Source organism: Myxocyprinus asiaticus, chromosome 2 (genome assembly GCF_019703515.2).
Source record: "Myxocyprinus asiaticus isolate MX2 ecotype Aquarium Trade chromosome 2, UBuf_Myxa_2, whole genome shotgun sequence".
Taxonomy (NCBI): Eukaryota; Metazoa; Chordata; class Actinopteri; order Cypriniformes; family Catostomidae; genus Myxocyprinus; species Myxocyprinus asiaticus.
The window spans coordinates 19,931,446-20,003,534 of NC_059345.1; the positions used below are offsets into that span (position 1 = coordinate 19,931,446).

General features: G+C 40.3%; 1 protein-coding gene across 1 annotated transcript; it reads right to left on the reverse strand.

Moving 5' to 3' along the window:
* Positions 1 to 11,071: 11,071 nt before the first annotated feature.
* On the reverse strand, positions 11,072 to 57,478 carry LOC127415617 (ubiquitin carboxyl-terminal hydrolase 36-like). The gene is made up of 18 exons (XM_051654378.1): positions 57,423 to 57,478; positions 57,272 to 57,340; positions 57,053 to 57,147; positions 56,727 to 56,834; positions 52,018 to 52,117; positions 51,759 to 51,889; positions 50,991 to 51,061; positions 24,615 to 24,734; positions 24,288 to 24,383; positions 24,050 to 24,178; positions 23,766 to 23,894; positions 23,653 to 23,675; positions 23,505 to 23,539; positions 21,243 to 21,334; positions 13,957 to 13,982; positions 12,450 to 13,842; positions 11,481 to 11,539; positions 11,072 to 11,406 (listed from the first exon to the last, which is right to left on the reverse strand). The coding sequence occupies exons 1-17, from the start codon at positions 57,476 to 57,478 to the stop codon at positions 11,534 to 11,536; spliced, it is 2,679 nt and encodes an 892-aa protein (XP_051510338.1). The 3' UTR covers positions 11,072 to 11,406; positions 11,481 to 11,533.
* Between the last annotated feature and the right edge of the window lie 14,611 nt (positions 57,479 to 72,089).

Below are 72,089 nucleotides of genomic sequence, written 5' to 3' on the forward strand. Positions count from 1 at the left end.
ATGGAAAGCACATTTAGAACTTGCTGTTAATGCATGTGCTGATACACAGAGACAAGATTTAGCTGCCATTTTGCCTACGAGATTGAGTGGAGATGCATTAGCATACTGACTCTCCCTGTCTCCTGAGACGCAGCAGGACTACGAACTGTGTGTTGCTGCTTTAAATGATGTTTTTGGATGGAAACAGTTTTTACTGCACTTTCAAACTTTTGTGAATGCCAGGCAGCGCATGACCAAAGAGCCGCTGGAGGTATTTGCTGCAGAGATTACAAGACTTGTTTTGGAGGCATTTCCAAATTATGGTGAGTCAGCCATTGCGATGGAAAGGTTCAGATGGTTCATAGCTGGCCTTGACCTTGTTCTTCAAGCAAAATGTCATGAACATGGCACTAAAAGCCTAGAGGCAGCATTAGCCATTGTGTGTAAATGGGAATGAGCACAGGAAGTTCTCAGGCTTGCTCCCCTTTCCCACTCTAATCAACACACTACTCAAATACTGCAATTATCTACAACTATAAACTAATCCAACATGGAGTCGCTTTCAGCGATGGTGTCCACAAAGGCTGTGTTGACCTCAGAGGACTCCTCTGAACTCATGTCAGTGGTTAAACAGCTAACTGCTGATGTTAAGACTCTCCAGATGGAGGTCAGTCAATTGAAGAGACAGCATGAGCATGCACCACATGGTTTTCAATGTGATTCCTCTAGACAGAGATGTTACCCACCTGAGCATGGTAGACATAAACACCACCATTCTCCACACTCATCCCCAAGGAGGTATGCACACTCGTCTACATCTCCTTAGCGTTGCTCCTCCTCCCGTGCTGCCTACTCTGCTGGCGGTCCTCCACCTGATTATACTAGACAACTACTCACCTTCACCTGCATCCTCTCCACATCGTAGAGACGACCACTATTCCTTCATCCATCGGGAAGCCGACAGATATCAGGGCTATGACCACCGTCACGTCAGCCCAGTTCCCCATCATCATGAACAACACATCAGCCCAGCTCTTCATCATCGACATCGTCAGATCAGCCCGACCTCCAATCAGCAAGATCATTGCTGCACTTCCAATCATTGGGATCGTCACAAGGCAGGCTGGCACTCCAACAGGTTCTCCAGAGAGACGCACAACCTACAGCTTTCCAGTAATCATCCACCGTCTCCCAGTGAACGTCAACACATCAGTTTTGTCGATGAGGACATCAATCTTCAGGGAAATGGCTGGTAGCAGGTACTACAGGCCAAGAGTCTGCTGAGCCTGAGAGTGGGCCCAAACAAACTGAACTAGTAATGTCTGACATCCCCACACCTTATGTTTTTGCTGTCATTGAGAACACTGCCATACAAGCTTTTGTAGACACAGGTTCAGAAATTTCATTGATTAGCGAATCACTGAGAATGTCCATTCCCTCTCTCGTGAAAAAGTCAATTCAAAAGTCCTTTCTCTTGGCAAAATCAGTGACTGGTGACTGTCTTGACACCCTTGGTATGCTGCCTATTACTATTAGGCTGGGTGAGGAAGTTTTCACTCATAACGTCCAAGTAGTCAGAAATGCTACACAGTCAGTTATCCTTGGTTGGGATTTTCTTCAAAAACATCATGCTGCAATTGATCTTAGAGAGAACCAGTTAAAACTGTGGAATTGGACTGTCCCTCTTTTATGTTCACAGCACATTGCCCCTCTTAAGTGTAATGCTGTGACATTAGCACCTGTACTTATCCCTGCCATGTCACAAATGAACATTCTGGCAAAAATTCAACCCCCTATGGGTAAGCCAGAACTCCCATGCAATTATACAGGTCTTTTGGACCCTGAAACTCATACAGTACCAGGTCTTTTCGTAGCACGCACCGTAACCCCTGTCAAAGCTGGTGTAACTTCTGTTCGAGTCATGAATCCAACAAGTGATGATTGTCATGTTTTCTGTGGCACTAGGCTAGGTGAGTTTCATTCCTTAGTCAGTCAGACAGGTGAAGAATATGCAGTGTTGGAACCTACTGTACAGACTGAAATTGAGCCCTGCCTGAAATCAAAGCTAGATTTCAGTCAGTCGGCAATGGACAGAGAGCAACAAAATCAGCTGGAGGCTCTGGTTTCAAAATATTCAGATGTCTTTAGCATGAATGACAATGATTATGGCCATATTGATTTGGTTAAGCATGCCATCCATACTGGGGATGTGCAGCCCATCAGGCAGAGAATGTCCCTCCAACATTTCAACAACTCATGGAGCTGGTGCTTGGTGGACTCCATTGGAAAGTTTGTCTTGTCTACCTTGATGATGTTCTTGTATTCAGTCAGACATTCAGTGAACATCTTAGCAGCCTGGAGGAAGTGTTCAGTCATTTCTGGTCTGCAGGTCTTAAGCTGAAGGTCAATAAATGTCATTTTGCTTGCAGTCAAGTGTCTTACTTGGGTCATGTTGTGTCCAGTCGGGGTCTCCTGCCAGATGAAAAGAACCTGTATAAAGTCTGGTCGTGGCCTACCAAAGTGAGAGCCTTTGTTGGTCTCTGCTCCTATTATAGAAGGTTTGTAAGAAATTTTGCCATCATTGCATTCCCCTGCATGCACTCACACAGAAAGGTGCTGTTTTCCAGTGGTCGAGTGGATGTGAGGATGCTTTCCAGTCGTTGAAGCACTCCCTCACTAGTCCTCCCATTGTGGCTCATCCTATATTTACACAGTCTTTTCTGTTGTACACAGATGCCTATCAGGACTGTATAGGTTCAGTGCTGGCACAGGTTCAGGACAAGAAGGAGCATGTAATTGCATACGCAAGTCACACTCTCACTCCTTCAGAAAGGAATTGGTCAACTTATGAATGTGAGCTTTGGGCTGTGGTATGGTCAGTCAGACATTTCAGACATTTCTTGTCAGGAGCTCCGTTCAAAGTTGTCACTGACCACAAACCCTTGTTGCATTTGAAGAAGGCCCCAGTTGATAATGATCCAACAGGTAGAAGAGCACGTTGGATACTTGAACTGGATGTTTACGACTTCACCATCCTTCACAGAGAAGAAAAGCATCATGGTAATGCTGATTCCATGTCCAGGCATCCTAGCTCGCCTGTGAAAAAACAAAAACAGTTCAGTGTGTAATTTCAAGCCCCAACATCGCTGAAGGAGTCCCCTCTTCTGACGAAATGCAGAACATTTGTGATGTTCTTCCTGAACCTGGTCTGACACTATCGGTTGACTTAAAAGATTTGCAAGCTCAGCAAAGGGCAGATTTTTGTCTGAGTACAGTCATGGACTGGAAAGAGAAAAGTAATCAAAGGCCACCACTTGGCAGACTTAAGCATTCCTCTTCCACTTTGAGAAAGCTTTGTCATGAATTTCCCAAAATGTCAGTCCAAGATGGAATTTTGTGCCGTAAAGTGAAACCCTCTCCTCATAGCCCACATGCTTACCAAGTAGTCTTACCTGCAGTACTCATTCCTACCGCTCTTAAGTGTTTCCATGGAGAGAAGTTTAGTGGACATTTAGGTGCCTAGCACACTTTACTGAGAGCCAGGAAAATCTGTTACTGGCCTTACATGTCTTGAAATATCCAGAAACACTGTGCTGAATGTTTATCCTGTCAGTCCTGTAGTGCTACCACTCCTCATGAAAGGGCCCCAATGCAGTCCATTCACGCAGAGAGACCATTCCAAAAGATTGCTGCCGATATCACAGAGTTGCCTGTTTCTTCACCAGGGAATAGGTATGTGTTGGTTGTGATGGACTATTTCACTTGCTTTGTCAACCTTTACCCTCTGAGAGACCAGCGAGCTACAACTGTTGCACAGTGCATTTTTGAGGATTACATTAAACAGCATGAGATCCCTGAGTCAATCCATACAGACCAAGGTAGACAGTTTGAGTCTGATTGGATTAAACATTTATGCAATCAACTTGGAATCAAGAAAACACGCACGTCTTCCTACCATGCATAATGTGATGGTATGGTCGAAAGACTAAATCGCACATTGAAAGATCAACTTTCTAAGTATAGCTATGAGAGTGGAGGTGAATGGGATAAATATCTGCCTCAAGTGGAGTTTGCTTATAACTCAAGTGTTCATTCAAGTACTGGGTTTTCTCCTTTATTTCTGGCACATGGAAGGGAACCGCATTTACCTGCTGACATCCTCTTGAACTGTAGTCCTGTGGTGACCTCCTGTACACCAGGCACACCAGCGGAATATGCCAGTGCTTTGACCACACGTTTGTCATTTGCCTTCAGAGATGCGGCTGCACAGTCCACAGCTGCTAAGCTGAATCAGAAACAACAGTATGACAAAAGGAAATTTTTCCACCCACATAAAGAAGGTGAACTTGTACTTTTGGATGTTCCAGCTCAGAAGCAGAATAAGCTGGCTCCAAAATGGAAAGGGCCATATATAGTTCTGAGACGAATGGATAAAGAAAACAGCCCAGGTGTAACTTATGAGATCACTGACCCAAAGAATCCACAGTCAAGGAACTGGGTGGTTCATCACAATCACTTGAAGCCTCATAAGGGTTCTTTGTTGAACATGCCTACCAGTTCCTCTCAAGTATCTGTGCCTTCTGATGTTTGCGGTACAAATGCTCCTCAGCATTCCTTTCCCCTCAATGCACTGTCAGGAGCTTTGCCTTTTCAACCTCCTACTCCACCTTATGTGCCCAAGCGGACTGTAAAGCACACAGGTTCTGCTGCAGGAACTGAATTTTCAGCTCAAACTGTTTCTCTGTCTCAGCCTGAGACTTTGCCAATGCCACGTATACATCCTAGCACCTTGCTGTCCCCTGGTATGGCCCCTTCCTCATCAGCAGGTTCGTCTCAGTTTACCTACAGTGGCCACACAGTGAGGAAACCTGAAAGGTTCAAAGACTTTGTATGTTAATGTCTACTGATTCTTCTGTGTACTTGCACACTGGAACAGTATATGCTCATAATGGGGTTTGTTATACAGTGTTGTGTTTAAAAGAATGTGATGCTTAAAATCTGCAATAATTGTTGTTCCAGATTATCTGACTCTGATAATTGTGTATTGCACACATATATATTCATGCTTACTGCACTCCATGTTCATTTTATGTTGTTCAAAGTTAATGTGGTGAAAGGTGTTAAGTATCATATCATGCCAGAAACGAGGACGTTTCGTTAGTAAGCTGGGGAAGACTGTAATCTAAAATTGGCTAATTCATTATAAATGTCATTTCTAAATTTAGTAATTAATTTGGTAATTTATAATTAATTTGTACTGTAGTGTTTTATTTCACACAGAGTAGTAGCAATACTTAAAACAGATAAAAATGTTTTACAATATGTTTTCCCTTATTTTATTTGCCTTACATGGAGTATTTGTTTATGAAAGTTATTTGTTCAGTGTCCCTTTAATTCGGGGTACATTTCTCCATGGGAAAAAAAGGTTGAGAGGGGGATGGCGCTTGCGTTGGAGTCTCTCTTTTCTTTTGAGTGTGCACCGAGTGCAAAGGTGCTGCTGTTACTGCTGTTTGGTCGGTATTCCTACTAAAGAAGATAAGTTGAATTACACCGTTATAACCTATGTTTATTTTACGTCATCCACGCCTACGGAGACTGGACTGTTCACCGATGCAGAGTCACAAAATAAGGGTTACATATTTATTGTAAAGTGTCAAAATTATTGCTATATGACAAAGTTAATAATGGCTTTTATTGACATGAAAATTTTGTTTATCTTCTAGGCTTTTTAATTATATCAGATATAGTTGTTAGAGGGGAATTTTAAGCTGTTATATGGTCTTATTACAATGTGCCCCTCACCTGTTACAACGTGCCCCGCCTATGGGGCACGCTGTAACATTTCACTTTCTTTTTTTCGAGGTAGATTGCGAAAAAAGTACATGCTGTATTCATTAAACAAGACCACATATGTGTAATAGACACGTGTGAAATTAATGTGAAGAAAGAAAAATACATCTAACCCCAAGTACATTTACACAAACTTAAGAAAACCAAAAAGTGTTAGTTTGTGCGGCATAAATTGTGCCCCGCTCTCCCCTATAGCAGCTTGTATTTTTTACGCTGCACTGTTGTTATGTACATTGTTTGTTTGTTGTTGCTTCTCACTTTGAAGAAAATGTTATATATACACCAATCAGCCACAACATTAAAACCACCTGCCTAATATTGTGTAGGTCCCCCTCATGCCGCCAAAACAGTGCCAACCCGTAATGATATACTTCTCATCACAGTTGTACAGAGTGGTTATCTGAGTAACTGTAGACTTTCTCAGTTCGAACCAGTCTGGCCATTTTCCATTGACCTCTCTCATCAACAAGGCATTTCCGTCCGCAGAACTGCCACTCACTGGATGTTTTTTGATTTTGTCACCATTCTGAGTAAATTCTAGAGACTGTTGTGCATGAAAATCCCAGGAGCTCAGCAGTTACAGAAATACTCAAACCAGTCCATATGGCACAATACTATTCTGAGATGCGGGTTGGCACCGTTTTGGTGGCACGAGGGGGACCTACACAATATTAGGCAGGTGGTTTTAATGATGTGGCTGATATACTGTACAAGTATATACAGTATAGCCTATATACTGAATGTAAAATATTCAAACACAAATACTGGACTGCTATCACTCAGCTTCGAAACGAACAGTTCATCTTATCTTCTAATAATTATATTAAAGGGAACTCGATTGATGAACCCTGAACTATTGTATTTTTTTTTGGTAGAAGATCCCCCATACCCCACTACTTTGGCAGTCTCTGCACCCCAATGTCCTCATCCTTGCCCAGTTATGAAGAGACTATTTTGACTGTTTAGGATTTTCTTCTTCTTCTTCTGTTACAAAGTACTATTGCTGCCAACTTGGAAATGTATTATAACTATTAAAAAAAATAAATAATAATAATAATAAAAAAAAAAACATGTGCTTTTCTTGTATAAAATCATAGCCGTATTGACTGCTGACACCGTGTAAGATATTATTGTCCAGACCTTTGCTGGAAAGGAAATGTCAAGACCGGATCTCTTGGAACTTTAATTAAATACCACTGATATAGCAGAAGCCCTGAACCGCAAGGTGAAAAAAAAAACAAACAAAAAAAAGTGTCTCAGTGTTTCCTGAGCCTAAGTCTTACATTTTTTTTTTTCTCTCTTCAAAAATTTTTTTTTTTCTCTCTTCAAAAAATACTTTTTTTTTCTCTCTTCAACAAATTGTTTTTTCTCTCTTGAAATTTTTGTTTTTTTTTTCTCTCTTCAAAATCGGGATTATAGATGTTTGGAGGGACTTGTTTCCATCTATAGCCGAGATTACACTTTTTATTCTTACCCACATACAGTATACTCTAGAATTTATTATTATTATTTTTTATTTTTGTAATTTTTATTTTATTTTATTTTTTTTTACTTTTATTAAAGATAGACATAGAATAAAGGATTGTGAAATAGGCACTATGGACATTTCAGATCACGTTCCTATATGGGTGCTTCTAAATCTAGGTGAACAACAACAACAACAAAACTCTTATTGGAAATTTAATTCTGGTATATTAAATAATCCCCAAATAAAATAAAAAATAAAATAAAAAAACAAAAACAAATGAGATCGAATTTAATCAGTATATCGAACAAAATGATAATGGAGAAGTATCTCCGTTATTATTATGGGATGCAGGTAAAGCAGTAATTCGAGGAAAGATTACTAGAATCACATCTTTCTTGAAAAAGAAAAGGCAGTCGCAATAACAGGAACTCCAGATCCATCTAAAACAGTTAGAAGAAGAACACAAATGTAACATAAGACAAGACACCTTTCAAAAATTAAAAACAATTAAAAATAAAATAGATAATCTACATCCACAAGAGATAGAATAAAAGCTTAAGTTAGCAAATTATAATTATTATAAGTGGGAAGTAAATATATGAAAGTTTTAGTGAGAATAAAAAAAATAAAAAAAAAGAGGCAGAGAGCACCATTTATAAAATATGAGATCCTAAAACTGTTCATTGTAAACATGATATTCAAAAAATATTTGAAGCCTATTATAGACAACTATATTCGAAACCACATGATCAAGAAGATGATTTAATAAGACTCCTTTCTGCATTCTTTACATATGCCGTCTGTTACCATAGATCAAAACAATATGCTTAAGTCTGAAATAAATATGAAGGAGCTACATGGCAAGCAATGACAGGCAGACGATGACGATGAAGTGTAGAACCCAAGTGCAGTTTATTCATTAACGTGAACGAGAACAAAACATAAACATGAACTAATGATGTTACACCAACATTCAACACATTCAATACCTGACCAGTATTGAATGTATTGAATGCTGGTGTAACGTCATTCCATGTCAAGTCATGTCAAGTCAAGCTAAGTCATGTCAAGTCAAGTCTAGTCTAGTTCATGTTTATGTTTTGTTCTCGTTCACGTTAATGAATAAACTGCACTTTATAAACACCAGTGCTGAAGAAGACATCCAAAGTATTTAGATTATGTTACTGACCTTGAGTAATCTAACGAAATACATTACAAATTACATTTTACAGCATGTATTCTGTAATCTGTAATGGAATACATTTCAACAAAAATGTTTGACCAATATTGGTCAAGATGGATTGAATATATTACTCTTATTGATATATCTTCTTTTTCTTTGTAAAATAAACAATATATTGTGAGATTCTTTTTATCTCCCTTTTTATTTATTTATTTAATTTTCTTTGGATTTTTGCTCGTATATTTTCTCATTTGCTATGTGGATATGGGTGTATGCTTTGTCCTTTTGGTTTATTGTTGTTGTTTTTTTTGTTTTGTTTTTTTATCCCCTTTTTCTCCCAGTTTGGAATGCCCAATTCCCACTACTTAGTAGGTCCTCGTGGTGGCGCGGTTACTCACCTCAATCTGGGTGGCGGAGGACAAGTCCGCTTGTCCGCAGTTGCCTCCGCTTCTGAGACCGTCAATCTGTGCATTTTATCACGTGGCTCGCTGTGCATGACACTGCGGAGACTGCGCATGTGGAGGCTCATGCTACTGTCCTCCACCCACGCACAACTTACCATGCGCCCCATTGAGAGCAAGAACCACTAATCGCGACCAGGAGGAGGTTACCCCATGTGACTCTACCCTCCCTAGCAACTGGGCCAATTTGGTTGCTTAGGAGACTTGGCTGGAGTCACACAGCACACCCTGGATTCGAACTCGCGACTCCAGGGGTGGTAGTGTTATTGTTTTTTGTTTTTGTAGAAAAAATGAATGGAAAAGCAATGATAAAATTTACAGTAAATAAAACTTATTTACTGTATGCTATATGTTGTTAATTGATTTGGCTTTTCCAAACAAATAATAAAAAAATATAAGTGGAAATAAAATAAAACAAAATATTACATTTGATTCTTTACTCTAGGCCAGGGGTTGGCAACCTATGGCAACGCGTGCCAGCATTGGCAGGCAGAGGGGTAATCACTGGCACGCCAGCAATGGCAAGAGAGGAGTAGACTATTTTATTTATATAAATTCCGCACCTGCATTCCAATCTATATCTTGATGTATTCCTCATGATCACGCAGCGTGTTTTCATGAGCTGAATAGGAGGCTAAACAAAAAGTAAATATGTGACGAGACTGCAGTAAACCCAACAGACTCGTGCAAACAATTTGCGCATCACGAGCCGGTAGCGCTTCACTTTCAGTTAATCGCGCGAGTAAACGCGCCCACTTTGCTTCAGTCAGGCTGCGTGGATCACAGCCTACATTACATTCCGTGTTTCATTTGTTTATTGCTTTCAGAACAACATGTGATGTAATAAAGATAACACCACTATTAATCCTTGAGATTTCCAACCCAGCATACAGGTACACCCTCCTTAAACCATGGTCACACTCAAAATTACATTAAACGATTAAAAGAGAAAACAGAAACCCACATTCGTGGAGTCTATTCAAAATATAAATTAAACCTGGAAATAAAATTTTTGGATCTTGCAGGTGCAATTCACCGAAAAGGGCTAAATAGTTGATCGGCTTGTGATGCGTGAATGGCTTGCTCACACAGTGCAAGACTTGTCACACTTTAATAGTGTTTAGCCTCCCGCTCAGCTAATGAAAACACGCTGCGTAATCATGAGGAAGGATTACATCAGGATGTAGACTAGAATGCAGGTCAGGTGTGAAAAACTTCTTATAAATAAAATAGCCTGCTCCTCTCTCGCTGTTGCTTGTGTGCTAGTAATTACCCCTCTGTGTGATTTTGAAAAATGTATGACATAATATAAGAAATATATAAGATTCCACACAATTTCGTGATCTGTAATCAAATAAGCAAATTTGTGACATTAACTGTCACTCATTTTGTACAAAAGGACAGGTTTTCTTTCATTAAAGCACTTTCACAAGATGCTCTGTGAAAATTCACATGCGGGATCATGATTATATCATAATCATCCAGTTTTGCTCAAATTTTTCACTCAAACTGTTATGCTAATAATATCATTTGTAATGGGGAAAAAAAAAATATTAAATGAGAAAAACGCAAAATCGAAACATTTTGATGGGGGAGTCGGCACAGCCATTGACCAGTAAAATAAAAAATGGCACTCCATGTCAAAAAGGTTGCTGACCCCTGCTCTAGGCCTTAAAAACAAGTAGGCTTATACAAACTATGCTCTACTGTATATAACAGGGTACTCAATAGGCAGACTCCAAAGACAACTCAATCCGGACGAGATCTAAGTCTTTGTGCTAGTTATCTGACACCTGGCTAAGTGATTACAGGGCCGTAGCGAATGGGGTGAAAGATGGTACTATTCTAGGGGCCCACAGGTCCAGGGGGGCCCACAACAAATTTTAAACTGTATGTTTTCATATGAAAGGGGCCCAGAGCAATATACAGTCAGGGGTCCCTGTGTTCTTTGTGATGGCCCTGAGTGATTGTGTAAGCATACGTGTTTAAAAGCTTGGTGTGAATGGCCCTTTAAACTTGTGTGTTAAATGTCTGCAACAAAATCATATGAACAAACAAAAAGATAGCTATCCGATCAGTGAAAACGCATGAAGTGGCCAAGTGTAAACAGGCCCTTACCTGACTCACATATCCTTACATAGACTCCCACAACGCCACTCAACCAGGCTGCAATGGGTGTAATTAGCTGTGCCATTATTTATACCATTTACTTGTACTTTTGATACTTAAGTACATGTAATATCCATCACTTTGATGCTTTTTATTAAGTATTTTTTCTCATGAGCTACTTAAAATTTTACTTGAGTCAATTTTTAATAAAGGTATCCTTACATTTACATAAGTGTGGCAATTGGGTTCTTTATACAACACTGCTCTGCATCATCCCCTACTTGGTCAACCATCACAAACTAATCAATGTTAAAGGCAAACAGTTCCTCAGATAATTTCTTCTCTTCTTCTTTTGCCTGGAAAGTACAAATGCTTATTTAGAAACACATATCTTCAGCTATTTGACAGAAACCAGAGAAAAGGTGCTTACCTTTTCCATTGTCCTCATTTTTTGAGTGATTTCTTGAGGGCTGTGAGCATTTGCTATGACTATGAAAATAGCAATTAATACAAATTAGGCCAAAACATTAAAATGTGAAATTTATTTAATCACCAGTTTAGAAAAACAAAAGACACATAAGAAACATCTCAAAACCATTACTGTATTTTCCGGAATACAATTCTTATTTACATAATTCATACGTAATTGATATTGGCTGGTCAAACACATGGCACACCAAAACATGTATGCTTGCACACAAACATATGAAAACATCAGTCATAGAGATGGTAGTAGCTTTTTAAAGTAGCCTATATAGAATATTTTGCCAAAGTTTACTTCATGCAACCAGTTTAAATATTCTGTCCCATCATAAAATTGTTTTAACAAACTCTAGACCGCTGTCAAAAGCAACTCCCACAAAATGAGGTTTTATCACACTCATAGTAAAAACATTCAGTCAGTGAACTGGATAATTAATGCATAGCAAAGAGGTTTGCATATATCCGAAGTATTTATAGATGGACAGTTGCTAACATTAATGAAGAATATGAAGGATTTTAAAGAAACAGAATATGAAAAACTGTTACACATGATTACAAGGCCAAATACTGTGTGATACGATGTGTAGATCCTGAAGTAATCGCTTCTATTGTACTTCTCATTTGTAAGTCACTTTGTAAGTCGCTTTGGATAAAAGCGTTTACTAAATTAATAAACGTAAATGTAATCTTCACAGAGCATGACGTGACATGCTGCTGAGCTAATTAAGGGCAGTCGGGTGGATGCTAACAGGTCCTAATGCATGCCAAATACAACTTCTGTCAGTGTGACTTACACAAAGATACGACTTATCTGTGTTTTTTGTCTCTCGACAATGCAATTTTGACCAGGTCGGTTTATTCTGGTGCAACTTTGTTTCCGGAAAACAGAGTAATTTATACATTTGGTCATTCTCACCCTGTGTTCATCATCATGCCCCCTCGATCTCTTTGATGGGGGACTAAATTCACATCTGCTTGTCTGGGAGGATGATCCTGAGGATGGGGTGGAATACCTGGTTGAAGGGAAATCTTCAGAATTCTTTATGCTCCTGTGCCGAGAAACTGCCTCCTTCTCTTGGGAGCTTCCAGTGCTGGAGTTCTGAGGCTTTTTCTCTTTCTCAAATGTCACACTTTTGCTCTCAGATTGGGTGGTTTTCTTGACCACTTCAGCAGATTTATTTGATTCATCTGATGAAGGTGGCTTCTTTGAGCTTGATGGAACCTGTTTAGTGGTTTTCTCTGCAGCACATCTCTCTACATTTCTCTTCAGCATTTTTTGATGAGCAGGTAATTCAAGGGCTGGAGGAAAGTCCAGAGTCTTGTCATCAAAGGGCTGAGACACTGTTTGGGGTCTGTTTGAGGCAGGTGTAACTTGGACAGCTGAATTACTGACAGTTTGATATGAAGAAGAGGGTAGGTCAGAGGCAGGATCTGAGGTAGGAATAGAGTCAGATGCAATGGTTGCAGGATCGTCCTTCTCAGCTGGATGGGTTTGATCACTAGATCGATGGTTAATATTGGTCTCAAAAGGTTCAGCTGGTTGAAAGTTAATCATTTGGTCCTCATTCTCAATCTTGATCTCCTGTGATGTACAACTGCCCTCTATGACAACAGTGCCCCTTGTAGGTACTTCTGACCTCTGAGTCTCCATTACCTCCATTGAGGTTTGTTCATTGCAAGCAGTTGAAACAACAACCTCCATTAATGGCTTGAACTCAACATCCCTTTTAGGAACAGAGGAAGCCATTTTAAGCTCTGCTTTCACTGATTCTACTGAAACAGCAGGATCTCTTGTGGGACATGAGGATGCAACTTCAAGCTCTGTTTTTACAGACATAGCCTCAGGAGTCACCATCACAGCTTCATTACTAGTTTGGGTAGCATTGTGGGTGTTCATTTCTGCTGGAGTAGTTGTTTCAGCATTAGCAGACATATCAACTGTGACATTATTGGGATCTGCTGTATTTCCAGCAATGTTATTAACAGTACCATTTGCAGCTGTGCCACTGTCAGTGTCTAACTTATCTTCACTATCACTTGTATTGCGGTAGTAGACAGTATCTCTCTCTCCTTCAGCTGTGTCAATATCAAAACCAGTAGATGCAGATTTGTTTGTTGTGACAGAGATTGGAACTGTTGTTGTGTTTTCCTGAGCATCAGCAGTGCCAAAATTGGGAGTTTTTTCTGAAGTAGCAGCACCATTAGTTGTAGATGCAGTAGTTGGTGCTGCTGTTGCAGCCACTGGCATTTTAGCTTTGATGGTATTAGGTTTCTCCTTTGTATCTGCTGACTTACCTGAAGGTTTAGGCCTAAACATGACAGAGAGAGCAAAACAGAAGATAAAAAAAAGGAATTTTTTCCCCCATTTCCAGAGCACTTTGTATAAAAAATACAACAACAGAGTAAAATAAATTTCCTCTTACCATTTTGCTTCTGGCCTTCCCCCCTCCTGTTAAACAAATAACAATGTGGTTAGTTTATTTTTAATAAATCACGTGCACTTCCAAGCATTTTGCACATGCATCAAGTTCTAGGAAGTGTAATCATACTTAAAATAATGATCATGCCTAGAGACTGCAATGGCTAGATGTACAGTGAAAAAGGAGTTACATTTTGGTCTGTTCTAACCCAAAACCAATCTGATCGCTTCAGTAGACATTCAGTTAAACCCCTGGAACCTTATAGGTCACCAAGTGACAAAAAGGTACCATATCAGCGCATAGAGCTTTGGTGTCAAGCACTGACTGAGACAACCAGAGGATTCCTCATCTCTGCCCGCATGTCGAGAGAGTGGTTACCTTCCAGTCTGCTATACGCTTGTTCTCTGCACCCACTATGCTTCAATGGAGTCGTCACGAATCTGCCCACTGCGCGGCCACAACGCGCATGCATCAACGAACAACTATCTCCTGAATACTGCAGCCAGTGCCAGTTTCTCACACACCAGCTCAGTTGAAGTTGAAATCCTTTGAACTTTGTCTCGCTCTCTGACAGAACAATCTAGCCAGTATGGACCCAGTGTAGGAATCTACTCTTCGCGCTGCCCTGTCTCAGCAGGGAGCTTTACTGGGATGTCAGCAGGATCAAATCTCCTCATCCAACTGGGTTCTGGAGATGATGGCGTCGCAGCTCGCTGAGCTCACCTCTGTCGTTCAACAACTCCGCCAACCACCTGATGCTGGTCTCACTCAGGAAGCGCCCTCACTGGCTCCCCACATTACTGGACGCTCAGAGGTTCATATCCATCCTCCAACCCCGTTCTCAGGTGAGGCAGGATCCTGCAGCACTTTCCTTTCCCAATGATCCTTGTTCTTCATGTTACAGCCCTCTGCTTTGCTGTTGGAGACTATGAAGGTGGCTTGCGTTATCACACTTCTCACCGGAAGGGCCAGTGAATGGGGGACCACCATGTGCTCAGCTCAATGTCGGGAGGCAGCGAGGGTCTTATCCGGACTGTCTCAGGGTGTTTGGCGAGTCGCAGATTATGCTATCGAGTTCCGCACCATGGCTGCTTCTTGTGAGTGGAACTATCACGCCATGTGGGATCGGTTTCTGCATGGGCTTTCCGACATACAGGACGAAATCTATCCATTGGATCTACCCCCATGTTTCAACGATTTGGTGGACCTGTGGATCAACACCCTTCGCCATTGCCTCCATCTCCGCCGCTCACCACCAACCCGGGTGGCTGGCCATCCTACCCAGTCCACAGCTTCGGCCAGGTCACCAGAATCACGGCCCGACACAGAGCCCATGCAGGTCGGGAGAACTCGGATCTCTCATATGGACAAACAGCGACACCTCGTTCAAGGATTATGCTTTCATTGTGCCCGGTCTGGTCATTTTTCTGCTTCCTGTGCAGTAAAAGACACCACTCATCAGTAGGCAGGGGGATATGGACATTGACTTGGCTTCCGAATGGTGGGTTCCTATGGTCCAGTTGGATGAACCTATCACCACCCACACCCTCAGTGGCACGCACTTTACCGTCATCACCCAGTCCACCAAGCCAGTCACCTTCATCTCTGGAAATCATATGGAGCAGTTGTCCTTTTACTTGATCCAATCTCCATCGTCAACGGTAGTGTTGGGGCATCCTTGGTTGGTAATGCGCTATCCACACATAGACTGGTCAACCAACACTGTTCTTGCTTGGAGACGCTCATTAGACAGCATTTCTGGTGGCCATCGCTAGCGCAGAACGTACGCCAGTTCGTAGCCGCTTGCCCCATTTGCATGACTAATAAGACCTCCTGTAACCCCCCGGCTGGGCTCCTCCAACCGCTTTCTGTCCCTTCTAGACCCTGATAGCCATGGATTTTGTAACTAGTCTCCCCCCCACCTATGGCAACACAGTCGTTTTTACTGTAGTGGACTGGTTCGTGAAGGCGGCTCATTTCATTCCCCTCCCCTCCCCAAATTACCCCTGGAAAGCCGCCAGAGAAGCCCTCATACGGACTGGTGCTCATGTTAATATGTCGGCGGACCGGCACCGGTCTAAGCCCCCAGCTTTCGTGTGTGGTCAGAAGGTTTGTTTGTCCTCTAAGGACAGTCTGCTCTGACTCCCCTCACGTAAGCTGGGTCCCAAGTTTATCGGGCGGTTTCCAGTCTCCAAGGTCATTAGTCCAATTGCGGTCTGTCTTAAGTTACCTCCTTACCTCAAATGCTTTCAACCTATTTTTCATGTCTCCAAAATTAAACCAGTTTTACGTTCCAATTGACATCCATCCCACCTCCTCCATGTCTAGTTGAAGGCTCTCTGGCGTATACGGTCAGGGGACTGATCGACATCAGGTGGAGGGGCAGAGGGTTTCAGTTCCTGGTTGACTAGGAGGATTATGGACCTGAGGAGAGATGTTGGGTCCCGGCTCGGGACATTCTGGACCGCGCCCTCATAGACCAGTTCCACCTCTGGCAAGGTAATTCTGCTGCGGATGCCAGGACAACAAATCCCCTTGCACACATACCAACTATTCCGATTGAGCTAGAATCCGCCAGAATCAGTCTTTGTCAAATAAGATTTTTATTGGATAAGCAGAATATCTGAATTTACAGCAACGCAATTACATTTTCAAAGACTCATTTTCCATGAACTCAAAGAGAATACAAAAACCCATTGAGAGCAATGTGGAAAAAAAAAACACCTTTTCACAAAACTGTTCCAACCCTTCACCAGTTCTTTAAAACAGAGCAGAAAGTATGATGAAATACAAATATACACCAATACAGTATGTGAAATAATAATAACAATAAATGGTGACCAAATCTTTTCAAATTGAATAGTCTTTCCCTTCAAACAATATCTAATTGGTTCAAGATGTAGGATAGATGTCGGTTCTTTAAGCCAAAAATTTACAGTAGGAACGTAATTTTTCTTCCAGAAACATATAGCAGTAATTTTTAGGCTGTAATTAAACCATAAGAAAAAAGCTGATATTGAGCTTTACTTAATATATGCATGGAATCCAATATTCCTAGAATAAGGAGCATGGGATATCGACTCTGCCTATTAATGAAGTGGGAAGAGATCTTCAAAACATTATATTGGTTTGCAGTTTATTCAGCAACGGGGTAAAATAAGCCTTTAGGAGGGATTAGTGGTAATGCTATTAGTGGTAATAACAATTCCAAGATAAATACATTCTTTGGAGAGACTACCGTATAAATCCTTTAACCCAATATATCCATAAGTTTGCTTTTGTTCCAACTGATTTTGAAACTAGAAAAAGTCCAGTATGATTAGATTTTGACCTTAAAACCTTGGGATAAAATATTGGAATCTGAATGAATAACATCTGTGATGGGTTCTATGGCGAGTGCAAATAAGAGAGGCAAGAAGGGACACCCCTGTCTAATGCCTTTAAACAGACTAAAATGGGAAGAGAGTGTTTTGTTGGTTAATACTTGAGCTGCAGGATTTTTATATAAAAGTGCTATCCAGTATATTTTGTTTACTGTATTAGACATGGTAAAACCTTGAATATTGGGATCTGAATGAATAATCTCTGTGATGGGATCTATGGCAAGTGCAAATAAGAGAGGGGACAGCCCTGTATAGTGCCTCTAAACAGACTAAAATGGGAAGAGAGTGTTTTGTTGGTTAATACTTGAGCAGTAGGATTTTTATATCTAAGTTTTATACAGTCTATGAATTTATCACCAATGTTACATTTTTTTAACACCGTGAATTGAGAGGTCCGCTCCACCTGATCAAATGCCTTATCGAAATCTTGAACGGTACATCTTGCGACGGTACATACAATTAAAAAGGTGCCTGATGTTGTTCAATGAATTCCTAACAGGAATAAATCCATTCTGGTCAAAATCAATCAGACCACCAATTAGCCTGCCGAGTATGTTCGCAAAGGTCTTTTCAATACTTTTTGATCCACATTAAGAAGTGATATGGGCTTGTACCTTTCAACTACTTCGGGGTCCTTGCCTTTTTTGGAACAACTGTTATAGTGGCTTCGTTAAATGATGGTAGCAGGAGTACAATCGCTAATGCAAGAGAAAACGTTTTAAGTAAGAATAGAGAATGTCAGCAAATATTTTATATAATACACAGAGCAACCTATTGTACTTCTAAGTCCATCCAGGGTTATATCTTCATTTAGGAAGGTGTGATCCTTTGAGGAAAGAGAGGAAAGATTACATTTACTTAAGAACTCATCCACAGCGTGTGTTATTACATGTCCTACAGGAGTATAGAGATGTGTAGCAGTCAAAGTACTCATTAATATCTTTACATGCAGTAGCATGGGATCCGTATTTGGTCTTGATTTTATGAATTGTTAGACCATTTTCTAACTTATTATAAAATGATCTAAATGATAGAGTAATTTATGTGGTTTATCCCCAAACTCAAAATATCTTTGTCTTTTGAACTAAATGACCTACAAATTTTAGCAGGTATGATTTTATTATATTCAAGCCTTAACTGTAGATTTTGTTTCTAATGAGGGAACTCATGCATTGTCCTTATCTAGTTGATTTTCATTTGTGTGCACATACAATCACAAAATGTAAGGTCATAAACAAGCTGAGGATCCATTCTCCACACCAGGTAGGAGTTAAGGTCACTTAAACTTAGGGTGACCAGATTTTTAAAATCTCAAACCGGTACACTTGGCATTATCATTTAAAGGAAATAAGTGGGATCATAAAAATTGCATATATTTTTATTTAGTACTGCCCTGAAGAAGCTATTTGACATAATATCACATATATTCCACAAGACAAAAAAGTAACTGAATTTACACAAATGATCCTGTACAAAAGTGTGGGCATTTCTAGCGCCAATTGCACAATGTAATTGCCATGGTAACCAGATACATTTCAGCTGATTTTCTGAAAGACTAGAATGAAAGTATTGTCAAATCAACATGCGACGCAACAAAATTGATTATTTTCTCTGCAAACGATACTGGAGACAATAGAAAGAAGGACAATGAGGATATTTAATTTAAGAAGAAAAAATCAGTGAGCCTACCAGCTGAAGCTGGGATATAATTAAATTTTTTAGAGAATTGTCGGGACACCGGGATACACCTCTTAAAACCTGAACTGTCCCGGGTAAACTGGGATGTCTAGTCTCCCTACTTAAACAGAGCTCAAACATAAGGGGAGGATGATCAGAAATGTGTACAGTATATCATAATACTTGGAATTTGAGACATTAGTTGTAAGATTTCTATCAATTAAAAAGTAATCAATACGTATGTAAGCGTTATGGACTCAAAAGAGTAATCTCTATCGGTAGGGTTGAAAAGTCTCCACATAACCACTAAATTAGTATTAATAAGTTATGCTTTTAAAAAATCTCTTGACTTACACAATGCAGATTTTTTTAGCAGATGATCTATCCAGATAAGGATCGAGCACATATTTGAAGTCCCCCCCCCCCCCAATAATTACATTGGTCTATGATATGTTTGGAATTAAGGAAGACACCTTCCTTAATGCTTCCCCTGGGAGATATTATCAGGAATCGTGGAATAAGTGTTCACTGATATGCCGACAATACCCAACATTATATTTCTTCTAAACACAGCTCACAATTCTCCAAATTAGCAGAGTGTATCAATGAAATCAAAGATTGGTTGGCCAGAAATTTCTTTCTCCTCAATTCCAACAAAACAGAGGTACTAATTATAGGACCAAAAACCTCTAAAGCCACTAAAATATAATTGGACTCTCGATGGATGTACTGTTACATTGTCTTCTACAGCGAAGAAATTAGGTGTTATATTTTAGACCAATCTGTCTTTTGAAAATCAAATTTCCAATGTTTGTAGAACAGCATTCTTCCATGTCAGAAATATTGCTAAGTTATGACACATGCTCTCTGTTGCTGATGCCGAAAAACTAATTCATGCGTTCATAACCTCAAGACAAGATTATTGTAATGCATTACTGGGAGGATGTCCTGCAAGTTCAATAAATAAAACTTAAATTGGTTCAAAATGCTGCGGCCAGAGTGCTGACTAGAACCAAGACATATTAGCCCCATTTTATCATCGTTACATTGGCTACCTGTTAAATTTCGTATTCATTTTTACATTTTAGATTTGTATGGTCTAGCTCAGCAGTACTTAAGTGACCTTCTACCATGCTATATTCCATCATGTTCATTACGATCACAAAATTCTGGCCTGTTAATAGTTCCTAGAATATCAAAATCCACAGGCTATCCATCTTATGAACAGCTAAAACTGCCCCACTGAGCAATAATTATGTGCAATACACAGCTTAGTCTATTTATATACACTACCGGCCAAAGTTTTGAAACACTTGACTGAAATGTTTCTCATGATCTTAAAAATCTTTTGATCTGAAGGCATATGCTTAAATGTTTGAAATTAGTTTTGTAGACAAAAATATAATTGTGCCACCATATTAATTTATTTCATTATAAAACTAAAATGTAATAAAAAATGTTTTGGTTTTTTAAATTGATGACTTGGACCAAATAATAAAGAAAAGCAGCCAATAAGTGCCCAACATAGATGGGAGCTCCTTCAATACTGTTTAGAAAGCATCCCAGGGTGATACCTCAAGAAGTAGGTTGAGAAAATGTCAAGAGTACATGTCTGCATATTCTAGGCAAAGGGTGAATACTTTGAAGATGCTAAAATATAACAGTTTTGATTTATTTTGGATTTTGTTTAGTCACAACATAATTCCCATAGTTCCATTTATGTTATTCCATAGTTTTGATGACTTTAGTATTATTCTAAAATGTGAAAAATTATAATAATGAATGAGTAAGTGTTTCAAAACTTTGACTGGTAGTGTATATCCAACATACCCTACCTCTTCTGCCATACATTTCCTTGCATCTGTATGTATGTGTGTGTGTGTGTGTGTGAATATATATATATTGGCAGGGGAACCTCTATATACCCAATTGTCATGGTGTGGTCCATCGATATGAAAGTGTCTGCATCAGGAACCTGGACTCTCGCTAAATAGGAAGAGCACAAGGTCTCAATGAGCTGTTTGCGCAGCTCTGGAAAGAAAGGAACTGGGCAGTGGGACTCAGTTTTGCATCGACATTGTAAAAAATGCTCGTCCAGCCGAGAAGGCTTTGGCACCTCAACTTAACCGGGCTAATCGAGCGCAAGCTTGACATTAATGACAAAAATGGCATTTTTGTGAATAAATAAATGCAAAAAAAATAAATAAAAAATATGCAGAATCCAATCACCTCCGAACAGCTTGCTTTCATAGTTTTTTCTGGTTCAACAGCTTTCATTATGTCCCCTTCTGTCTCGTCTTCCAACAGTGTATTTGACAAAGCTATAAAAAGAAGAAAATCAGACATGAATGTTATTCTGGGAAACCCTATCCTTTATTATCTTAGCTTCAGCAAACATGAAGTTTAGCAAGAATATGCCTTGACTTTCAAGCTGTTATTTTGGATTTAATAATAGAATGATCAGAACTGATGATGTTGCTACATTTCTCGTGTATTTTTATTTTTTCATCGTTCCATATTCAGAACATCACTGAAGTGTCTATTGCCCTTTCAAATTTCAACCAGAGATGACAAATAATATCATTTTAGTTTAACCCTAAAATGCATTTATTTTACATACTTCATTTGTAATATTTTGACATTACGCTCAAGATCCACCCACCGTGCTCACGTGGTGACAAGATCTATCCTTTGAGCTAAGTGCTTTTTATTGTTTGCTTGTTTTAAGTGGAGTGTGATGAGGCACTGCAAGTGAGAGTCGCAGCAATAATGGCATGTGCATTCCACAAGTGTTTGCTGTACTTCTGATGGCCACTAGCATTTTTTTGAGTGTTGAGTGTTTCACACGTCGAGGCAGCACTCATTAGATCAGATGGCCCTGATTTTCTTGTTCTTGTATGTGTGTGATGACTTGTGCCTCGAAGTCTCATTTGGCTGTGAGGAGGATTAGATGGATGCACTGTCTGTCAAGCCTCAGACAGAATTGGTCTTTCGAGGGCAGTGTGTGCCGGAATCTTGATCTCTCAATGTCTGTGGAGAGGCATTTGCTGTGGCTTAACTTGTCTGGCATTCACAACAAAGTCCTTCTTGTTGGATGCTTCTGTTTCCCAGAGTGGGCTTTTTAGTGACACCGTGAGTGACAGGCATCAATTTATACTCACAAACTATACTAACATTTAGTGTTCTGCAGACGGAGATGTTTAGGTTTTCACTCTAGAAAGTGCTTAAGCATTGAGGTTGTCCTTCCCACAAATGTGTTTAATCTCTAGATTACGCTTGCAAAATTAAAATTATGATGCTGATTAGCATTATAATTTAGAAATTAATTTTGAAAAAACAAGAATGGAGAATAAAACTTCACTAAGAAAAATCACTAAGAAATCAAGTTTACATTGTAAACTGACCTTTTTCTCTGACATCCTTTTACTCTGGTGAAAATGCATTGCTTGGCGCTCACTCTGGCAGTTTTATTTAGGGAGGGAGGGGGGATGTGAATATGGTGTTGGTCAGAAGGGGGCCTTCATCAAAAACTAAAGAACCATTGATGTATACGATTGGCTGATCTTGATCCACTCCGAGGAGTCGGCTGTGTACTTGCTGCTGTCGCATTTTGCGAAATTGGGCCTCAGGGCCAAGTAGTCCAAAAGCTCTCTGACTCCCAGTCAGGAGATCTCCTTCCTCTGAGTATAGCTCAATTGGCATATCATTGGGGCACGGCTCTCGAAAGCACAAGTTTAGAACATACGGCAGAGCTTCACACTCTTCAAACCCAGGCTGAATCTGTCACTTTGCATGTTTCAGCATGATCTGGGCCTGATGGCTGCTGCAGCCGCAGTCACATTCCTGGGGTATGGCCACGCTCTCACCTTGAAGAAAAACCTTGTTCTATGAGGAGGGGGTAGCACTGGGTCAGGCGTCCCAGCTGGGCCATGCTCACAAGCTGGGGAGCCTAAACTTCCTGTTTTTGACAGACTTTTTGGCCCTCAAGGCTTTCAGGTCAGACGAGCATGGGTTTTATGTTCTGATCAGGATGGACAACACCTCAATAGTCGCCTATTAGAATCGCCAAGGAGAAGTGTGCTCTCGCCTGATGCTAAATCTGGCGTGTTGCATCCTCCTTTGATCGCATCATCTCCTGCTCTCAGTCCGAGCATGCACGTGTCGGATCGCCTAAACTGTGAAGCCGACTTGCTCTCTCTTTAATTCATTATTTAAAAAGTAGAGTTACACTAACTTTTTTCTATTCTTTTAGTCTGTTAAATGACTAAATGTAAATGTATTCTTACAACAGCAAGGCTTGAGCCAGCAACATTCAGAAATGTCACTTTGCGGTAGTTTGTGCAATAGTTAGATATAGCTTTGTCAAGCCAAATTGAAGTTTTCTTTTTAACCTTGTTTCTTTTTTTTATTTGTTAATAATTTTCTTTCTAGACAGCCTAAGTAAAACACAAGAGAACAGATCACATTAAGAAGAATGGTAAAAGTTCTTACTTTGCTGGTACAAGAGCAAGTATGCGTCTCTAGACCTGCATTTTAAAGAAAAACTATTATTAATTTACAACTTTATTCTTCAATGTCTGTATTCTCAGTTGATGTGATTAAGAAATGAACAGAGTTATTTAAAATTAAGGCCACTTACCCTTTCATTTTGCTCTCATCTGTCTGAAGGAAGGTACAAAAACACGACTGATTTACATGTATCAACAGAAATACAGGTACTTTGAGTATTAAACAACCTAAAACAATTTTTACCTCTGTAACACAGCTGTCATTAAAACAGTACCACTTTTTATCTGTAAAAGATCTAATGACAGCATTGTAGTGTCCACCACCAGACCCACCCATGTGGTTGATCACAGCGTAGAGGGTATAATCACATTCCTGAGAAAACACAGGATTTTGTTTTTGGTCTGATTGATTTAGTCTTTTAAATGTTGGTCCAGTTTGATGTAGTTGTTGGATTTATTGTTTGCAAGATATTCTTAAATGAAATTCTTAAATGTGATGTCTAAATCAATTCACATTCAATTACATACCTGAACACGTAAATTAAGCGGCACATCCATAGGGCAATCATTTTTCAGAAATGCTCCATATCTATAGTTAAATGTGAACCTTTTGAGGTGCAGAGACAGTATTGGTGGATACTCCTGTATTTTACAACTCTGCATAAAAAGCAATACATTTAATTACCAGAGTAACTGTGATTCCCCTAAAATATTTTAATAACATAGCTTGGGAGTATTTATTAGACACTATATAGAAAAAAATTACCCAATATGTATCACTTTTCTTGTCACAACTGTCACAGTACATCTGGTCATCTTTGACTAGTGCTGTAGGCTTAAAATATAATTCAAGTCCATCTTCCTGAAATCAGAAATATATTTACAAGTATGTACATATACACACACACACACACACACACACACACACATATATATATATATATATATATATATATATATATATATATATATATATATATATATATATATATATATATATATATATATATATATATATATATATATATATATATATGCAATTCTGTTTTAACATAGTAACCAATAATAAAGAAGGTCAATTAAGTTGCCTCACGAGTATGAACATTCCATCGCTGTTGAGGACAGGAATCTGCAGTGACTTGAATGGGCTCTCATCATGGGACTCATGATTTTCTGAACATTTTGTACTGTTTCTCATAGTGCCTCTAAAAACCTAATTCAGAAATATAACACATACTGTGAGTTATTACCATGAAATGTTTCACAATAAAACACAATAAAAAAACATTTTGAATAATATTTTTGCAATGTAATTAAAACTTACATCATGGATGTGGATAAGAAACCATTTTAGCAAAAAACAATAGCAGAGCTGATGAGATGCTGTGTCAGTAGGTAGGGTTGGGGAGTAACTGAATACATGTAATTGGATTGCGTATTTAAAATACAAAATATAAGTATCTATATTCCACTACAGTTACAGTTTAAATCATTGGTAATTAGAATACAACTACATTCAAAATGTATTTTGATTACTGAAGAGATTACTTTGCATTTTATTGTCATTTGTTTCATTACGTCATTTACGTTCATGGACGTCTGGCGAACTGAATCGCGTAGCTGAGTCGGGCCGTCCAGACCAGCCATCGCGACGGATTGGAAAGCGCAAGCCATGCATCCAAGCTCTGTGTGAGGGGAACCAATGGGACAGTCTCGTCGGACGTACCGGCGGGTAGGGCCTTGCGGCAGGGCAGAGCTCGAGGTGCCACACCATGTCGTGGCCGTGCTGAGTTCAGGGACATTGAAGTACTTACCTGTCTCCTTGTGACCACCCCCGGAACAGCCTGGGATGGGGGAGGAAGAGGCCTGTTCTCGTGAACTTGTAGACTGTCACATTGGGGGCGGATTTGTGCCACAGCTGGGCGCTCAGGGGTGGAAGACCGCCGCTGGAGCACCAAACCTGCCAAATAGAGTGGTGGCCGGTGGTTGTGATGATGGATACACACCGGATACATGACCAAGGGAACAAGGAAACAGCTTTTTCTGAACTCTTGGGTACTGCAGCCACTTGGGCATGCAGTGCAATTAAATGCAAAGGTAACAAAAAGATTCTCCTCCCGGCCCCCGACCGGGGGATGGAATGGTCCGCTTACCAGCTCCAGAGCAGCGGGTTTCATCGTCCCTGGGTTGCCCATCTCAGGGGCGCTTTGAAGCCTTTCATGGGTTCTTGGCGGCCGCGAGGCGGGTGGCGTCTGCTTTCTGCGGTGGGCTCTATGCCGGGGCCGGGCCGAAGGGGCGGGCTGCGGCGGAGCTGGTGCAGTCACCGCAAGGGAACACCCTTGGTGACAAGCAGATGGGGTGCGGGATCTTGAGCCGCGCTGGGGCAGGATAAGCCGGATAGCCTCCGTCTGCTGCTCCACCGTCGAGAACTGCTGGGAAAAGTCCTTGACAGTGTCGCCGAATAGGCCAGCCTGGGAGATGGGGGCAGCAAGGAACCGTGTCCTGTCGGCCTCACCCATCTCGACCAGGTTGAGCCAAAGGTGGCGCTCCTGGACCACTAATGTGGACATCGTCCCCGCGAGAGACCGTGCCGTGACCTTCGTCGCTCGGAGAGTGAGGTCAGTTGCTGAGCGCAGTTCCTGCATCAATCCCGGGGCGGAACTACCCTTGTGCAGTTCCTTTAGTGCCTTGGCGGACTTGCAGGAGAGCCATGGCGTGCAGGGTGGAGGTGGGTTGTCCAGCGGCACCATAGGCCTTGGCCATCAGAGACGACGTAAGCCCACAGGCCTTGGACGGGGGCTTTGGGCACCCGCGCCAGGTGGCGGCACTCTGCGGCATAGGTGCACCACGAGCACAATTATCCACAGGGGGATTGCCGAATAGCCCTTGGCCGCCCCACCATCGAGGGTAGTGAGGGTGGGGAAGCTGAAAAGATCAGGACTGGGCAGTAAAAAGTGCCTCCCACGACCTTGTCAGCTCTTCATGCACTTCCGTGAAGAAAGGAACGGGGGCGGGGCGTGGCTTTGAGCGGCGCTGCGAGCCCAGGAACCAATCATCGAGCCGCGAGGGTTCAGGGAAGAGCAGAGGGTTCCATTCTAGCCGACACTCGCGGCTGCCTGGGAAAGCATGTCGTCATCTCCGCGTCAGCCTGTGACTGGGCAATCGTCCCCGAAGGGAGGAGCCCAGCTGAGGCTTCCGCGTCCGAGTGGACGAGCCCACTCTCCTATGTTGCGCTCGAGAGCTCATCACTTTCGCAGGCTCCGAATAAGAGGTCGAACTTGCCGTGAGATGAGCCGGCAGACTCATCCGGAAGCCCGATCGGGGCAGACAAGCATGCTGGGGAATGGGAGGTCCATGGGGGGGATACCCGGTGGAGGCGGTCCCATTGGGGTCCCCAAATCGCCCCCAGTGCTAGCCGCGCTGGCCTCATACCCATGGGTAAAAGGACCGAGGTGGGGAGCCTCTGGGGTGGCTTGCTTTCTTACGAAGGCAAGCCGCGACCGCATCGTTGCCATGGACATGTCCTTGCAATGAGTACATGACCCATCCACGAACGCTGTCTCCGCGTGAGCAGTGCCCAGACGCGAAAGACAGTGATCGTGACTGTCAGATGGCGAGAGATAACGAGTGCAACCAGGAATAACACACAAAGGAAAGGCATCTTTAAAAAGACGCGTCTTTAAAAAGACGTTCCGTGTGTGCTGTTCTTTTAGAGAAATATACTCTTTTAGAGAAATATACTCTTATTTCTGCCAAAGCGCCCAGGGGCATTCTCTGCAGTGCACCAGTGCAGAGAAGGGAGAAGCCACTGAAATGCACCATCAGATCCAGCAGAGGTGAATGAACAGTCGTGGGAATTCAGCTCAGTGAGCATGACCGTTTGGCTCCGAAGAGAAAATCTGAATGAGTGTTTGCATACCAGCTCCTTTTATACCCATATGTCCGGGGGAGTGGCATGCAAATACCACTCGCCAATTTTCATTGGCCTTTTATCAAAGACCAGAGGTGTCTTGGGCTCCCAAGAGTGACCCCTAGTGTCACTACATCGACACAACATCAAGTGAGTGACAGATAGGGAACTCTGGCATTTACCCAACACGAAGCAATCCTAGGGGTGTGACTACAGCTGCAGCAGCCATTAGGCCAAAAATGCGATAAAACCTACTAAATGGCAGATTCATCATGGGTTTGAAGAGTGTCAAGCTCTGCCGAATGGTCTGCACGCGTCCAACAAACAGGGAAGGGATTAAAATGGCTGTCTTTCACAGAGATAGTTTGTGCTACGGCATAGCAAATCCATGGCATGCCATTAACGGTAACATTGCATGAGAATACTCAATTGCGGCCCAGAAGGGGTGCCAAACTCCTCGTGTCTGGCTGCTGTAGGTGAGCATGTCAAGTAGTCTATCTAGGGGCATGGACCAACTATACAAATGTTTTGTCCGCTCAGAGGGGTCCAGTCCCTTTGCTAATGGTTAGAAGACTGCCAAGCATGCTCAGCTGGGCCAAAAAGAGCATTCCTACTGGACCAAGTGTAACGGAAATTGATAATTTTGCACATTTAATTATGCTCCAGAACACAGTTATGGGTTCCCAAGGGTGCAAAGAATATTTGCCTTGTGTTGAGGAGCTTCGACTTCCTGAGATGCCAATAACCACAACACTCAAAGCAGAAAACTCTACAGCATGCTGCAAAGCAGGGCACTTAACCCCCCCTTGCCTATCTGCTCTAAACGGAAGCAGGTCATGGGGTCCATTTAGGAGTGTGAAGTGAACGTACAAACACATTCCGGGTTTGTAATGCTAACTCTCTTTCCCCATGGCCACAGACTGTTGAGTGATTTGTCAGTGCGGCACATGTGGAACCACAGGCTGCCTTCGCCTTTTACTATGGAAAGCACGCCACAACACACACAGGAGAATACTCCATTGGAATCTCTGTGTTCGGCTGCTCAAGGTACTACATTTTCAGGGGACTGCTCGGGGAAGAATTATCCACATCCTAGCCTGCAGAGAAGTGTGCAATCAGACAAGGAAGTGAAGTCTGGCTTTAGTACAGAGTAACGTAATTGTGACCCTGAAGGAAGAAAATCATACTAAAATGATGCTGGGCTCTGCTTATAAATGAGATGCACACACAAAAATGCAGAGCCTGTGCGCTATCTGCTAATGACTTGCCATTATTCCATACAGGCTTCAGTAATCGTCAAACCTAAAAACATTCCCACAGGCTTTCCCACCCCGTTCCTACTGACGCAGTGCCGAAGTGACCGTAATGAAAGGAAACTATTCAGATTTAATAAAGAAAGTTGTGATGGACTTTGTGAAGGGCAAATCAATATTGTGATAGGATAATGCTTTTTTAGCATTTAGAATTGTAGCTGCTGGTTTTGTAATTATTGTGCTACTTTTTTGTTTCATTGTGTTGTACTGTTAACAGGTTATTAGCAATGGTGTAAAGTAACTAAGTACAAATACTTTATTACTGTACTTAGTAGTTTTTTCAAAATCTGTACTTTACTTGAGTATTTCAATTTGTTGCAACTTTTACATTAACTTTGCTAAATTTTTTTTAGCCAAGTAAATACTTTTTACTCTGATACAGGACCCTTTCATTTTTATTTAAAATAAAATAAAAATATTTAGATTAAATTATTTCTTTTTCTTTTGCAGAAAAAAAACAAAAAACAGAGCGGAGCCACATATTGACAGCCAGGGGTTGTGTCATCTGAAAATTCTCTGTCATTTACTGATTTTTTTAAACAATGATGGATAATATGCTGTCCATCATTTTGACAATTAAAAAAATGTGAAAAACACTGTAACCTAGTGCATCAATTTTGACTTCACTGTCTCTCTCTCTCACACACTCCTGCTGTGTGTGTATGCCGTTTATTGCCTAGTATTAAGATGCATATTAACAGGCACCATCACCATTAACACCTGGTAAAATGCGTTTCTTTTGACCAATTGTATTCGGATTTCGAGTAGAGGGTCTCTGAATTAATGACTGCATACATCAGTCATAACATTAGTGTGTTACTTCATGATCAGTGTGTTACTTTATTATAAAAAAAATGGAAAAAAGTATAACAAAATGAAAGCACAAATCATGACACTATTTGGGAAAGCGGCGTATCGTTTCTGCCAATTACTTGCATTTAAACTAAGCGCAAACATTAGGTTTAGAGCAGAATTGACAGTTATTTTAGAGGAGTACCTGCATTAGAGATTCAGAGATGTGTGTGCTCCTCATCTGTGACTTTATTGTTATATCAGGCACATTGAAAAAGTTCGGTGAACCTGTGTATGTAGGCTACTGTAAGTATGCACATTTTCACATTTTCTGATCGGACGTTTATTTCCTTTAAAAGCTGCATGTAACCAGTAAAGTTTAAAGACCTTGTTTTAGCAGAGTGGATGATTGACAGGTAGCTACTTTGACCCAAGAACTCCTTGGTTTTGATAGAATTGCACTTGGGGAGTTAAAAATATATAATTTAAGCCTATTGTAGTTTTCGTGTGGTGAACTCAGGAACACTCCCCCTCTCACCTCACACACTCTTAAAGAGGACGTAACGGAATAATAACTGTAAGTGAATTCAGCTTCTCACTCATATGACGCCACACAGTCCCCCCCAAAATTCATGCATCTGGTTCAAGAACGGGATGCCCGAGGTGGGCTGTCTACGGGAACGGTTTTCGCAGGCTAGGCAACAGAACGGTCAGATGGCTCAACAGAAAGTGGATGCCCACGTCTGTGTGATGTGGCCAATTCAACTGGTTGGTCCAGGTTAAGGTGGGCTGGCTTAAGGCAATCTATGGAGATGCACTCTGGTCTGCCACCCATGTCAATCAGTAACGTCTTTTTCCCGGGCTCTAGAACCTGGAATGGTCTGTCATAGGGGGGTTTCAGGGGCCAACGATGCACAAACAAACAAACAAACACAAACTTTGCATCAGACAGATTGTTCGGAATCCAAGCCTGCGGAAACCCATGTTGAGAAGTGGGCACAGGAACGAAAGATGAAGCTTGGTCCCGCAGAGTCGAGCTATGCTGAGACACGGACCAAGGAGTGGTGGCTTTAGGAATGAAATCACCGGGTACTCTGAGTGTCTGACCATAAACCAGTTCCGTAGAACAAGTTTTCAAATCCACTTTTGGGGCTGTTCGTAACCCCAGCAACACTCAAGGATGATAGTTGTACCAGTTATCGTCCTTCAAAGCAGCTCTCAGCGTGGCATTCATGGAGCAGTGGAACCTTTCACACAGGCCATTCGCTTTTGGGTAATATGCCATAGTGTGGTAAAGCTTCACACCGAGCAACTACGGCCCAAAGATCAGAAGTAACCTGGGAACCGCGGTCTGAGAATATGTCTGATGGCATATTGAATCTAGCAATCCAGGTCCCAATGAAAGCCCGTGCAACTTCTCCACTCGATGTCGTCACCAGGGGCACAACTTCCGGCCAAAGAGTGGTCCGATCCACCATCGTGAGCAGGTGAGCGTACCCCCATGATGGGGGAAGGGGACCCACAAGGTCAGCATTTACATGATCAAAACGATGCTCAGGCACCACAAAACGCACTAATGGTGCTTTAATGTGATGCTGAACTTTCACTCTCTGACATGCAATGCAGGAAGCAGACCATGCCCTCACGTCTTTCTTAAGGACACACCAGACAAATTGAGCAGCTATTAACCTTTGGGATGCTTTCTTTCCTGGATGTGACAAACCGTGAACGACTTCAAAAACACAAGGACCTCCCGTTGTAACATCACAAAGGAGTAAAACATCAGCCTCATGAAATCTGACATCAACCAACTTAAGGCTCGTGACCGCTGTCCTGTATGACTGGACCTCCAGATCAGAAACCTGGGCAGCAGCCAACCCAGCATAATCTATGCCCAAGTGTACTGCATCGACGTTAGCTCCTGAAAGGCAATCCGCTATTGCATTTTTTTTCACACAACATGTTGGATATTGGTAGTGAGTTCAGATATGTTGAACAAGTGTCACTGTTAGCAGATGGACCATGGCTCCGACACTACTAACATGGAAAAATATATGGTTTGGGATTGACAAAGGCTGTAAATGGCTGGCCTCCAAGTAGGAAACAGAACTGACGGGTAGTCAAGTACAGACCAAGCAACTCACTACTGAACGTGCTGTATTTTTGTTCACTGGGACGAAGCTGGTGGCTAAAAAATGCAAGTGCCCATTTACCCACTGTTCATAGACCGCCTCCACTGTGAAGTCGGAAGCATCAGTAGTAAGGGCGATTTGAACACCTGGAAGTAGGTGTGCCAGCATAGCTGCATTCGACGGAGATTGTTTAGTGTTCTCGAACGCTTCAATCATTACAGCTGACCACTCAAGTGGGTGCTTAGGGATTTTACTTTTCAGGGCCGCATACAGGAGACACATGAGCTCGGCTGCGCAGGGAATAAATCTGTGGTAGAAATTAACTATTCCCAACTATTCTTGAAGAGCTTTGCTCATACGTGGCAATGAAAAATCAGTAACAGAGGCCACTTTTTACAGCAATGGGAACCCACGGTCGCTGGTGATACAATGCCCCAAGAAATCAATGTTAATCAGGCCAAACTGACACTTAGCAGGGGTAATGATCATACAGCAGTGGCAGGCTGTGCATTTACAGTCTTGGCCTTCAGTGTGATTCATGCCATTAAGAAAACACAGTTTCACAATGAATAAGACACACTATGCCTTTGGGCATCATACATTATGTCGCAGTTAACTAGTAATACCAATTGACATTTTAAAAACACGTCCATACACGAAAGCCAGAACTTGGAACGACACTTAATGCTCAAGCAAGCCTAATTTTAACTGCAGCATGACTGTTTTGTGAAATGAACGTCTCCCGAACAGACATTCAAAAATCATAATTTTTCATATGAATCTACCAAGGAGGTCTATAATACCTGGAAAAATCTATCTAATAATATTTGCGATTTAAATGTTGCTTGCAATAAATTTCATTTAATCAGGGTACACTGTTATGCTGCGTTGCATTCGAGTTGGATGTGGGATATTCCTACTTGAGATCTCCGACCATAAATGCATTCCATTCCCAGATATTCGGAAGATGACGTTTAAGGAAACAAAACTGCAACACTCCCATTAGCTTAGCAGAGGTTTGACTCTCATTAGAGATGTCTCCTAGCAACCCAACTGATAAACAATGCTGCAGCGCTAGCATTTGTGCTTCAGGTGTACGATTATCAAAAGAGATTATAATATTTTATACATCTGTTTCTGCAGGTGTTTGTTAAACAAGCTTTAATATCATGTAATGTGGAAACAAACTCATTTATCGATATTACTTAATAAAGTGAATGTTTATCAATTACTTTGTATATCTCCCTGAGTTTCAACATGTTTGTGTGACATTATGCCCCTGCATCTTGGCGAAATTGTAGTTGAGAATTTCTGCACGAGCCTTCAAGATGCATTCCATTGCAATTTTCCTACTAGGAAGTTGTAAAATCCGACTTTCCGAATGGAATGGAACACAGCACTACTTTTCAAAACTTGATCCGACACTGAATGCTCAAGCAGCCTAATTTACAATTAGAAAACTCCTGATGTTGCTATAACAATGTAAAAAGCACTTACCAATTTACTTGAAGTGAAAATCAGTCCTTCTTTCCTGTTTAATAAATTAAGCAATCACACGGTCATGCAGAACATCTCGTGTTTTTAAATTCATAAGGATCTCTTTCTCAACGGCAATACCAGCAGTGATGACAGCCGACTTGTCAGACAGCTTGATCTTACGCGTTTCACTCTTGAATTACGTACATCAATTAAAGCGTGATTGCGTCACTCAAGGCCAGCTAGAAGGCCTTGACCGGGCTGATGAATCTGACAATCTGACTTTAGTTGCCCATTCATTTGCACTGTTGAGGGATTCTACAGAAATTCTGAAGGCCTGACGGGGTGGAGCTCAGACTCATGCGCTGCTTCGGATTTGGGCATGCGATTTGTGAAACAGTTGTCACACTTTGCTTGAAAGCATCAAGGAATAAATTCTGACTGGATAAACTTTCAGTTTTTCTCTAGTTGTTTGTAGATTAAGAGTGGTAAGCGATTAAAAATACATAGGCAAAAAGGTGTTTGAGAATGAAAGGATGAAAAATATTTATTTATTTGCCATGTTAGGCCAGCAGAGAAGGCTTTGCTGGCCCTGAGAATTCACCACTGTCAAACAGTGATGGTTGAGGCATTCAAAAATGTAACGGAGTTGAGGCAAATGTTCTTCCCTGGTGAACTTGCAACGAGAATGTCGTCCAAATACTCAAAAAGAAAATCCAGGTCCTTCAACAAAGAGTCCATCAACCTATGAAAAGTCTTAGCAGCATTTTTTAAGGCCAAATGACATGTGTACAAACTCAAATAACCCAAAAAGGGGTGTGTAGAGCAGAGGAGGGCGGGGCCGGGCTGGAATGAGACACACCCGGTCCCCAATCAGCCTGATGGGGCGCGCGAGGGATAAAGGCGGCCGGGGACGACAGTTCGAGAGAGAATTGCAGACAGCTGTGCTGTGTTTTTAGTTGTGTGTTTTTGGTTGGGTTTTTGGTTAATAAATTATTATTTAAGTTGTCAAGCCGGTTCTCGCCTCCTCCTTTCCTCTAAACCCCCTTACACTGGTGCCGAAACCCGGGAAGGAGGAGGGATTCCCGTCGCAGAGTCCTCGACACTGCCGTCCACCCAGGGGAGCGCCGCTGCTGTCCGACGGGGGACGGAGTAGCCCGACTACTCGGACGCGGGGAACGGCCGCCGTCCGCGAGGCGAGTGGGGACGGGACTCCCCGACCGCCTGGAGCGAGGGAGCCGCTGCCGGGGGCGGAGGAGTGCCCTGCCGTCCCCCGGGAACGCGGAGGGGTCGAGAGAAGACCGCCGTCCGCGGGGGGAGGAGGGAAGTGACTCTCCGACCGCCTGGAGTGGTAGGGCCGCTGCCAGGGGCGGAGGAGAGTCCCCACGGGACGCCGGGAACGCGGAGGGGCGTTCTGTCCGCTGGGGGTCGGAGGTCTGACTCCGGTCCGCCCGGGGAGGAGCGGCTGCAGTCCGCCTGAGAGGGTGGAGTAGTGATCGAGGACCACGCGACGGCGCATCAGAGAACCGGTGAGTTTCTTTTTCTCTCTCTCCTCTCTCTCTCTCTGCCGCTCCGTGTTGGCCTTTCCCTCGCCATTTTGTGTTGTTGTTTTTTTCCCCTCCTGTCTCCTCCCAGGTCGAGGAAGGCGGGGAGGACCCGCCGGCAGTTGGGGCATAAGGCACGCCCCCCCACCCGGAGAGGAAGGGTGGGGGGGATGTACGTCATGCCGGGGGCTCCCCGGCCTGAGGCAACGCCGGAAGGAGTGTAGAGCCGAGGAGGGCGGGGCCGGGCTGGAATGAGACACACCCGGTCCCCAATCAGCCTGATGGGGCGCGCGAGGGATAAAGGCGGCCGGGGACGACAGTTCGAGAGAGAGAGAATTGCAGACAGCTGTGCTGTGTTTTTAGTTGTGTGTTTTTGGTTGGGTTTTTGGTTAATAAATTATTATTTAAGTTGTCAAGCCGGTTCTCGCCTCCTCCTTTCCTCTAAACCCCCTTACAGGGTGATTACCACTGTCTTGGGAACATCTTCAGGGTGGACCGGTACTTGATGATAGCCTTGTACAAGGTCCACCTTTGAGAAAAAGACCTTACCAGCTTGCCGCACTGAAAAATCTTGAATATGCGGGATAGGGTAACGATCTGGAACAGTTATGTAATTAAGCCTGCGATAGTCGCCAAATGGATGGTAGCTGCCATCAGGTTTTGGCACCATGTGCAGGGTGGAAGCCCAAGGACTGTTTGATCATCGCACAATACCCATTTCCTACACGTAAGTAAATGCAGCCTTAGCCGTGGCTAATTATGTTGGGTCAAGATGACGCACGTGTGCGCAAACGGGCAGACCTGTGACAGAAATGTAATGTTCAACACCATGCTTTGCTGTCACTGTGGAAAAAGTAGGCCTGCTTATGTCAGGTAACTCGCATCTGGACCCAGACGCACTAGATAAAGTTTTTAGTGGAAAAACTGCTGAGCGTGCACAGAAAATAATTAAAGTCTTTCTCGTCAACCAAGCAGCATTTTTTATGTCTACCAACAACCCATTCACACACAGAAAATCAGCCCCCAAAAGGGGTCGGGCCACTTTGGCCAACACGAAATCCCAGGTGAAGCATCGCTCGTTAAAACACAACGTGACCAGCCGTTTACCGTATGTAGAGATTTTACTACCATTAGCAGCTTCAAGTAAGGGGTCATTATTTCCCTTTTGCGCATTGAGTCGCGGGCAGTATGCTCACCTGCGCCCCAGTGTCACAGAGAAAATGACGACCTTATAACTCATCTGTGATGAAGAGCAGACACCCTGAGTGAGCCCCAATCACAGACGGCTGACTTGCTATCATCCCCTTACAGCGAAAATTGCATGGGGGTGACCTATTTGCTTTGTCTTCAATACAAGCATGGTAGATGCATAATCCTTGATCACTCTGTCTAGGTGGTGTTTGTGCTCGTTAGCTTGCAGTTCTAACCAAGAGACTGATGGAGGCATTAAAGGGTGCTGACACAGTACACCTTTGTGTGGCAGAATGAAGACCATCGGCCATTTTAGCCAACTCACTACAGTAACTGACGGTAGTATTGGCCAAAGCTGTGCAGACCTGCTCCGTCAACTGCTGAAGGAACAGTTCTCTAAAAATAAAGAAAGGTTTATGGTCACCTAACAAAGTCAGCATATGGTCCATGAGTTCAGAGGGCTTTGCATCACCCAGCCCAGGTAATGAAAGCAACTGCCTGGCTCACTCCGATTCAGTAAGTCCTCAAGTCCCCAAAAGGTATGTTTTCAGGGTACCATATTTGTCTCGCTCCAGGGGATTGTTCAAAAGGCTTACCACACGCGATGCTGTGGAGCTACTGAGCGAAGCAACAACATAATAGCGCTTCACCATGCAGCGGCTTGTTGTTCCCAAAACTCCAGTAATTTGAGAGCAGCCTCGTTGGCTGCCATCCTGCCAAGAAACTCCGGAATTGTCCAAGAGCGTCCGGCCATGTAGTTTTCATGTGATGAAGTAAAAGCGAACAACATTAGATCAGTTGAACGATGAACTCTGTTTATTTTCTCTCCAGCACAACCAACTCAGGAACACTCCCCTCTCATCTCACACACTCTTAAAGGTGATGTAACGGAATAATAACTGTATGTGAATTCTGCTTCTCACTAAAGTACTGTATATGACGCCAAACTATCCACTGTCATGTATGGATGCTAAGCCCCTGAATGTAGTACATACAATTAAATTCAAACAAGTATGACGGATATAAAGAGACCATGATGGAAATTTTACATCTCAATCCATCAAAGTGACAGATAAATATTTTTTCGGCAGCGTGCAGTGTGCTTGACTGACAGCAGCTTGAGCCCTGACACTCATGGATCCGGCATCTGATCAGCTAGGAGCAAACAAGCTCCAAACTTAAATAGCCCAATGCATTTCCAAACACACAGATAAGGTGCAATATACCCTATCTGTTTAAAAACGTGACAGTCTATGTTTTAAATGTTTTTTACCACATGATTTTAGATAATCTGTATATATATATATATGGGTTGTCGCCAGACCTTGGCTGAGGACTGTAGCCCCAGATCTTTTCTGGATAGCCCCAAATGTTTTAGAGGCACAAGAGTGATAGGAAATTAACAATAGTAATTATGATTTATAGCAGTATCTCCCAAATTGAGTGCCGCATACTTTTGGATCTTTCTACAGGACCAGTAGCACAGAGAATTGAGTAAATTCAGTACCTGCATGCTGTTTGATTTCCAGCCGGCTGCTTTTAAACATTCGCATGTGTGAGTAGTCTGCATGTGCTGTAAAGAGCACTTGTGTCGAGTTGCTACCCGTTCAGGATATTCTGGGATTGTTACATTCTTTGTGCATCTTTCCTGGACAAATAAATTCCACTTACAAAATGTTTGGAATTAAAAAAATCATGCTTCCCTAAATCTAATCATTAGAAAATAATTTTAGTGAATCGGTTCGTTTGGCTGATTCAAGTATATTAATCAATCTCTCATATGAAGCATTGAGAAGTCCAAATTTAATTGGTTTTGTCAGGTGATTCATGTAGATGAACTTTATTAAAGGACGATTCATTAGAGTTTCACGCAAAATACCCTCTGCATCATTTGATTTCTTATTTGTTGCTGAATATTTAATTAAATGCTGCTGTTCACCACTGTTTTCAATTTATTTACATAATGAAGTAACCGTTAAAATGCTGTTTGATGCTGATAGTTATATATATACAGTATATGTAAAAAAGATAATGCTTCATTGTAGTTAGGCCCTACTGTTAATATCTTGTAATGTTACCAACTACTTTTTAAAAAAAGATAAATTAAAAGTTAAAATTGTTCATGGACAGAATAAGTAAATATGTCATACTTATAATAAAATCATTGATGTTGTTGTTTGAATGAATTATATGCCATTCATGTTAATTTCCATGAACTATAGCTTATTTTCTGAATAAAATACCCTATCCTTATCCCATCATTTATCATATCCAAACCTGTCTGAGACTCAATGATGTTGCTTTAAAGGGGTCATGAAATGCTATTTTTTTTTATCCCCTTTATTTCTCCCCAATTTGGAATGCCCAATTCCCACTACTTAGTAGGTCCTCATGGTGGCATGGTTACTCACCTCAATCCGGGTGATGGAGGACAAGTCTCAGTTGCCTCCGCTTCTGAGACAGTCAATCCACGCATCTTATCACGTGGCTCGCTGTGCATGACACCGTGGAGACTCCCAGCATGTGGAGGCTCATGCTATTCTCCGCGATCCACGCACAACTCACCATGCGCCCCATTGAGGGCGAGAACCACTAATCGCGACCACGAGGTTACCCCATGTAACTCTACCCTCCCTAGCAACCGAGCCAATATGGTTGCTTAGGAGACCTGGCTGGAGTCACTCAGCATGCTCTGGATTCGAACTCATGACAATAAGGGTGGTAGTCAGCGTCAATACTCACTGAGCTACCCAGGCCCCCAAATGCTCTTTTTTTTTATATATATAGTTTTATTATCTTCCCTGAGGTCCACTGATAATGTTAGTAAAGTTTTTTTTTTCACTAAAACAGTCAAAACAGTTTAAATAATGCACACCCAACACATTGCATCCAAATACATTAAACTGTTCATCTCAAGCACAACTGTTAACACTCAGCACCATAAACTATCAAACAGTCATGACATTTGAAATATTCATGAATGGAACTGTTTACTTTTGCGATCGGGTGTTTTTAACTGGCCCATCCTTCAATAACAGTTCCTTTGCAAAGCTTGAATCGTTTTATGACTGGTTCACAAGCAATCCAAATCCACACTGATATGAGCCGTAAAAACGTACAATCCACACTGAAATATGCGGAAGACACATCCACATGACATAGTATCATTGTGCACTGGAATGCACATTGCTGGAAACGCATATAAACGGTCAAAGACCATATGTTTTCATACGCAAACAATTAAAAATAGCGCAGATGTGTGAAAAAACACATCCATGATGCGTCAAAACAGCAATAGGTAGAGCAGCTGAATGAAAGAGAATGGCATCTCCTCGACAGATTTGTAACTTGACACTGCATCTTTTAAAAGCGGCCCGAGATATGTATCAAGTAGAGATCGGACAAAATGGTTATCTCACAGTTTGGTTCGATATATATATGATATGAGGTTCATGATTCAATATAATCTCGATTCCATTTAACTGCACTTAAATGACAACATATTACAGAATTTTTATTTTCTGATTTTTTTTTTTTTTTTAGCAAAATGGACATAAATTCTCATCAAAATAAAGTTCTTTAATAAACAATATAAATGCTAAAATTTTAAATAATAAGAGTTTCTCATATACCTTTCTCTATAAGAAAAGATCACAAACAAATAAGCTTTCAAAAATAGGGCTACATTCAGACTGATCAGGTGCAGAACAAGCAATAGAACTGAACAAATCCTGTCCTGAAAAAGGATGTCAAAGTTTATATTTGAACTTTTAATAATTTTTTGTCATTAGTATAACCAAAATTGAACTTTGTAAATATACAAAAATTTTACATTATATTCATTATATCTGACTGTAAAGAACAGAAAGGATATTCAGTGAAATTGGAGTGCCGTGTCGCAGGTAATTGAGTCTAGTGCCCGACCGATTTTTCGGTCGGCCGATATTAGCCTTTCACCGCTATATCGGTATCGGCGTATATGTTTACCGATATGCGCAGATATGAACACTTTTTTTCAGAACATATAATGCAGAAAACAATGCTTGAACTCGTGTCATAACAGTTTGTCCAGCAGAGCATGCTCCGACTTCATTGTTTACAGAGATGTGCTGACTGTGGTTCTGCAGACAGGGCGGAGTTAAACGGTGCAGTGTTAAGCGGTGTCTTCTCCGTAAGCTGCTAACTAGTTGGTGAAATACATACTGGAAAGTTAATAAACAATGACATCCCTTTTCAATATAACTAATATAACGTTAACCCTGTCTCTGACAACCATGTCATGTTTATCACACCTGTTTGCTATGTTAGCCAGCTATAGTTTGTCAGTGCTGTCAGTTATGTAGCAGATTGAAAGGTAAACATCAGAGCATCTTTTGCAGCTCAGCAGACAACGGTGTGGTGGTGGATTGTGTCTGTTGAGTGTTGATTTTGTAGGGCTTTACTGGTTGTTTAGATCAGTGTTACTATCAGAAATAATTAATAATTATTCTTTAGTTATTAATTAATATTTAAATCTAACTCATTAAAACCTCATAAGGGGCTCCAGTAAATGTAGTGCGCTACGTTTAGGAGCGGGTTTGGTTATTAGCAATAATTAATAATTATCAAAGATAATTATTAATTATTAAAATCAATAGAAAATTGATGAGAATCAATGTTAGCTTTTTTTAATCCTTTAAATCAACAATTATCAAAGATAATCATTAATTGTTAACATCGATGAAACATTAATTAAAATTGACACTAGCTTATTGATCATTCAAATTCAATAATCATCAAAGATAATTATCAATTATCAAAAATCAAATGAATATTAATAAGGATTAACATTGACGGGGCACCACCCTGGAATCAGGGACTAATAACCAGACTGTAAAACAGTCTCAATATTAGATTGTTTTCTTAGGAAAATCGACATCCGAAGAATATTGATTTTCGGGGAAAAAAACAATGAATGAAGGTTTGAATCCGAGCACTGACATCCCGTCAGCATGATACAGGTGTATGCAAAACAAACCAAAACACTTCTCTTTGTAATATAAACAAAGTTTATTTATGCAGTAATATCAATTAATAATTAATACAATGCAGTCAATAAACTTCTGACTTACAACTACAAACTAAACAGTGATATGATTAGATATGGAAATAAAAATAATCCTATAACACGTGAGGGTGTGTGTGTGTGTGTGTGTGTGTGTGTGGTTAGTACGAGAAAGAGAGAGAATAAAGTGACGGCCCTAAAGCCGATTTCGCGATCGTGGGAGAGAAAGCAGCTGTTAGTTTATCGCTCAGAGATGCGGTGGACGGCTCGTAAAAGTCCTGCGTTCTTTGACTCTTTAATGGATAACTCAGTTTGCCGGTTTCACCCGCGATGGCAAAAATGCACAACAGTCCAATTTGATTGGACCACAATACAGCAAAACAAATTTGTGATAATTAATACCCTGAGTATTAATAATGAGCGGACAGGGCGGTCCGTAAACTGTACAAGCAAAAAACCTTGAAACACAAGAATAACACACTATAATATTCTATCTCTGCCCAGACGTAAACCTCTTATTTGAATCGCATGAGGACAGAATGTGTGTTCATCCGTCCTTTAATTCCAACCCGGTTCCTTGAGGCTGGGGTGATGACGGGAGGCCATTTCCTCACTCTGTTGGCGGCACGGCTGTTGATTCTCGGCGGGCTGACAGAAATGTCGACTTGATTGAAGATGGAAGAGAAATCTTTAATCTCTTCACTTCTGCAGGCAAACGGATGAAGATGCAGATTGCTTGGCGGTCTCCTTTGGATCCGTTAGAGTGTTCGGTTGAACACAGAGTAATCTCAACTCGTCCAGCGAGATGGAGATTGTATGGCCACAGTTTCAAGTCGGATGTTACTTCCTTGTGCCACGAGGTTGCACCTGAGAGCAGCGATAAACTACGTCTATATTCGGTGAACATAGTCGCTGGAAGCAAATCCCAAAAGCATTTCAGAGGTATTTCAACTCCTGATGATGTCATGGTTTTAGGTACATTCTGTTGTGTGCCTCATCCAATAGGAGTTGAGAGTTCGATCCTTTAGTGAGCAAGGCTTCATGGGATTTGTAGTCTGTTTTGGACTCCCTTTGTTTGATTTTGGGGCGATTTTTATCAGTATAATTTACGACTTGGAATGTGGGGGCTTGAGTTAGGTTTTTACGACTGTGTTAGGCCTGCCTTTGTCTTCTATCTGAATACATGAGGCCCAACAATTTCACACTATGTTGTTACCTAGTTGGTGAGACGCAATGCTGGAAAGTAAATAAACAACGTCCATCTTTTACTCTCCGTGACAATGACCTCATAGCTAACTAGCTAACCACGTAGCTACTTTCATTGCTTGTCAGTTGAGTGGAAGCTAATGTGTAAACATGTATTCGCCAAACTGTTTTGTTCAGGATTCACAGTTCGGTACCCCCTTCAACCAAACAGTTCAAAGTCGTTGCATTTATAAAATGTAATATTTAAAAGTCTGGTTTTCCACCGTTGAAAGTTTCCCCTGAACTTGTATAGCAGAATACGGTGTAACACCACTGCCGCTGTTTATCTTTTGACTCGGCAGATGTAAATGCTTCTTGTTTTACAACCTGCCCCTAATTGACTGGCAGTATTAAAATAGTCAGCATTTGATTAATACTAAACAGTACTGATGTTTATTTAGCTATTTATTTTATTTGAATTTATTCTTTATTTTAATGGTCAGCAATTGACGGATACTAAACATACATTGCTGATTTTTATTTAACTATGTATTGTATTTTTATTTATTCTTTATTTTCTTAGTGTTCATTTCTAGAATTTGTTGACAATTATAATAATAATGTAATATTCTTTGATAAAAAATATTTGTTTAAGAAAGCAGCCTTCTGAGTACCTTTGCATGGTCATATCAGTGCAAAATCCACATAGAAAAGGCCTGTTTTCATACCAGCTCAAAAAATAACTATTATCGGCCACCGTATCGGTAATCGGTGAATTTTCCCCCTCTAAAATCGGTATCCATATCGGTCTCAAAAATCCCATATCGGTCGAGCTCTAATTGAGTCATAAGTGTCCCAATGTTCAGTGGATCAATACCCTTACGAGTGTCCGAATTCGTGTACACGTATACTGATTCACGACATTGATTGAGACGCATCCTCTGTTTACGACCTGAAGCACCAGTGGGCGGGGCCAAGGCTACAAGGATATAAAGTAGGCGTTGGTGTTTTTTCACTGTAGAGGCGGTCATGAATTAATGTACCCCTAGTGACGTAGCATAGTTGCGGAGTAGAGAACGAGGTGTTTTTGCAGCTTGGTTTCAATTAATTATTTTATTGCATGGGGATTATGTTTTGAGTTCTGAAATTTACAGTATGTTTTTATAGTTCAGTATATGTCAAAACATCAAGGGAAATGATATGCCTCATGACATGACCCCTTTAAAAGTAACATGGATGGATAGCATTTTATAAGATGAACTGATTTGAATTTGAAGTATTTACTTTTATTTTTAATACTTTAAGAACTTTTAAAACCAGGTACTTTTTACTTTTACTGAAGTAGTATTTCAATGGATGACTTTTACTTTTAATTAAGCAATATTTTGGTGCGGTATCTGAACTTTTAGTTAATTATGGAAATTCAGTACCTTTTCCACCACTGGTTATTAGTTACAGTACAAAGGGATTACCAGTTTTTGTGAATGTTTACTATGAAGGAGAATTGTGTGTCCCGAGGTACCCTGTTTTGCTGCTGTTTCATGATTGTCCATTAAATGTTGTGAAATATTGTCCATCTGACCTGAGTTTGTCCTGTTATTATGGACTCACAGTTCACTATGTTAGAAGGAGCTTTAGGACTGGAACAAGAATTTGATAACACAAAACAAAAAGCAAGTTTTGCAGTTTTCACAGGTTTTCCTGAGGGTACCAGTTCTCCAAGACTCACTGATAAAATGAAAACCATACACAAAGATGTCAATCATTATCAATATTGTGATGGCGTAGGGGATTCAAGATGGCTGCTTGGAGCTTGGAGTCTTATTTTTTGAGACAATCAGACAGCATGCCTCAGAGGATGACAAAATATTTTGGAACCAGAGCCAAACCAACATTCTAATGAGGACTACACCACAGCTAGCGCTTCTGGCCCTCTCGACCCTGCACTTCACCGCCTGATTGCAGAGATTATAGACTATATTATAAAGGTGACTGATGAAAACTGGGTCTGATCACACAAATTTTACAGCACCACAGTGAAAAACTGGACAATCATGAGAAACAGAACTCCAAAGCAGAGAATGGGATCTCCGCCATGGAAGATGCTGCAGCCCCGGTCAAGGATAAAGTAAGAAATCTACAAAGATAAGTGCACAAGATCATATCAAGATGGCACTGCAGATGGCTGCTTCGGTGTGGAGCTCTCTAGCGTTTTTGTTACTTTTGTTTGTTTGTCATATTTTTTGTCACTCTTTCCTGATCAGTTTCACTAGGGATAAACTGCTGAATATTTGGCAGAGCATACCTAATGATTTTTTGCCAGTGTTTGATTATTCAGACTCTTTGTTAGACATCTTAGTTGAAAGCACAGCAGTGCTCTTCAAGCGCTTCAAGAGATGCAAGCGAGGGAAGCGCGCTTATGAAGCTCTGTCAACGTGACTTTAGGACTCCGCTGCTGAGTATTCATCTGGCAAATGTCTGCTCCCTCACCAACAAAATGGACGAACTGCTTCTGCTCACTCAAACAAATAAGGACTTTTCTAATTTTGCTGCTCATGTTTCACAGAAACCTGGATGAATGAAGCCATCCTGGACAGTGCGTTACATCTGCTAGGCTTCCAGCTGTTCAGAGCGGGTCACATTGCAGAATCGGGGAAAACAAGAGGAGGCAGTACATGCTTTTACATCAACGTAAATGAGTGTTTACATCCCGCCACAAGGATGTGTGAATGCAGTGCTGCAACAGCTGATTGATGACATCACAGACATGGAGCAACAACACCCGGACTCTCTTATCATTATTCTGGAAGATTTTAATAAAGCTAACCTCACCCGTGAACTGTCAAAATACAACCAACACATCACATGCCCCACCAGAGACAGAAATATACTGGACCACTGCTATACCACTCTAAAGGATGCATATTGCTCTGTCCCATGTGCAGCTTTAGGACTCTCTGTTCACTGTCTTGTTCATCTTCTCCTGACCTATAAGCAGAAACTAAAATCAATTAAGCCTGTAGTAAGGACTGTAAAGAAATGGACCAATGAGGCTGGAACTACAAGCCTGCTTTGAATGCACTGATTGGAGTGTTTTTGAAGCTGCAGCCACAGACCTGGATGAGCTCACAGATACTGTGACATCATATATCAGTTTCTGAGAGGATATGTGCATCCCTACTAAGAAATTTTATCATTCAATAATGATAAACCATGGTTTACAGCTAAACTCAGACAGCTTTGTCATGCCAAAGAGGATGCTTACAGAAGAGGGGATAAAATCTTGAACAACCAGGTTGTTTTTTTTTCAGCCAAAGATCATGCATTGTGAAGAAGGCTTAGCAGAGGTTGTAGTTCCTTCACCAGCTGAGGAAGTTCAACCTGCCACTGGAGCTGCTGACACAGTTCTACTAGGCCGTCATTGAGTCTGTCCTGTGTACATCTATAACTGTCTGGTTTTGTTCAGCCACCAAATCAGACAGAAGAAAACTACATTGGACAGTCAGGACTGCTGAGGATTATTGGTGGCCCCCTGCCCACCCTCCACGACATGTAAGTCTCCAGGGTGAGGAAACGTGCAGGTAGAATCACTCTGGACCCCACACACCCTGCCACCTCCCTCTTTGAACTGTTGCCCTCTGGCCAGCGCTACAGAGTACTCAGCGCCAGGACATCCAGGCACAAGAACAGTTTTTACTATTAGGCCATTTACCACATGAACAATTAAACTGCCTTCAGAACTCCCCATAGTGCAATAATGTAAATAAATATCTCATGTACATATGTAAATTCACTCATTTAATTCAATAATTATACATACCCCTACCCTGCACATATATTACCATTTGCACAATTACATAAGCCATTCTATGTTATATGTCCTATTTTTTGTATGTCCATTTATACTCTTAACTTGTTTTATATTCTGTATCTCAATGTAATGTTCTGTGTGCACTTGTTTCTCCTATCACCAAAAAAAATTCCTTGTGTACGTGAGCACACTTGACAATAAAGCTCATTCTGATTCTTCTGATTCTCTGAGATGAAGGAACATAAATTGGAAACTGAAATTTTTTTGAGACTTGGTTGTTGGACTTTCTGAACATTCAAATGAAATCAAGGAGGATAAAGATTGAGAGTGTCCATTATGTTGCAACTGCTAAACCGGGGTCTCAGCGCTCCAGGGCTGTTCTGGTGCGATTTCACAACACAGTGGGCATGTCTTTAAAACCGAGTGTTTCAGATGGGGGGCCAGAGACAGGGTGAAAAAGGGTCATATTTTTGTGCAAAAACCTTTACTAACATTATAAGTAAACTTAAGGAAAATAATAAAGTAAAAAAAAATAAAAATGCATGACATGACCCCTTTAATATTTGTTGCTCAATTGTAAGTGGAGACTTAAAATGTATAAAATACTGACAGTAATAGTCTCCCCATCTCAGGCTAGATTTATCAATGCTCAGTGTGATGATTTTGAGTATGTTAATTTGTGGAGGACTCAGCACCCAATTGATAAAGAGTTCACGATAGTTCTTTGCATTTAAAAGGGTGCTCCAATTACTAGACAATTGTTCTATTGGTAATACAGTTGTGTTTGACCATGCTGCTATATTTGAAACTCAAGAACCCTGTAAAGCAGACTAGGAATTGGAGACATAATCCTTTTATTTTGAAAGACAGTATGTTTATTTCTTATTTCAGTTCAGAGTTTAGTTAGTTTTTGTCTATTAATTCCCCCTCCACTGAAGATAAGTCCTTATTATGGCAGACATCTAAAGCTTTTTCAAGAGGTCTAATAATTATTTATTAAGCAAAAACATATTCTAGAATCGAAACTTAAACGGTCTGAAAGAGAATATGTTGCAAATCCAAGCACAGCTAAATTAAAAGATGGAGTGACTATTTGCACTAGGTGTAAATAGCACATAGCACATTAACACACCCCAATAGTCTGGTGGAAACACAGAAATTAAAGACAAACTGCACTGTAAGTGTCCCTGCAGTGGCGTGGGATGTAACGATGGTGTGGATTGGCTTTTTTCATGCAGATGGCCCTGATTCAATTCCGCCTTTTGTCCCACTTTTTCCCTTCCTGTTTTCAGTTTCCACTATTAATATTTCCTTTAACACTACATACAATCAATCAATGCTGGGCTGTTTTTTTAAACTCTCAATCACATGTTGTTGACGCAGCCACTGCAACGATGAAAGACACTTCACTAACGTGACAATTTCAGCTTGTCTTTTATTTCTTTCATGCTGAACATGAATAGGCCAAAGTCAAACAGTACTATATATAATTTCTTCACAAGAAAAAAAGTGCCTGAGACCAAAAACCCTTCAAATGAAGCTGCAGAAAACGTTATGCCTGCAAGGTTATGGGGTGATACCTGCAAGCAGTGTGGAGGTTACAGTACTTCTTGCCCAGTAAAGAAAACGCAGAAATCTGGAGCAAGGCCATATAAAGATGATTTTTTAAAGTTTGGCTTTGTAAACTGTTCTAGCAACAGTTTAATATCCGGGGAAAAGTTGGGAAATGAAAGTTTGGAACCAGCAAATTTGGAAATACATTTAAGTAGACGTCATGCAAATACGGCTTATAAACCAATGTCTTTTTTTAAAGGAAGACTCAGGAAATTCAATCATCAGCTCAGGTACTCACTAGAAACGTAACACACAATCACAAGTTGCACTTAGATTTTTATAAAGTTTCATATTGTTTTGCAAGAGAAAAAGCACCCCACAATCGCAGACAGATTAATATTACCTAATTAATTAATAATTAGATAATGCAATTATCTAATCAGCCAATTGTGTGTCATAATAAAATTATGCAGATACAGGTCAGGATCTTCAGTTAATGTTCACATCAACCATCAGAATGGGGAAAAAATGTGATCTCAGTGATTTGGACCATGGCATGATTGTTGGTGCCAGATGGGCTGGTTTGAGTATTTCTTTAACTGCTGATCTCCTGGGATTTTCATGCACAACAGTCTCTAGAATTTACTCAGAATGGTGCCAAAAACAAAGAACATCCTGTGAGGGGCAGTTCTGTGACAGAAATGCCTTGTTGATGAGAGAGTTCAACAGAGAATGGCCAGACTGGTTCGAACTGACAAAGTCTGCGTAACTCAGATAACTGCTCTGTACAATTGTGGTGAGAAGAATAGCATCTCAGAATGCTATTCTGAGATGTGGGTTGGCACTGTTTTGGTGGCACGAGGGGGACCTACACAATATTAGGCATAATGTTGTGGCTGATCGGTGTATTTAGTAAGGTACTGGATGAAAATGCAGCTGAAAAGTTCAAAATAATTCCTCTTAGTGAGAATACTGTGTTACTGCTGTTTGAGGATATTGCCCAGGATTTAGAAGAACAGCCAAGTCTATGAAATGAGGGATGAAATACAGAGAAACTGTCACCTCTCACAAGTAATTGTTTCCCCAGTGAATTGAAAGACAAGCGATGGGTGAAAAATTCCTTTGACTTTGAAACCCCAAATTCAACAGCAGAACTGAATTTAACTCCTGCTGAAGAATCAGAAATGCTACATCTAACCCGTGACAGCATACTAAAAGCTCTTCACAAAACCGAAAAAATGTCTTCATTCTGAATTGGCCCTTTCCACTGAGGATCCCATGCTGAGCAAAGCAAGCATTTTATTGCTACTGCCCATTTTAATCAAGATGAAAATGGAACAAAGAAACAAACTTAACGCTTCTCCTGACATGTGTGTCGTCCTGTCGTCCTGCAAACCGGCTTGGGACCAGGTCCTGCAGAATAGGCTAGTGCACCTTTCCCACTACGTAAGTTATATTTCTTTTGGTACACTTAAGGCTTGACTTGATTGAACATACACTTTTACGTAATGGTGTTTTGTGGGCCGCGTCAATTAAAAATCAGTAAAGAAAAACAGTTTTTGATAAAGTTTGAAAACCACTGACTTAGTGGGCCCCTGTCATTACTGGGCCCAGGACAACAATCCCAGTTGTCTAACCATGATGACAGCCCTGAATGTGAGGATGTTGCATGTTTTCCCAGCATACACAACTGCTGGTTTGGCATTCCATTGCTTTGTTTCATTATGTTGTGCCGTCAGAAATCTAAGTAATTACAGTAGTTATAACTGGTAGTTATGCTTGTAATCATGTCATAGCATTTGGTGAACAGGAATCTTAGGGTGTTTTCAGACCTGTAGCTCTTTTGTTTTTTTCCGAATCAGGGGCTAAAATGGTTAGATTGTTGCATTTTCTTCTTGGTTCGGTTAGCTTTCACAAGGCAACATTTCAAAATGATCCTGTCTGAACTGCCCTCTCCTTTCTGTCTGTTTTAGGTTTGTTTGTGTTTGTAAATGTCTGAGCACATGGCTTGATCTTTGTTTGTGTTTGCGATGTGCTCTCCTGACACCACACCGAATCATCTAGTCCTTGTTTAGTCCTCATTATGTTAATTGGTTTCACCTGTTCCTCATGTGTTATCCTCCCTATTTATTATGCCTTGTACCCTCATGTCTTTGCCAGATTGTTTTGTATATTCAGTTGATTTAGTCATGCCTCAGTTGGGCTTGTGTTTATTCATGTTTGTTACTCTGTTTAGAGATTCCTGTTTCTGTTGTTTTCTCAATCTGGAGTGTTTTTGTTCCTGTTTGTTTTCTTTTTTAATAAAAGTCCATTGATTCATTTTTGTTCTTGTGACACGTACACACAGCTGATAGTGAAGCCATGTAAAGATGGATAAAATGAAACTGATGCACTAGTTTTATTTCATGCCTCCTAGAAGTTGCGAATGCCGTCCTTCCTGTGTATCTTCTGCCACTATCCAACAGAGAGAAGAGATCATACTAAAATTATCTCGGGAAATATTAAATAACACCTTTTTAAACGTGCAGTTATATCTAATGTATTTGCCCAAAAAGGCTATATCCACATTTGATTATGAATTACATTTAGGTGGGCAGAGAGGAAGAAAGCACAGCTCATAGTCCAGACACACCCCAAACTTTACAAACAGCTTGAGGTGATGTAGATCACAAAGTATGTGGGAATTATACAAAAATACTAAATAAGTAAATACTGAATCAGTACTGTCGTGAAATATAGCGGAGCTGGCATTCCACAGGAGCAAAACTTGCAGAGCATGCTGGCCTACAGATTTCTTCTCCAAAGATCCATCAGGTATGCTCATGGTTATCATAAGGATATTGGTTGGTTTGTTGGTCCATTGGATCACATTGCATTCTCACTGCCTCAGAGCGAGCCGCATCAGAGTTAATTCATTATCGGACTGGGACAACTTCGTCCAGGTGGTCTCGGGCTGATTGTTTTGTTGTGGATATGAGTGTGATTGCTATATTTACAGTATATATGTCTGAACGAACCAGGTCTCAAAACACCAGGTTCCAAAACAAATGCTCAAAATGAGCTAGAGGTGAAAATGCCCTTACACAGAATAAATGGTAATAAATATATGAATAAAATGTAAAAAAAATAATAATACATTTGCAAAAAAAAAAAAAAAAGAAATGAGGTCCAACACACACACACACACACACACATACACACATACACACACACAGGTTGGTCTACCTATAATTATGAGGACTTTCCATAGACATAATGATTTTTATACTGTATGAACTATAGATTCTGTCCCCTAACCCTACTCCTAAACCTAACCCTCACAGAAACCTTTTTGCATTTTTACATTTTCAAAAAAACATAGTTTAGTATGTTTTTTAAGCAATTTAAATTATGGGGACACTAGAAATGTCCTCATAAACCACATTTATAGCATAATACCCTAGTAATTACCAGTTTGTAACCTACAAAATTGTCCTCGTAAACCACATAAACATGCCCACACACACACAGAGGTTACCTTTGACAAATCTGGGCCTATTTTCTCTAGGATGTCTAGGAAGTGTTCCACTGCATCTTGCTGCATATTCACTGATATGAAAGAGAAAAATGCAAAAACAATGCTATCACCCAAAAGTGCATTGTACTAAAAGCACAACAGAGTTCCATCTCACAAAAAACACAACTAAACAGAAATAAGTTACAACACAATAGTTACAATAAACAATATTATGGTATCAAACAATATCTAAATACTGATTTAACCAACATTAAAATAGCATTTCTGTTAATGTAAAAAAAAAAAAAAAAAAAATTATTTTTTTTTGCTGCTTGTTTAATTTACTTAATTAAAATTAACTAAAGCAACACAATTCTAGAATGTTTTGTCACAATTTGATTTCAGTGCATTCTATCACTTTGCATTTGTAAAATGGAAGTTGACAATCCATTTGAGTTGGGACTACAAGAAGGCTATTTGTGGTGTTAATGTAGCATTGATGAAACTGGGCAGGGGGTTTACATTTCCCAGAATGCTTTGCTGGGGACTTGATAGGGAGAGTAAATGTTAAAATAAGTGTTATTTTATGCGTTTTCGTGTAAGATAAATATTAAGACTCACTAAATTGCTAGCTTCTTTTAGCAAATGCTGTGCTAACCATAGTATAGTAACTAAAATATACTCTGTAGTGCTTCCAACCAGCATGTATATAGCATGCTAACATTCACTTTCATTAGTTGGTACATACAAAAGGGCTATATTTTTTAAGTGTGCCCATCTGAAACTTACCATTCTGTATTCTGAGACACTTGATTATTTCCCAAGTTGAGACACTCTGAGCATTAGAGTTTTGGGTGGTGAGCTCTTCAAATAGTTTCTTTAATGCTGACACTAATCCAACATTCTTGTCCATAGGCGTTCTAAACAAACAGTTGTTTTTCATGTCAGTGTGATAATTAATTGTAAATAATTACTTTTAGCCATTTTAAAAATGAACAAAACAGAAAAAGTAAACAATAAAGAAGTAAACAACAACAAAAGCACTGACCCCAGAACTGCATCTCTGAAATCTTTAGTCATGAAGAGCACCTGCAATGTTGCATTCAAATAGCAGGTTCCACCTAGATTGCCCAAACCTCGGTATGGATCTAGAGAAATGCAGATGTTTACAACAATTTCAACAACAGCAACAACAACAACAACAACAACAACAACAGTAATAACAACATTTTTGTTGCTGGCTTATTAAGCATAATTGGTGTAAGAATGTGTGCGTTTCATTTTTATTCTGACACCTTCAGTTTGGCTAAACTCTCACAAATCTTCTGTTTTTATAAAAGTACAATTCTCTTTTCATGTAATCGTAATCTTATATCATGTTTATTTATCAAAACAATCCAAGATGATTCAAATATACTGACTCATTTATTGGTAATAAAATAATGCAGGCCTATATCGGACTTTCTATTTTTCTACTTTCTGTTCAAATGAATGGTGTTTCTGGTTATTATATGTAAAATTCAAGAATCTGTTTATCTGAATTTCTATCGCATCCACTTCGTATGCCATAAAGAAAGCAAACATCAGGCGACTGGCCGTGACTGAATCACGCCGATGGGTAAGGTGAGGCGCAGTTGAAGTCGAACACACCTATTGCCTCAAATTTGCACTGATATGTTAATTATGCTGTCAATCAATGCTCTCATGCTCTCGCAGCGGCAGCATGTCACTGCAGATCGCTATGAATGGGACAGGCTGATAGAAGTGGAGAGACTAATTACAGAGTAAACAACTAACCGACTTGAACAACACCACTTTTGGTCATATCCAGATCAAAATAAACTTTAAACAACTTGAAACATTACATTTATTACCAACTTAAGGCTTCATCAGCCATATAATAAAGGACAATGCATCTGTGTTCACTTCTGCAGTTAATTCAGGATGGACTTCAAAGACTTTAGTCATTAATCTTACAGTTCATACAAAATCTTTTTATTTAAACATTGGCCCCTAACACTTACTTAGTTTACACATTTTAAATAATGACTTGTACTACACATAAATAACTAATATTGGCATTATATTTATGCTGTTTAGCCAGAGGGGAACTGGCCCCCACAGTAAGCCTGGTTTCCCCCAAGGTTATTTTTTTCCATTAACCAACATCTTATGGAGATTTTTGTTCCTTGCCACAGTCGCCTTTAGCTTGCTCACTGGGGGACTAAATACAAATATTATTTACTAATTTATTATTATATTATTTATTTTAAGGCACAATATACATTCATGTTTTTTATTAAACTGCATTATTATGTCTCGAAGACATTACTACAGTATATTACAGGATTACAAATCCATGCGGCCATGTAGAAAATCCCCATGACTTTGCTGTCATTGAAGCCCAGCCCACTATTGGAAGCTGTGGGTTGTTGTTGCTAATGAGTGGCCTTCTAAAATTGTGTTTACTTCAGCATGGCAGCAGTTCCTTTGTTCCTCTCTTAGGCTGCTGCTTGGGACTTTTGTTTGGTGCTGTGACTATGTGAATAATGTAAGTCACGTTTTATCTTGATTGTTTGAAATCATTGTGTACAATATTGGAAGTATTTTTATATATGTTGTTGTCTTTTCAATTCATGATATTGTAGAATATTTTTTCATGTTCATTCATTCATGTCTTTTGTGCATTCACGATTTAGATACCAGTCCGTTGCACCATTTTGAGTCATTTCCTATGTGCTGGCACTGGTCATGATGAAATAAAGTAAGTTAATGGATATATGTCTCAAGGTGTTTTAATTGGCACCCCATTGCTATGCTCCTCCAGCAAATCAGTATTCCTTTTCCTCCCTAAATATTTGACAAGCCACCTAGCTTTACAAGCTGGCCTGTAGTATGGTGTTTAACACAGGTTGCGACAACCCTACTGTGTAAGATGAGCCCCGTTCAGAGGCCAGACATGCAGCCTCCATAGTTCTGGCTGAGGATGCCAGATCGTGTCAAAAGCATACAAGAGCAGATATGACTTCAAAGGAATTTCCCATGGGAGAGAATCCATAGCTCTACCACATAGGGAACCAGTGGCTGTTGGGCCAGTTTCTTTGTCTTCCCATACCTTGCTCAATACTTTATGTAGCAAGCTGACAGGATTCTTGTTTATATTTCTCTGGCCATCTGTGAGTCATGGCGTCCAAGCCTGGTGGAGCTTTCTGTAATGATGCGTGGTCTCTAGGGAGGCAAACAGGTTTGTCTTCCCGAATACCTCCCAACTCCTCTGAACTGATTGAGGGTGGAGTCTCTATTCCTCTGTTCTGGCACCCTGACACTAGAGTAAACCTCCTCTGCTGTTCAGGTGGTCGGGGACGTGTGTCGCACAGAGGAGACATGACTCGCTCCAGAGGAGAATTCGGCTCTCCAGGTTTAACAATGGGCACTTTGACTGTACTCCTTGGCGGTTTATTTGCACTACAACTACAGTGCTATCCGTATGAGTCAGGACATTGAAGAATTGTGTGTATTTAAATTATATCTAGTCTTTAATAATTTCTACATTGTAACAGTTGCATCTGTGTTCTGTATGTATTGTGTATTGGAGATATTCTGTATGTCTTCTGTATTGGAGATATCCTGTATGTCTTGTTTATTGAGGATATATGGTATGTAATATATTGAGGGCTGTGGTGATGGGGGCGTGGCCGAGCAACATCTGTGGAGAGCGAGGCCGGGAGAGGAAGAGCGGTAAGGATTGATACCTGTGGGAAATTATCTCTAACAGCTGTTTTGTGTTTCAGTGAGAGCTGGAGAGGAATAAAAGGGCAGTCCAGACCGCCGAAGTGGAGAGAGAAGGAAGCACACAGCAGTGTCTATGTGTGCATTCATTTATGTTGTGCTGAAAAGCAAACCTTTGTGTTACGCTGAAAAGTGTTAAAAATAAAGTCTTACATGGATTGTTTATCCGGCTCCCGCTTCCTCCTTCACGAGAGAACAAGAAATCTGTCACATGTGCCTTCCAGGGAGGTACTAACACTATTGTTCTTCAGGTATAAAGGTCTTTCACACTGGCAGAACTTTGGGTTAAGATTCAGAAGAGATATTCCACACTGTCGACATAAATAAACTCTTTTCTCCAACAAGCACTTTATCTGGCTTACTCTTCTTTATGTGTTAGAAGAACTCTGATACATTTGTGAGCCATCCAATATCTGGTCAGCGAAATACAAGAACATCTAACAGTGTGAAACTTTGAAGTCTGATGAAAGGTCCTCCAAGTGCCAATCTCTGGGCCTCCGTTGCACAGGGTTCCCCAGCCTGCATTGGATGCAACCATGGTGACAACTGTGCATCAGACCATCTTGGCAAATGTCACACTCAATAGCTAGCATGGCTTAAACCGTGACACTTCACTTAGAGGTGAAAGTGACCGTGTTGCCAAATGTTACGAGGGACCCTCGAGCTGAGCCAGCACTGGAAAGGTCTCATCCATAGCAAGCCTAGAAGGGCAACGGCAGCTGCGATGGCCATCAAGCCCAGCGCTCACTGGTACCGACGCATTCAAATGTAGGAGAATGGACTGAACACGTTCGTCGGTCAGGTGCTGACATGGTTACAGAGTCAAGTTTCATTAATAGGAAGGAAACTTGTTGACTGGGCACTCACACCTTTGATTCAGCAACAGCAAATAATTGTTGAGGTAACACAGACACTGCATGGTATCAGCAGAAAAAGCGCAGCATCTGATTTGGCTCAGCTGGATTTTTGCTCACTTATGTGAAGATGCTTGTGCCCCGTGCAGCCGTCATTCATGCTGGGGCATGGTAGAGTTCTGGCATACTGAACAAATAAAAATAGTGTTCTCGTTCCTGGCATACAACGGTTGGGAAAGCAAGAGCATTGTCCGGGGAATGCGGAAGAAACTGCTCCACAGGGTCTATCGAGCATACATACCTCGCAATGAGGATTTAAGTTTGTGTGAAAATTTCTCTGGTATGGCATCAACACAGTAAAAACAGCCATTGAAATGACCTGTGTCCCACCACAAACTCTTTCCCGGCTCGAAACCATGAGGGCTATTTAGGTGACACCCCTTTTTACCTCCTTTTTCAATGGCAGGGGTCTCTCAAGCTTGAACCTTGTCAAACTTCATAGGAGAGTGGACTGAACACATTAGTCAGTCATGTGTGTTGACATGGCATCCGAGTCAAGTTTCTCTCTTAGGAAGGAAACACACTGACTGAGCACTGTTGTGGGATGAGCAAGAGACAGACACAGTGAGTGTGGCGTCAGTCATAAGCATATCCACTAGACATAACATGTCACACCAACATAAGCCAACACTTGACCAATAGAGACCCACAGGGACAATTATAGTTTCCATTAAAGCCAATATAATTCCTATTATAACCAATAAAACAATTTCTTTGTTTCTATTGTTTTTTTGTTTTGTTTTTTTGTTTTTTGTAGGCTAATTAATTGTGTGCTGCATCACTTGACAACAGGATCAACTTCTATGAACTAAAGACAGAAGCGAGCGTCTTATAGACAGCCATTACACTCTCAGCCAACCAGAAATAAGTAGAACAATGTGTATTACAACATTACAATGAGGTAATAGCAAATTTCTTTCACTATTTAAAATGGTTTAGTCATATTTGCATTTTTAGATTGCAGTTGTTCAGTTTTTATTTTGTTTTTTTTATTTTAACAACTGAGCTCTACTCACAGGCATCAGCTTGGCTTGTTTGCATTAGAAGCTCTTACCTTTATGTTTTGATTTCTGTGTCTTAAGTGATGGTTTGATAATTGGGTCCTTTATATTCATACTTTCAATAGCCTTTGTTGCCTGATTTAATTCTTCACTTGAATTACCTGCAGAAAAAGGGAAACTTGTAATTAATGTTACACTCAAAATCTGATGTCCGTCTGGTCCACATTTTAGATAATTCTAATTCTGAACTGATGTATATTGTGTATAAGAACATTGTGCAATTTTGTACATAAGAACATATTACTAAATTAATAGCACTACGTTTACAATTGAATTTTAAATTACAAGGTGGCTGATTTTTCATTTGAAATTGATTTACCTGTATCTAATGACTTTGAAAAAGCAGGTTGCTCAGTGCTGGGGGTTAGGGTCTGTCCCTCTTTGAAGCTAACAGTATTTTCATTATACACTAACCTATGCAATGGAAGAGACATCAACATAACTTGTACATTTTACAACATACTGTAGTAAATTACATCCTTCTATTAGGTCTATGAAGATGTAAATACTGTATATGAATAAATCAATAAAGACTTACTTTTCATTGAGGAGTGGCAATGAGCAACTTCTTTTCAGTGGCTTGACACCATTGTCATGGTTGAGAGCCCTTCAAATATTTGGGGATACAAAATGTCAACATGAAGGTTAGGTTCATAACATAAGCATAAGATTTTGCTTAGCAAGCTTACCAGTTTGCCACAGCAGTATTCTCTTTATTAGGGGTATAATCATCAATGATCCCCATTTTATCTAAAGAATAAGTTATAAGACTGTCTTTTTTGTGTGTTTCTAAAGAAAACTAATGAGTGTGACGAATACCTACACTGTAGGTTCAACGCAGAAGTACAAATCAGCCTTAACTCTAACTACTTACACTAAAAATTTATGTAGAATAGTGCAGAAGTGTGTGGTTTGGGATGAGCCTTATGATTTCTCTGTAACTACATACATGGCTAACCAAAGAAGAATGTTGGAATGTCCATTCTGGGAATGTTCTGAGAATTAAAAACAAATGTAACCAGAATGAATACGCCCCTTCACTGAAACCCTTTACTGGACAAATCATCTTGTTCTTGAACGAGCGAGGATCAGGATCTGTTGACTGATTGAAGGAGAGGAGGAGGAGGAATGCTGTTCGTTTAGTTCAGTAATCTAGTTTAAAACGAAGAGAAAGGGCCTGAATGAATTATGAATAAAAGTGACTAATGGCATTACAATGACATCAGGAAGTTACTGAATCACTTATAATTTCTTTCAGACCAATATTGTTGTCTTTTTCTATAGTCATGCAAAGCAGTTCACTAAAAGATAAATTTGTTGTCATTTGTGGGAAAATATTTATGTTAAACACTGCTGAATTCTCTTGGTAGATCTGTAGACACACAAATGTTAAAAAACTTGTTTTGGTCGTGAACGGCTTTTTGCTTTATCAATGGTTGAATGACTCACTCAAAATACATACAAGATGTTCATTTGTTTAAGGTGTGATTAACAGAAATTGTCACTAAATGAATCAGTGAACAAATCTATAATGATAGACAGAGAAACACCTTTTGGAGTCAATTCACTCCACTAAATAAATCTGAAATTTATTTTAGAAATAGGTTTTTGTGGGGGGGCCTGGGTAGCTCAAAGTTAAAAGACGCTGGCTACCACCCCTGGAGTTCGCTAGCTCGCTTGTTCAAATCCCAGGGTGTGCTGAGTGACTCCAGCCAGGTCTCCTAAGCTACCAAATTGGCCCGGTTGCTAGGGTGGATAGAGTCACATGGGTTAACCTCCTCATGGTTGCTATAATGCGGTTCGTTCTCGGTGGGGCGCGTGGTAAGTTGAGCGCAGATGCCGAGGTGGATGGCATGAAGACTCAACACGTTCGATGTCTCCGTGGCAACGCGCTCAACAAGCCACGTGATAAGATGCGTGGGTTGATGGTCTCAGACGCGGAGGCAACTGGGATTCATCCTCCGCCACCCGGATTGGGGCGAATCACTACGCCACCACGAGGACTTTAAAGCGCACTGGGAATTGGGCATTCCAAATTGGGGAGAAAAAAGGAAAAAATCCCCCCCCCCCCAAAAAAAAAGAAATAGGTTTTTGTGGTGTTTGATACAACTATTCTATTTTTTGTCAATAAATGGAAAACAAGCCAGTCTGCCAGTGGTGTAGTAGTGACCAAAGGGGTGCACATACTGGTGGATACTGATTTTTTTTAATTTTTCTTTAATAATTTATTTAGAGTGAAAATTGCTGTCCCCCACTGAAGCAAAACTTGGCCACACCCCAAACCATGTGACCAGGAAGACAAATAAAACAATTTCCTCTCCCTGGACCATGTGGTGAGTAGATGTATTTTAAAATTTTTAGATAATAGTGTTTAAAGTCAGAAAACCTGGATGTGCTTTTAAAAAGTGAATTACCGAACTTGTTATTAGTCTTATAAAACACAAGATGTGATGTTTGAAAGAAATTTCTTTTTCGTGACTTTCCTCTGTTCAAATGAGTGATATCTAGAATTCTACTGTGATGATATTTTAATATAAGGGCAAGATTAGCATGAATTGTCAAACCCGAAACAGTCAATACGAAACATTTTTCGTCATTACTCAACAAGCTATGGTTGTTTTGTTATTCTTTCAGATATTATGTATAAAAATATACATAATTTATACATATACATAATACATACACTCACCGAACACTTTATTTGGAAGACCTGTACACCTCATTATTATTCATGCTATTATTTAATCAGCCAAACATGTGGTAGCAGTGCAATGAATAAAATCATGCAGATACGGGTCAGGAGCTTCAGTTAATGTTCACATCAACCATCAAAATGGGGAAAGATCTCAGTCATTTCGAACATGGCATGACTGTTGGTGTCAGACAGGCTGGTTTGAGTATTCTGTAACAGCTGATCTCCTGGGATTTTCATGCACAACAGTCTCTAGAGTATACTCAGGATGGTGCCAAAATCAAAGAACATCCAGTGAGCAGCAGTTCTGAATAGCTTCTCTGAATGCACAACATGTTGAACCTTGAGGCAGATGGGCTACAACAGCAGAAGATCATGTCGGGCACTTTATTAGGACCACAATATTTTTAATAAAGTGCTCAGTGAAAATATATGTATTTTTTTACTTGTAGACTGATACAGGCAGATAGACATGAGATACAAATATGCCGAAGAGTACAGCTGAGCATCTATGTGAATATAGGTGTGTGGCGTTGTTGCTATTGGTTGTTAAGGAGGAGCTTGGAGATGACGAAAGAGAGGAATGCGACGAAGCGGCAGAGTGAGGGCACATGTATATCTATGTTGTTGCTGCCAAGAGTTATCAGTAAACATGTTTATACAGTTTGAATACTGTATAAACGTAAATACAGTTATCCCGTGTCTTATTATGAAAATACGACATAGTGTCAAAAGTGCTGTAGTAAGACATGTTACTTACATTATTTTGCGAGCAAAGCCCAGATATAGAGGGAAGAAATTCGAGCAAAATGGAAGGCGAAGATAATGCGGTTGCTGCACCGACAGCAGCGGGACCCAGCGTTATGTTCAGCATACGGCCGCCTGAGCCGCTCGATTTTTCAAAATCGCAAGAATGGGCAAAATGGATTCGGAGGTTTGAACAGTTCAGACTGGCGAGCAACCTGCATGAAACATCTAAAACTGTGCATGAAGTGTGTGAAGGAGCATCACAGTTATAGGCGAGCCATGGATGGTGGACTCACATTGGATACAAACACGTTCCATTTAAGATTGACACAGGTGCTGATGTCACTGTCATTCCAAAAGCCATGTTTGAGGATATTTTCAGAATGACTTACCTGCACTCAAAGATGCAACAAGGCCACTGCTGGGACCAGGGCAGGTTCCGTAAGATGTTGTTGGGGTCACCAGCTTGCTGCTAAAGAGAGGTGAAAAACAGCCTGAGGAGGATGTGTATGTAATCAGTAATCTTCACACTGCACTCCTGGGCAGACCAGCTATCAGAAAGCTTGGGTTAATTGCATGGCAAGATAGCATTGATATCGAGACATTTAAGAGGAATTATCCAAAACTGTGCAGCAGCCTGGGAGGGATTCTCATAAAAAAAAAATTAAAAAACCCAGACGAATCCCTTTGCCACTGATGGGGAAAGTTAAAGAGGAGCTGTGTCGTATGGAGACATTAGGGGTAATCAGCAGGGTGGAGGAACCAACAAACTGGTGTACTGGCTTTGTTGTTGTCCCCAAAATGTCAGGTGCTGTCCGAATATGTGTAGACCTCACCAAGTTGAACGAGTCAGTATGCCGTGAAAGTACATCCTGCAGTTGGTAGAACAGACATTGGGAATGCTGGCCGGAGTGAAGATTTTCAGTAAGTTAGATGCTAATATGGGATTCTGGCAGACACCACTAACAGAGGATTCTACACGGTACACACATTTATAACACCATTTGGGCATTACTTCTTCAAACGGCTACCCTTTGTAATAGCCTCCGCTCCAGACCACTTTCAAAATATAATGGCTATGGAGGTCACAGATGGGCTGGAAGGCACTGTGTGCCACATGGATGATGTTCTAGTGTGGGGGAGAACACAGGAGGAACACGACGTCCGTCTTCATGCTGTGCAGGAGAAAATACAAAAGGCAGGCATTACTCTCAATATTGAAAAATGTGAGTTGTCAAAACAAAAAGTAAACTTTTTAGGCCACATTATCTCTGCTGATGGTATCAGTCCCAACCCAATGAAAACAGCAGCCATCAGGAATTGACGGAGCCCACAAATGTGAGTGAATTGAGGAGATTTCTGGGGATGGTTAATCAGCTAGGGAAGTTCATTCCCCAGTTAGCAGACAAAGATAAAGCTCTCTGCAACCTGCTGTCGAAAAAGAACTGCTGGATCTGGGGCAGTGAGCAGGCCAAGGCTTTTCAAGCTCTGAAAGATGCGCTGTTGTCTCCCTCTATTCTGGCCATGTATGATCCCAATAGAGACTGCAAAGTGTCAGCGGACTCTTCATCTTATGGGCTGGGAGCAGTCCTTATGCAGAGGTGGCAGGCGGAGTGGAAGCCAGTAGCCTATGTGTCTCGATCTCTCACTTTAACAGAGCAAAGGTATGCACAAGTGGAAAAGGAGGCCTTAGGTCTCACGTGGGCATGTGAAAGATTCAGGGATTTTCTCACAGGAAAACACTTTGTAATAGAAACTGACTATAAGCCATTACTGAGTGTCCTGGGGTCACAAGCACTCAACACTCTTCCTCCACGTATTCAGAGGTTCAGAATGAGACTTATGCTTTACTCCTACTCTATTGTTCATGTGCCTGGAAAGAGTCTGTGGACAGCTGACACCCTGTCACGTGCTCCTGTAAAGCAGTGTGAGTCCCATGAAGAGAGAGCGTTCTTAGAGGACACTAACATATATGTTGAATCTGTTATGGAAAATTTGCCAGCAAGCACAACCTACCTGGGACAGTTAAGAGAAGAGTTAAAGAGTGATAATGTGTGTTCCAGTGTCATGAGACTGTGCAAGGATGGGTGGACAGAGCACAGCAGCAATGATCCAGTGCTGAAACAATACTGGGCGGAACATGCTCTTCTAACTGTGCAGGATGATCTTCTTCTGAGAGGCACAAGGATGGTAACTCCAGCCACCATAAGAAACAATGTTCTTATCAAGCTGCATGAGGGGCACCTAGGACTTGTGAAATGCATAGAATGGCCATGACAGTTTGTATGGTGGCCAGGTTTAAGTCATCAGTTGAAAAAACATGGTGCTTAAATGCAGAGCATGCATCAAAGAGAGACAAAACCATAAAGTACCACTTACGCCCACCCAGTTCCCTGACATGCCCTGGCAAAAGTTAGGGGCATATTTATTCATGTTGAACACCAAAACGTATCTGCTTATGGTGGATTACTACTCTAGATATTTAGAGATTGCTCAGTTGTCACCCACCAGGTCCACTGATGTCACTGTCCACATGAAGTCTATATTTGCCTGCCACGGGGTTCCAGAGACACTGGTCACAGACAACGGGCCACAGTTCTCTGGGCAGTCTTTTGCATCCTTTGCTGCTTCATATGGATTTACACGTTACCAGCGGCCCTAAGTTTCCCCAGAGCAATGGGGAGGCTGAACGTGCAGTCCAGATAGTAAAAACTCTCCTCAAGAAATCCAATGACCCTTACCTCGCTCTCCTAGCGTACAGAGCTACCCCCTTGCAAAACGGGTACAGTTTGGCTCAGCTTCACATGGGCAGATGGCTGCGGACAACTGTGCCCACACTTTCAGCTTTGCTTGACACAGCACTCCCTGACACTGTTGGTGTTTCTTTGAAAGAGAAGGGGAGAAGGAGTGCAAATGCAGAGTGCTTCAATAAACGCCACAGAGCTAGGAAACTCAGTGTACTGCAGCCAGGAGAACAAGTCTGGGTGCCTGATGCAAAAGCACCTAGAATAGTCATAGGCAGTCACTCCACCCAACAGTCCTATCTTGTAGATATGCAGCATGGAACTGTGAGACGTAATCATTACCATCTGTTACCTATGCATCAGCTGAGGAAAACAACAATGTAACACAAGTGCAGTCCTCTGATTCTATTCCTGAGCCACACCCTGTTTCTGAGGAACTGGAGAGGCAGAACATATTTGATTTACCATCCACTCCTAGAACTAAGTCTGGGAGACATGTTGTGAAACCTGTAAGACTGAACTTGTAAATTAAAATGAGTGTTTTATTTCATACTAATGCTATAAATGCACTTGAACCTGAAAAGAATGTTTAAAGAAGACCACAATGTTAATGTAAAATGCATGAAGGATGTTCATAGGAAATTTTGCATTAGAGAAAGAAAAAGAAAACGTTAAAGAAATAATTTTCAATACACTGTCAAATGTTATAATGCATGTTTTATTTAAGGACTAGATAGGAGCAGACCTTCTAGCGAAAGAGGCAGAATAATCCTCTAAATTCTGTTGAGACAAAGGTAGTCTACCCTTTGGTCTCTAGAAAGGGGAGATGTGGTGTTGTTGCTATTAGTTGTTAAGGAGGCACTTGGAGATGACGACAGAGAGGAATGCGATGAAGTGCCAGAGTGAGAGCACATGTATAGCTATGTTGTTGCTGCCAAGAGTTATTAGTAAACACGTATAGACAGTTTGAATCCTGTGTCTTATTATGAAAACACGACAGTTGGAGGATCAGGGATGACCCCATAAAATATCAACAATACTTACAAAAAGAAAGAGAATAAAAATGTAAGACGAAAGCAAGAGCACTAGTTAAAAACAGCATAGGGCACAGAAGAAAGCACAGAAAGAATTAAAGATCTTCTGCAGGGAAACAAATCCACCTTGTACGTCAATTGAACGTACAAGGTGGATTTGGTCAATTGAAAATTGACGTACACCAGACCACAGCATACCTGAAACCTGAACATACCTGAACATACTTGCTAAAATTGTCATTAAGTGACTTGACGTGTAAAACAAATAAGTAGATTGTGTTCCATGTAAAAAGGTCACTACCAAATATCAAGGTCACTAATGACCTAATTATTATTTATGTAGTTTTTTACAAAACATTTATTTTTAAATTGTGACCAGGATGGGACATGTTTCATATTATTGTTCTATAAATATCTCCAATATTTAACATTTAGCAAAGAAAAAAGTTATTGATTTTTACATTAGTTGCATAAATTAAAGTATTGTATAATAGGGAATAGAAAATAGTTCTGAAATTACAAAAAAGTTAATATAGGCACCAAAAAAATAATAAAATTGATTATTTTACATTGAATCAACAAAAATGAAGAATACTTAGTTGTTTCCTATTTATTACAGTTTTTCGTTATTGACGAAAATAGGGATGCTGTCTAAAATTAGGAATAATTTATTTTTCATTAAAAGATTTCAGTGTACCCACAGTGAATTTATAAAATTTGAGATACAGTGCATTACAAATATACAATACATTTGGGAAGAAATTATTAAAAAATTGAAAACTCATCTAAGCCTGAATTTGCACCACTTCTGTAAAATGACCCATATATACTGTATATACAGTTGAAGTCAAAAGTTTACATACACTTTAGCCAAATACATTTAAACTCAGTTTTTCACAAGTCCTGAAATTTAATCGTAGAAAACATTGCCTGTCTTAGGTCAGTTAGGATCACTACTTTATTTTAAGTGAATGTGAAATGTCAGAATAATAGTAGAGAGAATGATTTATTACAGCTTTTATTTCTTTCATCACATTCCCAATGGGTCATAAGTTTACGTACACTTTGTTAGTATTTGGTAGCATTGACTTTAAATTGTTTAACTTGGATCAAACGTTTTGGGTATCCTTCCACAAGCTTCTCACCATAAATTTCTGGAATTTTTGCCCATTCCTCCAGACAGAACTGGTGTAACTGAGTCAGGTTTTTAGGCCTCCTTGCTCGCAGACACTTTTTCAGTTCTGCCCACAAATTTTCTATCGGATTAAGGTCAGGGCTTTGTGATGGCCACTCCAATACCTTGACTTTGTTGTCCTTAAGCCATTTTGCCACAACTTTAGAGGTTTTCTTGGGGTTCTTGTCTATATGGAAGACCGATTTGTGACAGAGCTTTAACTTCCTGGCTGATGTCTTGAGATGTTGCTTCAATATATCCACATAATTTTCCTTCCTCATGATGCCATCTATTTTGTGAAGTGCACCAGTCCCTCCTGCAGCAAAGCACCCCCACAACATGATACTGCCACCCCCATGCTTCACGGTTGGGATGGTGTTCTTCGGCTTGCAAGCCTCACTCATTTTCCTCCAAACATAACAATGGTCATTATGGCCAAAAAGTTCAATTTTTGTTTCATCAGACCAGAGGAAAGTTCTCCAGAACATAAGATCTTTGTCCCCATGTGCACTTGCAAACTGTAGTCTGGCTTTTTTATGGCAGTTTTGGAGTATTGGCTTCTTCCTTGCTGAGCAGCCTTTCAGATTATGTCGATATGGGACTTGTTTTACTTTGGATATAGATACTTGTCTACCTGTTTCCTCCAGCATCTTTACAAAGTCCTTAATTTCTAGGAGACAGAATGTGTCTCCTTCCTGAGCAGTATGATGGCTACGTGGTCCCATGGTGTTTATACTTGCAAACTATTGTTTGTACAGATGAACGTGGTACCTTCAGGCATTTGGAAATTGCTCCCAAGGATGAACCAGACTTGTGGAGGTCCAAATTGTTTTTCTGAGGTCCTGGCTGTTTTCTTTTGATTTTCCCATGATGTCAAGCAAAGAGGCATTGAGTTTAAAGGTAGGTCTTAAAATACATCCATAGATACATCTCCAATTCAGTACACCTCCTATCAGAAGCTAATTGGCTAATTGTCTAAAGGCTTGACATCACTTTCTGGAATTTTCCAAGCCGCTTAAAGGCACAGTTAACTTAGTGTATGTAAACTTCTGACCCACTGGAATTGTGATATAGTCAATTAAAAGTGAAACAATCTGTCTGTAAACAGTTGTTGGAAAAATTACTCATGTCATGCACAAAGTAGATGTCCTAAACGACTTGCCAAAACTATAGTATGCTAATATTAAACCTGTGGAGTGGTTAAAAAAATTAGTTTTAATGACTTCAACCTGTGTATGTAAACTTCTGACTTCAACTGCATGTACCTGGCCTGTAATGTGTAAAATAATATATAAAATATAATTTTAATTAAAAAACAAACAAACCAAAAAAACTTTTACGGTCTGTAGTATTGTGACCATGCAGCCATGACTTGATCGCGAGCTCTCTGCTGGCTGTTGACCACCCTCCCGTTTGGCATTTGATATCGTGCCATGATCCGCGCCATGAGAGCTGCAGGGCGTAGCAATTTGTTACATGACTTATTTGGACATTTTAACTTTCCACTTGCACTCATTCTGTTTGGAGTGTCTGGTGGTTCACAATCTTGCTGATACCATCACTCTGGACTATACTGTTGACTTGGATACCGTTGTTGTTTGTAATTAGTATATTGTGTAGGCTGTTTTATTGTTTGGTTTGCTTGTTTTGCTTACATGTACTTTTATGTTTGAGCCTTGGCTGAAAGCGCTATATTCAGTAAACATGTTATTATTGTAGTGGTAGGAACTCTGTCAATTCCATGACACAATAGGGCTGCACGATTATGATGAAAATCATAATTGCTGATCATTTCCTTTGATACTGTAATTGCGATTATTCATTTTGATTAATATAATTTGCATTAACCCTGAAATTCATGGAAATTTCACTAAACACTCTTATACATTCCTGGCAGGTGTATCTATCAAAAATGGATCTACGAAATGCCCAGATAGTGTAAAATTTTCAAAATATTTTCAAGACAATTAGAACATAATAAAATAAAATACAGTAGATATTTGATGTTTTATTTTTCATTTATCAAAACTATAATGCAACAAATCAGTACAGATCTAGAACAGTATTCATTACTTTCACACTGAAATTTCATGAGACGCAACTGGCTGTTAAACACATATTGAGCTTCACATAACATAATCTAAAAATATGAACACATACGCTACACATACGTATTTTCTCAGGCACTTATTGAGTGTAAATACAGTAGATGTACAACTTACATAATTTCAATAGTACACCCAAAAATCAATAGTTATATAATACTGTTCATGTGTTGTACTTGCTATAGTTTAGATGTTCTTTCTTCATTAAATAGCAATGTCAAATGTAAATCAAGTCTATCATTGGGACATCATCGCCACCTTGAGTAAGAAATAACATTTATAATATGTATGTGTACATGCACATGGGATACTGAAAATTCACCTTTGTTGCACAGAAAATCAGCATGGTATAGTATTTATTTGTATGAATACAATACTAATGTCTCCTGTAATAAACAAAGAAATAGATATTCTGTGATAGGAAACTTATATAGATATGAAATAATCATAAAAAATATAATTTATGAAAGTGCAAAAAAATAAAATAAAAAATAAAAGGCCACACTATTACATACCTAGGGTCTCTGATGACTCTATACACTTCTGATACTTTGATATAACCATTATAATTTCTCCTGTTTACCAAACCTCTTCTGCCATTACATTCCCTTGCTTCTGTATATAACAGATTTGTATTTGTATATTGTACATGTGTATATATTGTCCTATTGTGTCTTTCTATACATACTTTATTTTCTATTCACTTTTTATTTTTATTCTATTTTTTTTATTTTTTATTGTTATATCTGTCTTGTTGCTGTATTGTTTGTGCACTGGAAGCTTCTGTCATCAAGACAAATTCCTTGTATGTGTAAGCATACTTGGCAATAAAGCTCATTCTGATTCTGCTTTGTGTGTGTGTGTGTGTGTGTGTGTGTTACATTATTTATAAGAGATAGATTGAGGAATACTAAAGAGATGTTGGATCTTCAAAAATATGGATGAGGTACAAGGAGTGAAATTAGGTCCTGGGCAGGGACTAAAAACATTACAAGGGATGAAAACGAAAACCGAAAACGAACAAATTTTTTTGCAGAACGTATACCGAAAACCGGAACAAAGTGATTTTCAATTGTTCTGGAGTAAAAATTTTATTTTTAAATACTGGAAACCGGTTATAACTGGTCAATTTTGTTTCCGATAATTTTTTCATGAAACTAAAGGCGAAAGGGTTTATCACAGTACATTTTTGGAACTACATCACTTCATGTTGCCTGAAAGAATGAAACCACTTTGAACCTGAAGGAAACTGCTGCATCACGCATTTCTTTGCCTAATTGCCCGTTGTGGATGTTGTATTCTGTGAATGAAGACCTTTTTAACAACTATGTATAATTACTACACATACATGCACGGTTAATTAAGATAAAAGACAAACATTATTAGATGTAAAAAGTACTTTTCTCAGTTGTTTCCAAGTCTTCACTGAATTATTGTTTGATATGGTGCATTAATACAGGGTTTTGACTCAGAAGCAGATCTTTAATTAAAATTTTACTTAACTGTTAATTAACTGTATGCTTGTTAAGATTTCTATTTTGATAAATCACCAATTTTTTGTTTATTTTGAAGCCAGTGGCTTATTTTGAGCTTGTTTTTCCAGACCAGATTGCTTGCTTGTCTTGTGAGATCTGGCAATGCTGCAATTGGTATTTAACCCAATCCTTAGCAGAGAACTGTAAAATATTGAAATATTGAAACTGAAAAATAAAATATTAAATAAAACATACATTTTCACAAAATATTTATACAGTTAAGTGCAGAATTTTGCATACCTCTTTTGCTTTATACATTTTCACACCCCTTTCACAATGTATGCAAATATAAGAGATAAAAGATAATATATATATATATATATATATATATATATATATATATATATATATATATATATATATATATTATAGTACTGCCCTTCAGAAACTACATAACACAAAATTTACTCTAATTTACACAAATCATCCTGTTCAAAAGTTTGCATCCCATTGTTTCTTGGTTCTTGTGTTGCCTTCTTGAGCACAGATGAATGTTTGCACCTTTTGTAATAGCTGTGTATGAGTTCCTCAATTGTCCTAAATGTCAAAAGCTAGATGTCAGTATCATATAGCCACTGTTGGAAAGAACTCAAAAGTCCAAAAGATGCTGGGAAACAAAAGAATGTACAGTAGTTGGGGGATTTTTCTTAGGAAAAGTTGGCAGCTTCACTGCTCAGGATAGAGCAGGGACTCATGAACAAAGATTACAAAAACAGTCACTGATCATCAAGAAAGCAACACACTATATTAAGAACCAAGGGGATATCAACTTCTGATCAGGATAATTTGTGTAAATTCAGTTTATTTTTGTCTTGTGGAATATATGTGAGTTATGTCAAATAGCTTCTTCAGGGCAGTACTAAATACAAAACAAATGCAATTTTTATGATCCCTCTTATAAAAAAAAAATAATAATAATAACGCTTTATATTGAATATACACCAAAAACATATGCTACACTTACATTTTACTATCTGATTATGATGGATAACTTTCATAAATACATTGATTCCTTGACATCATCTTGGTGAAAATACGCTGATCGCTCGGGTAGGAGGGGTGTGAGCTCCTGAACATGGTGAACTCGGGATACACTTAGCCTGAAAGACCACTCCGAAGTGGTATTCGGTCTAGAGTGGATTTAGTGTGGGTTAAGTGCACTTAGCTTTGGCATGTTTCAGAGATGGGACAGTCTTGAACACTTACTTGCTGCCGCGTGCACACGCACTTAAGTATCAAGACCTTAAGTGTGGGTATAGAGCGCAACAGTCTGGTTCCAGAAGTAAAATCACATTTCTTTTTTCCATAGACAAATTGATTTTCAATGCTAACTTATAAACCTTGAAAGACAGACATACCATGAGCTCCGAGGTTGATCTTTGATGGTATGCGATTCCGTTGAAGCTATCCATCTGTGTTATTTCAACTTTATTGTTTAAAAATAGTCTTTAATAGCGTAATTCCTGTTGATCAACTACAGTACATTACCCATGTTCCAGCAGAGAAAGCTTCACCAATCAGAGAACCACAGACAACAAATCCTGCTAAATAAGCCCAGAAGTGACTGCCAACTTCCATGACGCACTCAAAATGACGCAAACAAATCGGTCTCCCTGCATCCTCAAACAACTTATATATTTGTGAATATTGGAATATTTCGCAATAAACTTAATCTATAATGTTTCTATACTTATAATCAACTACTTTAAATCACTTTTAATTTTTATATATTTCCATAGTTTTATATTCAATTACGGATTTTTTGTCAGATTTTCAAATACTCTTCATTCACCTCAGTTCTGGTCGGTTTGGTTCATGCTTTACAACTCTTTAATGGAGGATTTTATGTCTATGTCCATGGAAGATATGAACTGGAAAAATGCTTCCGGAACCTAGAAGGCTAAAAAAAAGTGGGCAGGCACTGTTGCACTCTATTGGGACAGGGCAAGACAGTCCGACTCAGCTGAGTGACCAATTAGAAAGTTTGTTTCAAATACGAATGGTTATTTGCTAACTAATCATATTTTTAGTTTCAGTAAGGGGCGAGACATTTCTAGTGTCTACAATGAAGTGTTTATTTCTTCAGCCTTGAAATTAAAAGCACGTCAATTTTGTTTCTCAATTTTCATCTAATATTTACTTCACAGCAGTAATTGGTGCATCGTTGTTTGCTTGGTAACAGACATTAGAGTTGATTATCAAACTCGATGGAGCAGTTAAGGATTTCCTAACTTAGAGATAAGATAACATTTTGTAAGATAAGATGAGAATTCTAAATCAAGGAAGTTTTCTGTAATATGCCCACGACTGTTATCACCATAATTTGCACTATAAATTTACTTTGCTGCTATACGTGAAAATATATAGGCCTATGTATTTAAATACAACTTATGCTATTAAACTTTGTGAAAATACTGTGTGTCACTGCACCCATGGCAGTTTAAAATACAGTTCAAATGTTATTCTTTCTGCCTTTTACTGCTACCAGTCTGGCTTCAAAAAGTACACTCAACAGAGACTGCCCTGGTGAGAGCTAACTCCAAATCATCCATCCTAATCCTCCTTAACTTGTCTGCTGCTTTCGACACAGTGAACAACAAGATCCTCCTGTCCACCCTCTCTGACCTGGGCATCCCAGCAACTGCACTTGGATGGTTTGAGTCATACCTCATCGGCAGATCCTTCATGGGCTCCTGGAGAGGATGGGTGTCCAAGTCACACCAGCTGATCACTGGTGTTCCTCAAGGATGAGTGCTTGGACCCCTCCTCTTCTCGATGTACACAACATCACTCAGAACTATCATTGAGGCACATGGCTTTTCCTACCACTGCTGATATGCAGCTCTACCTGTCGTTCCAGCCTGATGACCCAAATGTCTCAGCTCATATCTCTGCCTGCCTCTTGGACATTTCGGTCTGGATGAAGGAATGCAACCTTCAGCTCAACCTTTCCAAGACAGAATTTCTTGTGATCCCAGCCAACCCATCTGTTGACCACAACCTCACTATTCATCTTGGTTAAACTACAGTAACACCAACCAGGGGTGCGTTTCCCGTACAACGACGTAACTCACTGTGTACCCATAGTACGATGCTTGTAGTGGAAATTAACTAGCTGTTCACAACTGTTTCCTGAAACCGTAGTAACTATGTCCATTGTTCGAACCATGTTAGCTGAGCTGTCTTTAAAGACATTATGCAGGGGGTGGAGTAATATCTTACACAAAAATGTAATTATAATAGCTCATTTAAATGTACACCATAAAGCTGTCTAATTGTGAGAAAGCTGCTGAAGACACCAAAGTGGCATGCGCTTTGTAATGCG

What these genes read in the sequence shown, in the direction of transcription:
- LOC127415617 (XM_051654378.1), bottom strand. Translation starts at nt 57,478, where the DNA reads ATGGGGATCATTGATGATTATACCCCTAATAAAGAGAATACTGCTGTG. An exon ending in AGAAAAGTGATACATATTGG is followed by an intron (nt 24,179 to 24,287) that starts GTAATTTTTTTC and finishes CTTTTTATGCAG; the next exon opens with AGTTGTAAAATACAGGAGTA. An exon ending in CGCTTAATTTACGTGTTCAG is followed by an intron (nt 23,895 to 24,049) that starts GTATGTAATTGA and finishes GTGTTTTCTCAG; the next exon opens with GAATGTGATTATACCCTCTA.